This window comes from Euleptes europaea, chromosome 1 (genome assembly GCF_029931775.1).
Source record: "Euleptes europaea isolate rEulEur1 chromosome 1, rEulEur1.hap1, whole genome shotgun sequence".
In the NCBI taxonomy this organism is placed as follows: domain Eukaryota; kingdom Metazoa; phylum Chordata; class Lepidosauria; order Squamata; family Sphaerodactylidae; genus Euleptes; species Euleptes europaea.
In genome coordinates this window covers 3,866,625-3,932,909 of record NC_079312.1, presented here as the reverse complement: position 1 = coordinate 3,932,909, position 66,285 = coordinate 3,866,625, and the positions used below count along the sequence as shown (strand labels likewise).

At 47.4% G+C, this 66,285-nt stretch overlaps 1 protein-coding gene across 1 annotated transcript; it reads left to right on the top strand.

Moving 5' to 3' along the window:
• The first annotated feature begins 18,223 nt into the window (after positions 1–18,223).
• On the top strand, positions 18,224–37,650 carry LOC130493462 (oocyte zinc finger protein XlCOF6-like). Its single transcript, XM_056867217.1, has 9 exons — positions 18,224–18,281; positions 20,814–20,935; positions 25,395–25,509; positions 26,362–26,432; positions 26,633–26,759; positions 32,332–32,410; positions 32,647–33,055; positions 35,947–36,499; positions 36,566–37,650. Exons 1-9 carry the CDS (start codon positions 18,224–18,226, stop codon positions 37,648–37,650), a joined length of 2,619 nt encoding a protein of 872 aa, XP_056723195.1.
• The last annotated feature ends 28,635 nt before the right edge of the window (positions 37,651–66,285 follow it).

Below are 66,285 nucleotides of genomic sequence, written 5' to 3'. Positions count from 1 at the left end.
TCCCTTGGCGGGAAAACAGCCCACAGGAAGCCAGTTACAGGTTAGAACAGCTATGTTGACAGGAACAATAACACTCTGTAGAACACCTTGACAACCAGTACTAGAATAACCACAACCAACTGAACATAACGGTCAACATACAGTAAATAAGATAAACCTAGTGAGTGTTGATTTTGTTAATTTCGAATGATTCCGGGTGGGCAGGATGCCCTTCGCCTCAGAAGAGAATGAGCCCTTATGGTGAGTATCCAAGGCTTCATTCTCCCCTGAGGCACCCTGATCAGTGGGACTTTACAGAGCTCCCCACTGGGTGGGTATCACACTAATCTACCAAGTTTTGAAGCACCCTGTGGCCAAAAGCCGCTTGCGCTGAAGACCAGGTATTAATCTTATAGTGCTTCACAAAGGTTGACACCGAGGACCAGGTGGCCGCCCTACAGTTCTCATCGACTGGGGCTTGTTTATCGAATGCTGCTGTGGTGGCCGCACTACGAAGAGAGTGGGCCATAATTCCCCCTGGAACTGGAGTACCACAGCTCTGGTATGCCTCCTTAATGCATTGTCGTAATGTGTACCCTATGGCTGCTGCTGACATTCTTTTCCCTTTGTTAGGGTTGGAAATCCCTATGAACATGAAATCTGACTGCCTAATTCCGGCTATCCTATCTATGAAGATGTGTATGGCCCTCCTTAAGTCTAGGGTGTGCCAGAGTTTTTCTATGGTTCCCTTTGGTTTGGGAAAAAAGGAGGGGAGATTGATTTCCTGTGTTCTGTGAAATCAGGAGTTGACTTTGGGCAGGAAAGTTGGATCAGGAGTTAGTACGATCTTATCCATATGAAAAACACATAGTCCTTTCCTAATCGAAAGGGCTCTAAGTTCCGATACTCTCCTGGCGGAGGTTATTGCTGTTAAGAAAAGGACCTTCATGCGAAGGAATCTCATAGATACGGATCGAAGGGGTTCGAAAGGTGGTAGAGTGAGAGCTTTGAGCACCAGGTTAAGGTTCCACGAGGGAAACCTATGGACTACAGGTGGTTGAATTTGAGTTACCCCCTTTAGGAAGGCCGAAACATGTTTGTGTTGGGCTATGGTGACTCCGTCATAACGAGGTAGGACGGTTGAAGGGAGGACTTGCAAAGGGGAGTCAGTGATGCATCAGCAGGCAAAAGCCCCACAGCCGGATCCTGGGACGGTCTACTCACGAGTAAGTCATTGCAGAGGACTGGGGGAAAAGCTTTTCCCATCTTGGAAGAGAGAAACGCGGCTCTCATGAGTGTTTTGGATGGGAGGGGGGATTCGTTTTAAATTGTTTTACAATGCAGCCCCTCCACTACTAAAAAAATCCCACCCCTACCAAAAAAAAACCGAGGCCCGACCTGGGTGGCCCAGGATGCTCTCATGCAATCTCGGAAGCTCAGCAGGGTGGGTCGTGGCTAGTACGTTGCACAGGTTCAAATCACTCCTCCTGGACCAGAACCAAAGAATGGCCGCTGGAGACCGGTTCTCATCAGTGTGGGACCTGCCACAGCACGGTGGGGTGGTCAAGAGTGGTGGCACCTCTCGGACTTCCGGTGGTGACGCTGGGCTGAGTGCTTCGTTCTCCCAGGGGCTTCTGGGGGGAATCCAAGTTTGCGTTTCTTTTGGTGTGATTTACCGCACCCCAACCCAGCCCTTGCAAGTGGGCTGGGAAGCAGGAATTCCCTGCAGCCACCTATGCGGTTTGATCTCCTAAATACTCCGAGGGAGCTTCAATAAGTCCCCCGGAGATTTAGACGTTGATCCCGCGGGCACGAAGGGATTGGAATCGCCAGAGCGCAACTTTGGCATTTAGACTCTACCCTCCACCACCTTATAAACATCATAAGGACTACATTAAGATAAGAACCTCACCCCCAGAAGCCCAAGTGAGTAGATAAGAATCTTTCGTTCTTCATTGGCGTTATCGAATAACAGGGGGGCTGAAGAAGACATTCCTGGAAACCCCGTCCCCTCTTTAATTGAAACGGATGACTCTGCTGTATGAGACTCATCAAATAAAGCGGCAGGAGCCTTATCAAACTTATCAGCTTAAACCAAAACAACGAGCCTAAATGATTGACTTAAGATCTGCCAATCCGACTCGCTCTTAAAGGAAGGGGGAGGGAGATGTCTCTGAGAACTTTTCTGGTGTAAAAAGAGTCCTCCAGCCACATTTTGCAACAAAGAGGATATCTCAGACCGGAAGACTCTGCGTTTCATCTATTATCCCTCTCTATTGCTCGGCATTCAAATCAGCAGGAAGTAAGTTATAGGACCGGAAAAACGTCTCACTCGTGCTACATTGAAATTGTTCCTGAAGGAAACAACCATCGAGAAGAGACGATAGAAGGTTCGTGACGAGGCAACTTCTGGAATACTTCCTGGTTAAGCCGACCTAGAGCATCCGGTAAAACTCGTTGGTATCGTCAACTTTAAAAAGCGACTTTAAGGGTAAATGTTAACCCTTTCAATTCGAAAAAGTATTCAAGCTGGTTAATGAAATATCCTTCATTAATTACATGTAAAGGACTCCTGCCAGATGACTAACAATTTTGCAGCTTAACTATTCAAGTAAATATCTGGAACTTGTCCCTGTTCTGGTTTATTACATAGCCCTGCCTTTAAAAATTTAAAGGAAACTTTACAGAACTTAACCATGGAGAAAGTGCAGGATATGTTAGTTAATCAGTCTGAGGCGACAGCTAAACATCTGGAACAGATATCAATACAAATGGCTCAACTGATCTCAATGGTAACTACTCTTGACAAATCATCACAAATCATTAATCAGAAGTTGGATCTGGTTACAGAAGACATAAAGGATCTTAAGGTTCAAATGGTGATCAACATAGACAAGCAAGCAATGGATTCTTCGGTCAAATTAGTCTTGGAACAACACAAGGATATAAAGAAGAAGATAGAAGACCAAGAATGTAACCTGCCTGTGACAATGGAAATAGACATGCAAGAAATGGACATTCCAGTTAACAAAGTTATGGAAGAATTCAAGGAAACAAAGAAGGAGCTAGAAGGTCAAGAAAAACAAATTGAAGCAACACAAGTAAAACAGATTAAAGTTAAGGAGTTAGTCATGATGAAGATGCAGGTCAGAGAAAATTATCTTGGTGTGTGTAACTTGCCAGAGGAGTTGAGAGAGAACAAAGAGACTCTGTTCCTGTTTCTAACTGACCTATTTCAAATGCAGAAGGAAATATTAGACCATGGCTAAAAGACTTGTTCAAATATGATTATTGGATTTGGATGGCTTTGACAGTATAAATGGGTGGCATGGCTATTTACGGTATAATGTTAAAAGGATATTTTTGAATTTATTTTATAATGGTTACAAGATTATTATCTGTAGCCAAATGAAAAGAGGCAGAAGTTCCAGAAAAAAGAAAAAAAAAGAAATTGGAATTTTAAGATTTTAGAGCTGGTGGAGATGGAGAAATTAATATGTTAAATTAAATTAAACAGTTAATGAATATCTATGGGAAAATGGGAGGATTGAATTAATTTTTAGAATTTATAAGATTTGGGAAAAATGAAAGGTTACCTTTTATCCTGATCCGGAATGTACATGCTATGAGATTAATATTAGGATCAGAACATATTAACGATGGATTATATTACTTTATTAAATGGCAGACCGGGGTGGTGGGGAAGTCAAATTGTTTATTTTATATCTATTTGTAATCAAGACAACAATTGTTACAATCGTGCTTTGACATTATCTTTAAAATTGTTGTTAAAATTATGAAAAATTTATAGTTTAAAAAAAAACCAATAAAAATTTATTAAAAAAAAAAAAGAGTGGTGGCACCTCTCCTGGAGAACCGGGGTTGATTTCTTTCTCCTCCACAGGAAGGGCGCTGGGTGACCCCTCTCAGCCCCACCAGCCTCACAAGGTGCCTGTTGTGGGGAGAGGAAAGGATGGAAAATCCCTTTGGGTCTCCTTTAAGGTAGAGAAAAGCAGGGTATGAAATCCTTCCTGTCTTCTATCCATCCTGTGGAGGTCCCACAGGCCCCAATCCTGTGCCCCATGCTTGTCGATCTTTACGTGAAGCCCTGAGGCCAAATCATTTGCAGTCTGGAGTTGGTTGACATCAATATGCTGAGGATACCGACCTCTATGCATCCCTCCCCAACTCTCCTGGTGATGCAGTAGAGTTCTTATGTTCTTAGATCCTAAATTGCTGCCTGGCGCCTGTGGTTCAGTTCCCAAGTGTAAACCAACAGAATCTAAGTCCAGGAAAGACAGAAAAAAATGCTGCTTGGGAAGGTGGAGGTCTGGAAGGATGTTAGGCTGCCCGCTTTTGTTGGGATTCAGCTGACCCTTGCTGGCACAGTTAACAGCCTCGGGATTATGCTGGAGCCTGCATTATTGCTAGAGGGACTTTGCATCGTCTTTGGGAGTGGGGAGACAGAGAAGGGATCGCTTCGGGGACCTCAAGATCCAGTGGGAGCTGGATTCAAATGATCCCTAAACGGACCAGAGGCGTCCTTGAACTCTCTAGTAGTGTCTGGGCTCTTATTTCCACCCCCGCCTCCACCCCAGACCCTCTCTCGCTTGGGTCTAAGGTGGGGGGGGCAGGGGAGGGGCTCTCCCTTTCCCAGGTGCAGGGAAAGCCCCCCAAGCAGAAAGGGGCCTCCGAGGCTAGCCCACCCCCAATCTCCCCCTCCGGATCCGTGTCAGGTGAGTCTGTGCCGGGGGGGGGGCGGGACACAGGTGGGCCGCATCCTTCTTGGGGGGGGAACGAGAGAGGGAGAAGGGGGGGCAGCGTCTCCTCTTGCCCCAGGTAATGCAAGGGCGGGGGGGTGGGGGGTTTGATCCGCCCCTCCCCCCAAATGTCCCTGGTCTCCCCCAGCGACTCCCCCTCCACCAGCGAATGCAAAGCCCGTTTTGCAGAGGGGGTGGGCTGTGCTCTGCACTTCCGGCCTACGGAGGGGCGGCGCTTGGGTGGAAGAAAGGAAGGCCAGCGAGTCTGACCCCCTAGAGGGGCCACTTCCGGTCTTCCCCGGTGTTCTGAACCCTGTGGGAAAGCGACGGCGGCTCCTCCTGCCTGGGTGAGTGAAGGGGGGGTGGGGGGGAGCGGGGTCAGAGGCAGGCGGGCCCCGATCCGGGAGAGGGAGGAAGACCCCCCCACACACACACACCGAAAAGCCCGGGGGGGGGGAGGCCTGCTCGGCCTGGCTCTCCTCTTTCCTCCCCCCTCTCTGCATAAGGCGGGGGGGGGGAAGGGGAGGGAGATGCAGCCCCCTCCCCTGCATTGCGGAGGCCTTTGGGAGTGATCAGGATTTCCTGGGGGGGAAGGAGCGGAGAGCCTGCGGGGTGGGGTGGGGGTCCTCTGGGTGGTGGTGGGGCGGGTTGTGAGTCCGTGGGGGGGGTGACTCAAGGAAAAGCAGGGTGAGGAGGGGGCTGGATTGCGGGAGGAGGGGAGTGTTTGGAGTCAGACCCCCCCCCCGGGCAGGTTCTCTCCAAGGCGAAGGAATCTGGGGGGTGGGGGGAGGAATAAGTGCCTCCTGGCCTGCAGCGTGTTGGGAAATGAGGCTCCGTTCAGACGGGGGGGGCGAGTCTGCAGAGGACACCCGTGTTGGTTCCGGAGGGCGAAAGCCCCGAGCGGAGATTCAGGTTCATTTATTAGATGCGGCAGATGCCACTGGGGAAAAAACACGCACATTCATGTCGGTCACAGAATTGAAACTGGAGAATAATCTACAGTAACTGAAACTGTCGGATATGCCATTCATATACAGTTAAAAAAAAAAAAGACCTCGAATTAGCCAAACATTCTCCATGACCCCCCCTCCCCCAGGTGTGTGTGTGTTAAGTGCCGTCAAGTCGCTTCCGACTCACGCAAACCCTATGAATCAAAGTCCACCAAAATGTCAGATCTTGCAAATTGATGGCTGTGGCTTCCTTTATTGAGTCAGTCCATCTCTTGTTGGGTCTTCCTCTTTTCCTGCTGCCCTCAACTTTTCCTAGCATGACGGTCTTTTCCATGACGTGACCAAAATATGATAGCCTCAGTTTAGTCATTTCAGCTTTTAGGGTCAGTTCAGGCTCGATTTGATCTATAACCCACTGATTTGTTTTTTGGGCAGTCCACGCAACCCTCTCCTCCGACACCACATTTCAGAGGAATCTATTTTCTTCCTATCAGCTTTCTTTGCTGTCCAGCTTTCACACCCATACATAGTAATAGGGAATACGATGGCATGATCTAATCTAGTCTTGGTGGCCAGTGACACATCCTTACACTTCAAAATCCCCCAGGAGCAGAGAGCAAAGGGGTCGGAGGGGACCAGACGAGGCTCCCCTGGGGGGGGGGAAGCAATGACCGAGGGAGGGTGTGTGTGTGGGGGAGGGGGGACCCCACATTCCTCCCTACACAGGAGACGTCAGAATGTTTCAATCTCGGACCGCATTAGAATTAAAAACCAGTTTATTTTCCGGCTCTGATAGGGAGGGCAGAATACCCTGGAATGCTTTTAAGAGAGAGGGGGGCACAACCGGGGTGGTGTTGTTGTTCGTTTCCTCCTCCCACCCTACAGAAGGAAGGTTTGGGGTTTCTAGGCTGCTGCAGGAAAAGCTGGGTGGCCTCTGGTGAGCTGAAAGGGGCTCTTGGGAGGGGGAGAAATGTAGGGCCAGGGTCTGCTATGCAAGACCCAAGGTGTAGAGAAAGGATGGGGGAGTAATGAATTGGGAAAAGAGCTCCCCTCCCACCCCCAGTTCACCCACACCCTCCCTGGCACATGAGCGGGGGGGGCATGTTTCCTGCTCCCTCCCTACAGAAGGCTCCCTGAGATTATGAACCGGATTTGCAGGCTCTCTTCAGGATCAGCAGTGCAATCATAGAGTCAGGGGGTTGGAAGGGACTACCAGGGTCACAGAATCATAGAGCTGCAAGGGACCATAGGGGTCATCTAGTCCTACCCCATGCACAATGCAGGAAATTCACAAGTACCTCCCCTCCACACTCCCAGTGACCCCCTACTCCATGCCCAGAAGATGGCCAAGATGCCCTCCCTCTCATGATCTACCTAAGGTCATAGAATCAGCATTGCTGACAGATGGCCATCTATCCTCTGGTTAAAAATCTTCAGGGAAGGGGCGCTTGCCACCTCCCGAGGAAGCCTGTTCCACTGAGGAACCGCTCTAACTGTTAGACAATTTTTCCTAATGTCTAGACGGAAACTCTTTAGATTTAATTTCAACCCGTTGGTTCTGGTCTGACCTTCTGGGGCAAGAGAAAACAACCTGGCACCATCCTCTAAATGACTCCTGGCATCTAACTTGTTTGGAAATGAGGCGCGTTCAAATTAGTAAAACATTATCCATGACCCCCTTTCAGCAGAGAGCAAAGAGGTCGGAGGGGGCCAGACGAGGCTCTCCGGAGGGGTGGGAAGTGATGCCCAAGGGTGTGTGTGTGGGGGGGACACACCACATTCCTCCCTACATGGGAGACGTCAGAATGTTTCAATCTCGGACCGCATTAGAATTAAAACCAGTTTATTTTCCGGCTCTGATGGGTAGGGCAGAAAACCCTGGAATATTTTTAAGAAATAGAGAGGGGCAAAACTGGGTGTGTGTGTGTTGTGCGTTTCCTCCTTCCTCCCTACAGAAGGAAGGTTTGGGGTTTCTAGGCTGCTGCAGGAATGGCTGGGTGGCCTCTGGTGAGCTGAAAGGGGCTCTTTGGAGGAGGGAGAAATGTAGGGCCAGGGTCTGCTATGCAAGACCCAAGGTGTAGAGAAAGGATGGGGGAGTAATGAATTGGGAAAAGAGCTCCCCTCCCACCCCCAGTTCACCCACACCCTCCCTGGCACATGAGCGGGGGGGGCATGTTTCCTGCTCCCTCCCTACAGAAGGCTCCCTGAGATTATGAACCGGATTTGCAGGCTCTCTTCAGGATCAGCAGTGCAATCATAGAGTCAGGGGGTTGGAAGGGACTACCAGGGTCACAGAATCATAGAGCTGCAAGGGACCATAGGGGTCATCTAGTCCTACCCCATGCACAATGCAGGAAATTCACAAGTACCTCCCCTCCACACTCCCAGTGACCCCCTACTCCATGCCCAGAAGATGGCCAAGATGCCCTCCCTCTCATGATCTACCTAAGGTCATAGAATCAGCATTGCTGACAGATGGCCATCTATCCTCTGGTTAAAAATCTTCAGGGAAGGGGCGCTTGCCACCTCCCGAGGAAGCCTGTTCCACTGAGGAACCGCTCTAACTGTTAGACAATTTTTCCTAATGTCTAGACGGAAACTCTTTAGATTTAATTTCAACCCGTTGGTTCTGGTCTGACCTTCTGGGGCAAGAGAAAACAACCTGGCACCATCCTCTAAATGACTCCTGGCATCTAACTTGTTTGGAAATGAGGCGCGTTCAAATTAGTAAAACATTATCCATGACCCCCTTTCAGCAGAGAGCAAAGAGGTCGGAGGGGGCCAGACGAGGCTCTCCGGAGGGGTGGGAAGTGATGCCCAAGGGTGTGTGTGTGGGGGGGACACACCACATTCCTCCCTACATGGGAGACGTCAGAATGTTTCAATCTCGGACCGCATTAGAATTAAAACCAGTTTATTTTCCGGCTCTGATGGGTAGGGCAGAAAACCCTGGAATATTTTTAAGAAATAGAGAGGGGCAAAACTGGGTGTGTGTGTGTTGTGCGTTTCCTCCTTCCTCCCTACAGAAGGAAGGTTTGGGGTTTCCAGGCTGCTGCAGGAATGGCTGGGTGGCCTCTGGTGAGCTGAAAGGGGCTCTTTGGAGGAGGGAGAAATGTAGGGCCAGAGTCTGCTATGCAAGACCCAAAGTGTAGAGAAAGGATGGGGGAGTAATAAATTGGAAAAAGAGCTCCCCTCCCACCCCCAGTTCACCCACACCCTCCCTGGCACATGAGCAGGAGGAGGGGGGCCTGTTTCCTGCTCCCTCCCTACAGAAGGCTCCCTGAGATTATGAACCAGATTTGCAGGCTCTCTTCAGGGTCAGCAGTGCCGGAGGGAAGAAGATAAGACATGCCCCTCCCATCACTCTCTTGACCTGATTCGCACAGGCAGAGGCCGTGGGCACAAACTTTCTCCTTGCCTTCTAGCTTTCTGTGTGCAGGGTTGGAGTCTCCCACCTGACCCCTTGAGCCAGACAGTTTAGTTTTAGCTCCCAACTGGTGGTTATGGACGTGATACGTAATTTGATTGTAAACCTGGAGGGGTTCAATGAAAAAATAATGAGTGCCCATGAGGATCCGTGATTTAGACCTCTGTTTTTGCATGGTGGCGGCGCCACAAAGCAGTGGATCCACGATTTTCTTTTTATTCTGGGGGTATGTACTTAATATTTGATTTGATAGCAGGTTTGAGGTGACCCAGTGCAAAATTCCTAAGGATCCATGAGGAGCCGTACTTTGGAACCATGTTTTTGTACAAAGGCAGTGCCACTAAGGGGTGGGTACCTGATTTTTGCAGTGCAATCATAGAGTCAGGGGGTTGGAAGGGACTACCAGGGTCACAGAATCATAGAGCTGGAAGGCACCATAGGGGTCATTTAGTCCTACCCTTCACAATGCAGGAAATTGACAAGTACCTCCCGTCCACACCCCTAGTGACCCCCATCTCCATGCCCAGAAGATGGCCAGGATGCCCTCCCTCTCATGATCTACCTAAGGTCATAGAATCAGCATTGCTGACAGATGGCCATCTAGCCTCTGGTTAAAAATCTTCAGGGAAGGGGCGCTTACCACCTCCCAAGGAAGCCTGTTCCACTGAGGAACTCCTCTAACTGTTAGAAAATTCTTCCCAATGTCTAGACGGAAACTCTTTTGATTTAATTTCTTTTTTTATATAATTTTTTTTATTTTCTCATTAAAACTCGTCAAAAATTACATAATATAAACAATTTCTATCTAATCATTCTCATAGATGTTAGCTTTATTTTGACTTTCCCCCTTCCCACCTCTATCCTTTTAATATCTCTACAATCCCCTTTGTATTTAATTTCTAATTCTTTATATTTGTTTCATTTAATCATTACGGTAATCTAATCATCATATTCTATACTTTAACTATTAACTGTTTCATCTTTTCTACATAAATTGAATTAGATTAAGACATATCCTTTAACTTTTCCCATATTGAGTTCATTTTTACAATATATCGTCCATGCCTCCCATTCTCTCTCAAATTCTTCATTTTCTTTTCTTTTTTTTAATTTTTTATTGAATTTTTAATAAAGAATACAAAACAAAAAACAAAAAAAATATAATATATGCATATAATACAAATAATGAAATAAAAAACTAAATAATACAAACATAACCAAAGAGAAAAGAAAAAAAAGTACAATGCAGTATTAAGACCTAAACTAGTACATTAATGATTGCTATCTATTCTTTAAAAAGAAAACCAGTGGTCTATAATGCGTCATAACCTACCACCCACCAAAGTGCCCTTCACCATTGGACTTCCGGCGAAGTGTTGTGTTCATTTTCTTTTTGATTCACTAAAGCAGTAAGTTTTGCCATTTCTGCTAGTTCAAACATTTTATTAATCCAGTCCATTTTGTCTGGTATTTCAGACATTTTCCATTTAGCGGCATATACCAGTCATGCTGCAGTGGTGGCATATATGAAAAATGTTTGTTTCGTCAAAATAGGTTCTGGTATTATACTTAATAACATCATTTCCGGTGTTTTAGGGATATTTTGTTGCATAATTAATCTTAGTTCATTATATATCAAATCCCAAAAGTTTTTGGCTTTTTCACAGAGCCACCATATATGATGAAAGGAACCAATTTCCTTCTGACATTTCCAGCATTTTGGTGACATTGTGCTGTACATTTTAGCTAGTTTTTTTGGTGTCAGGTACCATCTATAAATCATTTTATATATGTTCTCTCTAAGTGACTGTGAGAAAAGATGTTTCATGTCTCTTGACCAAAGTCCCAACTATTCAAAGGGATATTGTGACCTAAAGTCTGTGCCCAGGTTATCATCGTAGGTTTAATCTGTTTTTGTTCTGTATATAAGACTAGTAGCATCTTATACATCTTTGAGATTAAGTGGTCATTATTTTCCAGAAGGGCTTGTTGAAAAGTTGATTTATCTTTAAGGAAGCCTATCGTCATATCCTGTATATATACAGATTTTATTTGGTGATATTGAAACCAAGTTAGATGTTCTTTAAAGTCTTCATGGTCTTTTAGGGCACATTTTTTCCATCCCAAGTTAGGAGATCCTGATAAGTTATAAATTGGGATGGTCTTCATGGTCGCAGCGTTAACATTTCCTGTGTGGAGATCCATAACGGTGTTCTAATTTCTAGTAAATGTTTATATCTTAGCCAAGTTTTTATTAAAGATGATTTTACAATATGATGTTGAAATGCCATGTGATTTTTAAGTTTGTCATACCATAAGTAATGATGCCACCCGAATCTATTAAAGCCTTCCAAATCCAGCAGACGTGTATTCTTTACTTGTATGCAGTCTTTTAGCCATACTAAAGCCGATGCTTCTGCATATAATTTGGAAGAGAAAAGCCTCCTCTCTCTTTAGTCAACCAAGTATTTATACGCAATTCTAGATTTCTTCCCTTGCCAAATAAAATTCAACAAGTCTTTCCTCCAAATATCAAAGTATTTTGTTTGTGTAATTATAGGTAGATTCTGAAATAAAAACAACAGTCTTGGTAAAACATTCATTTGTATTGCTGAAATATGACCCAGAAAGGAGATATTTTTGTTGGACCACAAAACCATGTCTTTTTTAATCAGTTCCCATAGTTTAGTATAATTGTTGATTATGAAATCTTTGCTCTTATTTGTAATCCAAATACCCACGTATTGTACTTTGTTTGTTTTCTCCCATTTAGAAATACTCATAACATCCTTTTGTTCTTCTTTCGAAAGATTCTTGAACAGAATATTGTCGAAGGCTTTCACGGTCAGAATTCATTGGTTCTTGTAGGTTATCCGGGCTGTGTGACTGTGGTCTTGGTATTTTCTTTCCTCACGTTTTGCCAGCAGCTGTGGCAGGCATCTTCAGAGGAGTAACGCTGAAGGACAGTGTCTCTCAGTGTCAAGTGTGTATGAAGAGTAATATACAGTCAGAAAGGGGTAGGGTTTGAGCTGAATCATTGTCCTGCAAAAAGTATCACAGGTAATGTGCTAATCATTGTCTTGTAAGTATCAAGATAATGTGCTAATGAGGGTGTGGTATGTTAATATGGAACCATTGTATCCTGAAGTGATCTGTTAATGTGTGAAATCCAAAGCAAATCTGCATGGCTATTGTGGATTGCAGACTTTGTTAGTCTGGAGACTAACGTGGATTGTAGTCTGTTAGCCTGGAGACTAACGTCTCCAGACTAACAGACTACATTCCACAATAGCCACGCTTTGGATTTCACACAAAGCTAATCTGCATTTCCAAATCTTTGGATCCAAATCTTTGAATCCAAATCTTTGGATTTCACACAAAGCTAATCTGCATGACAACGATTAGCACATTACCTGTGATACTTTTTGCAGGACAATGATTCAGCTCAAACCCAACCCCTTTCTGACTATATATTACTCTTCCTACACACTTGACACTGAGAGACACTGTCCTTCAGTGTTACTCCTCTGAAGATGCCTGCCACAGCTGCTGGCGAAACGTCAGGACAGAAAATACCAAAACCACGGTCACACAGCCCGGATAACCTACAAGAACCAATTCTTGAATAGTATCTGAGTTTTATCTTGGTTAATCTTGAATTCAGAGACTTCACTATAATGTTTCAATAGTTCCATCAAACTATTTATAGACTGATTTGGGTCATTTAAAATAAGTAATAGGTCATCTGCAAAAGCTCTCAGTTTAAATTCTTGTTTATTTACTTTTAAGCCGTGTATTGCCTCCATATCTCGAATCCTGCTACATAGAGTTTCCAAAGAAGATAAAAAGCAAGGGAGAAAGTGGACAACCTTGTCTAGTTCCTTGTTGTATTTCACAATTACCTGATATTGATTCATTCACTAATATCTTGGCTTTTTGCACATTGTATATAGCGTCGATTCCTGTTCGGAATCTAACTCCAAAGTTTATCTTTTCCAAGACTTTTTTCATGAACTCCCACGAAACCATATCAAGGGCTTTTTCTGCATCCAAAAAGACAAAAGCCACTTTGTGTTGATTGTTTTGTTCATAATATTCCATTGCATCTAGTAGTATCCTCAAATTGTCTTTTTATCTGTCGTCCAGTTACAAAGCCCGCTTGATCTTCATGTACCAAGGTTGTTATAAATTGCTTTAATCGGTTGGATAGTATAGAGGCATATATTTTATAATCCACATTCAATAAGGAAATTGGCCTATAATTGGTTACTCTTTCTGGATCCTTTCCAGCTTTATGAATCAGCGATATGAAAGCATGTGACCAGATCTCTGGAGCTTGACCCGTATCTAAAATTGTATTGCATACCTTCAAAAAGGGAGTTTTCAAGTCAACTTTAAACAGTTTAAAAAATAGGGCAGTAATTCCATCTGGGCCTGGGGTTTTATCTATCTTTTGTCTAGATATTGCTTCTTCTATCTCTGTTGTAGTGATTAAAGCATCCATTACTTTATATTGCTCGGAGGTTAACTTGTTGATGTTTACTGTTTTCAAATATTTGTCCTTTTTTTTCTGAAATAGAGTCTTTTTGGTACAATCTGGTATAAAATAATTCCAATTCTTTCTGTATATCAGTTGTGGTATGAACCGGTCCTTTTGGAGTTTTTACTTCTTATCTCCTTCTGCCTGGAATCCCTCAATTGACTAGCTAGAAGTTTTCCTGGTCGATTTGCATATTCAAAATATCTCTGTTTCGCATACTTCAGGTTTTTATTCATTTCTTCCATTACCGCCAAGTTAAGCTGATGTTTCACAGTCTTAATTTTAATTGTATCCTGAAGTGATCTGTTAACATGTGGAATCTAAAGCTAATCTGCATGGCTATTGTGGACTGAAGTCTTTTCTAGTCTGAAGGCTTGGCTTCCTGTCCTGAAAACCTCTAGACTAACAAAGACTTCAGTCCACAATAGCCATGCGGATTAGCTTTAGATTCCACATGTTAACAGATCACTTCAGGATACAATAGTTTCACCTTAACATACCACTCCCTCATTAGCACATTATCTTGATACTTACAGGACAATGATTAGCACATTACCTTTAATACTTTGCAGTGTGGGAATTGGAAGAATGAAGACAAGGGATTCAGTGTAGGAAGCAGACCTCTTGTTTCAAGAGCTGTTCTTTATTTAAAGCAATTGTAAATAAGTAACCTCACTGAGTAACCAAGGCAACCAAGCAGCAGAGTTCAGTGCTAGGATAGCTTGTACAGCTATTTGTACAATGTTGCAAAGAGGTACAAGGAGAAGAAACCTTTTCTTTGTTTTAAACCCTCTAAACACAAAGGCAGTCTCCAAGGTGGCGTGGTTTGCTAGCGTCACCGGTGGTGTGGTGTGCCAACATCACCTGACTGCCCCAAGGCCGTATGGTGACATGGTGTGCCAGCGCCACCTACAGGCCAAAACCCTACATCTCCCCCTTTTTTGTTTTAAGCTGGTGATAAGCATAATACATAGCACGGCGCTGAAAATGCTCTCTAGAGAAGGAACACATATTATAAAGATTAGGAAGGCATTGTACAAAACATCCCAATGTAATAAAACCAGCAATGAGTCCAAGTAATGCTAAAAAAGACGCTCGCAACCACCCGAAGTCGGGTAGCCAACTGGTCAACCAATCAAAAAGACCAGGAGCTCCAGAAGTAACAACATTGTTAGTGAGCATATGACGCAGTTTCTCCAGCTCGTCTTCAATGGTTTTGTTAAGGTCATGGAATGTGACTTTACAACCTGCCTGACCAACAATTTTACAAAACCCACCTTGCCGAGTCAGGAGAAAATCTAAGGCAAAGCGATGCTGTAAGGTGATTTGATGCAAGTCAGAAATTTCATGCTGCAAGTCTTGAATCAAGCGGCTTGTAGCATTGACAGTCTTTTCTAACCTACAAGTGAGGCCCAAGATGGAATGGCGGTTTTCCTGGGCAATGATCCCTGGGTAGCTCCCCAGAGTTAAAAGTCCAGTAAGACCAGCGCTTATGCCGCGACCCCATTCGCTTCCCCTACTGAGTTGAGTGTCCACAATTACCTCATCTGAACACCCAGGGCCAAGGGGAGCCGCTGCGGCACGTCTCACTCTGTGATTGGCCACTTGTGTCCCAGAGGCATCCAGGACCTGGACTGGTAATGTAAGATACCCGAGAGCTGCACACTGATATTTTCCTGGATGATAGTTGGTGGCCCACCCCGAACCCCAAAAGAACCAAAGGTTGGGATCTCGGATGAGCCAATTGCCACAAATGCTTCCAGACGTTAGCAGGGAAGCATTTGGAGAAAACATCGGTAAAGTGTGATACAGCTGTTGTGTGGTGGTGTTCATGAGAGTGAGATTGGGTTGAAAGGAGGAGTTAAAGGTACCCCAAAGGTAGAAACGGTCGGAACAAGCAGTGTAATTGACTGCGTGAGTCCCCCACATCTGATCAGCAGCAGCTTTATAGGTCCAGTGAGAAAACTGAGGATTGCTAGCATAGCAACAAAAACACAACCCAGGTAGATAACGATGAAACCGAAACCTGTGAAAAGGAGTACTGTTCCAGTGAGAGTCAGTAATGGACGCAAACAGCGTCAAGTGGTTCAAGTGTTGTAATTCAGAAAGAACCAATTCAGGAGAATTAAAGGGAGTAGGCAAAAAAGACACAGTAGAAGCAGATAGAGGAGGTTCATAGATCAGAGAGACGTTTTTCCCATGAAAAGCAAACATGTAAGCAGCATGACGAACCCACAAATTTGGTGCAGAGAACTCATGCTTGACCCCCTGCACCCCAGAACCTAAAAGGCAAAAACACAACATGACCATGACTGAATTCACAGTCAGCTGAGCAAAAACAGCAGCTAGGAAGTTCTCTGGGGTTACAGGCAAATTTTGCTTAGCCAACTCCTGTTGGGCTTGATCAGACAAGCTTTTGAGGGCCCCCCAGGTTATTGGAGGGTTTGGTCTGCGACGACCACGACGCCTCTCGGCCATATGCTCAGAGTCCACCAACTGAGGGTTGAATTGAGGAATTGGGTTGGAGAGACCCTGGTGCCATGCCATGAAGATCAGGGCGAACACACCGCGCAGGCACCCACAGAGGTCCGGTAGGCGTTTGGACAGCAGCGTAGCCCCGGCCCCACGTGATGAGAGGCACCGGCCCGTGCCAGTGGGGGTCGGGCAGACGGCGGTACCGCACCAGGGGCTGTGGCAGCGGCTCGTCGGCCTGGAAATGCCGCTGAGTCCTAGTAACAAATTTTGAATTAAAAGAGAGCAGGTTAAGATGGTTGAGCGTAAAGGGAGCCTGAGCTAATAGGCCCTCCTTGTCCAAGAGGGAGAGGCCAACTCCCCCTTGTTTTTTCGTTTTTTCAAGCATCCGTTTGAGAGTGCCGTTGGCACGTTCAACGATGGCTTGACCAGTGGAATTGTATGGAATGCCAAACGTATGTTTGAGTTGCCAGCGAGTACAAAAGGCAGCGAATGTGGAGGAACAATAGGCAGGGCCATTGTCCGTTTTAAGTGTAGTTGGTACACCCATAACCGAGAAGGCATGAATTAAATGGGTGCAGACGTGCTTTACTTTCTCCCCTTTTTGGGGAGAAGCAAACAGATAGCCAGAATAGGTATCCACAACCACATGGAGACATTTCCAGGGAGCAAATGGAGGAAACTGAGTAACATCCATTTGCCACACTTGATTGGCCCCGAAACCACGTGGGTTTACACCAGTGGAAGGAAAAGAAGCCTGCCCAGAGCATTGAGGACATTGGTGAATGATAGCAGAGGCTTCCGCAAGGGGCAAATGAAATTGCTTTGCCAAGGCTTTGGCGTTTTGGTGATGCATGGCATGACTCTCAATGGGAGAGAGAACAGCATAGGAAACAAGGGAATCAGCCCGTGCATTTCCTTCAGAGATAATGCCAGGAAAGGGCTGATGATTGCAAATATGAGCAACAAACAGTAACCCTGTACGCTGCGCTAATTGAGAGCGCAAAGCAATGAACAGAGCTAGTAGATTGTCATCACAGGAAGGGGACACGTAGCTTCCTTCAACCTGAGAAATAACATTACAAACATACAAACTGTCGGAAATGAGATTGACTGCATCATGGGGAAAAAGACCAATGGCAAGAACAGCAGCCACCAGCTCAGAACGTTGTGGTGACTGCTGGGGAGGTGTAAAACGACTGTTCCACTGGCCTGTGGAATCTTGCCATGTGACAACTCCCCGAGAGGGGGAGCCATCTGTAAAAAGGGTGATCCCAGTGACAGGGGTAATGGAAAGGATGCTATGCATCGGTAAAGGAAGCTGGGCCTGTATTTGGATTCGGGGATCTCGGGGCAAGTGGAAAAGCACCTGGCCATAAAATCCTGCCATGGCCATTTGAAGCTGATCATCTTGGGCCAGTGTCTGCTCCCAGGTAAGAGCAGTAAAGGGAACAACAACGCTATGCGGCTGAGAACCAAACAGAGCCTTACAACGCAGACGACCTCTGGTGAGTAGGCGGGCAATCATCATAGGAACCGTAGAGATGGTTGCACCTGCCGCATGAGCAAGGTACAGCCACTCCACGATGGCCACTTCACCCTCCTTTTGCTGATAGAGAATGGCACAGCACTGCCGTTGAGGCCTCCAGATAGCCAAAAGCGGAGGACAATCAGGCAGTTGTCTATCTACCCACCGCTGTGTCATGCGCTCTCTCAACAGCTGGAGCACCTGAAGCTCGGCAGCAGAGAGGGTGATGAGATCAGCAGGATCCCGGCCTCGTTTTAAGGCCGAAAAGAGCAGTGCCATATCATCTGTCGTAATTTTGTAATACGGACGAATCCAATTTATGCTACCCAAATGCTGTTGCAGCTGAACATAGGTAATGACAGGGGGCAGTGTTAATGTCGGAAAACAAGGGGCAGCGTATGCAGAAAGGACCTTGTGACCCAAATACTTGAAAGAGGCTGAGAGCTGAATTTTTTCCGGGGCAATCACAAGGCCAAACATGGCAAGATCAGCTGCAAGCTCCTTTTGCCAGTTAGCAGGTAACTGTGGAGCTGCTATCGCAATATCCATATAGTGCAAATCTCGACAATGGGGAAACCGTTTTCGAAAAGGGCCGAGGGCCTGGGCCACAAAAAGCTGGCACAGGGTAGGGGGATTTAGCATACCCTGGGGGAGGACACACCATTGAAACCGTTTAGTGGGTTGTTTAAGGTTGGGACAGTGAAGGCAAAATATTTTTGATCCTGAGGCTGTAATGGAATTGTGAAGAAGCAATCTGCAAGGTCAATGATAGCCATTTCCCAATTACGAGGGATCATGTTCGGGTTGGGCAAGCCACACTGTAGGGCACCCATAGGTTCAATTATTTTATTGATGGCACGCAAATCATGCAATAAACGCCATTTGCCAGATTTCTTTTTGATGACGAACACTGGGGTATTGTAGGGACTGGTGGAAGGAACCAAATGACCCTGTCGTAGTTGCTCTGCAACTAGGAGTTGCAAAGCTTCCAATTTTTCACCAGGCAGCGGCCATTGGTCAATCCACACATATTCTGTCGAAAGCCATGACAAAGCAAGGGCACGAGGCTTAGTCATTAGTGACTAAAGTAGCCCCTAAATGAGACAAAAGGTCTCATCCCCAAAGATTGACCTTAAGTGGGACGACAATTGGAGTTACATACCCCACCTGCTGGTCAGTTATGGTGGTGACAAGGAGAGGCCGAGCGCTCTGCTGTGCCGGAGTGGAACCCTCCACCCCCCAGACAGCAGATGAACGTTCTAGAGACCAGGAGGGGTCCCAATCATGAGGGGTGGTTACAGAAACATCAGCACCAGTATCAAGGAGACCTTTTAATTTTTTACCTTGAACCTTATACTCACGAATTGGTTTCTGATGCCAGATGTTCTCAGTGACCAAGGCAATCTGTAAGGAATCAGAAGAAAAATCCCCCTTGTCCACCTCCGAGTGCGGGAGCGGGACAAGGTGCGCACAGGAAGCACCTTCCTTTAAATCTAAAGGGAGAGCGCTCCAACACTGCAAAACAACAGGTAAATTGTCCTGGACCACAACCTTGTCTGGTTGCACGTTGATCCCCTGTTGCTGGGCTGCACAGGTAGGTAGGGCCAAGTACGTGCCAGGAGGAGCCTCAGCACGCATGGAAACGAGGGCAACCTCCCCAGGGAGGGTTTGCTGCACTGCTTGTGCAACATATAGCCGAAAGCCAAACGACTCCTTTGGACCAGGGCTGGAGCGACGCCCGGGAGTCAGTTTCCCTGAATCGACGAAGGGCCAGAAGTGGAGCGACATTGATTGGCCCAATGGTAGCCTTTGTTGCATTTTGGGCATTTTTGCGAGGGTCTGTTCACCTTAGCAGCAGGAGTGGTAGCACCGCCCCCTCGGTAGGCTCCCCCACCGGGGGCGCGGCACTCCGAAAGTGACCGGGCTTTTGGCAGTTAAAACAGTTCCCGGTTGGGCGGGGGCGTGCTCCGCCCCTCCCTCGAAGGGCGGCGGCCAGAAGATTCATTTCATATGTTTTGGTACCCACTTCGGCACAGGCTTGAAGCATTTCAGCAAGGGTGTAACCTGGTCTACGGACAATTTGTTGTAGGATCTTTTTACAATCTCCATTAGCATTTTCATATGCAAGTTTTCAAAGCAGTTCAGTTTGTGCTGTGGGATTGTCCAGCTGACGGGAGATGGCATTCTTAAGCTGATCCACAAAACCTGCATATGACCCATTGGGACCTTGTTTAATGGCAGAGAAAGATTTACTAGGCGTCCCAGTAGTCGGGACCTGTCGAAGAGCTCGACGAACACAGGCACTAGCACCTGCAAGGTGGGCGTCTGTAAGATGTACTTGTATTTGCAGCGGCTCAAACTGCCCGGACCCATAAGTCTGATCAGCAGTGATGTCAGCAGTGGCACCGAGCTGGGCTGCAGCACGATACTCACTATCCCAGACCATATACTTCGAGGGACTAAGAATCATTCGCATCAGATCTTTCCAATCTCTAGGTAACATACTATAACCAGTACAAAGCCCCTCAATCATGCCTTGAAAATAGGTTGACTGGAGGCCGTTCTCCTTTACTGCCTTATTCAACTCTCGAAGAAGCGAATAAGGCAGAGGAGCCCATTGCAGCGCAATGTTCCCCTGAGCGTCTGGCTCAGTCCGTGTCAAGGGGAAAAATGCAGGTGCTTCCCCCTCCCACTCTTCGGAAAGATCCAGGTCCCCATTACAGCGGGCCGCCTGGACTGCCAATGCCACCTTCGATTGAGGTGGTGGGCAAGCGGGAGAAGGAGGTAGGTGAGCCGAAGACGGGGCTGCAGGGAGGAGAGCCGGATAGGGGGGCGGTATTACCTCCGTAGCAGGTTTCAAGAGCATGTTGTCTGCTGGCGCCAGCGTGCAGACAGCTCGATAAACCTTTTGCCAGGCAAGAATAAATTGCACTGGTGCACGGGGCTCACCCTTCAATTCCCTTCCTATTTTTTCCCAGTCCCCTGGTTTGAAAGTGCCTTCCTGGGGATACCAGGGACACTGACAATCAATCTCCCGAAGGAGATCTTTGAGATCCGTTACTGACACTGAATCTCCGCCACACTGCCTTACCAATTGACGAAGTTCATTAGCATGCTTTACCTGTTCTGTAGTTAATGTTTCACCCATACTTACCAGGGAGCCGTAGCTGCGAGTACTCAAAGACTTTTCCAGTCGTGATAAGCGGGGTCCAGTGGAGCGTGGAGCACGTCGGGGTCACCAGATGTGGGAATTGGAAGAATGAAGACAAGGGATTCAGTGTAAGAAGCAGACCTCTCATTTCAAGAGCTGTTCTTTATTTAAAGCAATTGTAAATAAGTAACCTCACTGAGTAACCAAGGCAACCAAGCAGCAGAGTTCAGTGCTAGGATAGCTTGTACAGCTATTTGTACAATGTTGCAAAGAGGTACAAGGAGAAGAAGCCTTTTCTTTGTTTTAAACCCTCTAAACACAAAGGCAGTCTCCAAGGTGGCGTGGTTTGCCAGCGTCACCGGTGGTGTGGTGTGCCAACATCACCTGACTGCCCCAAGGCCTTATGGTGACGTGGTGTGCCAGTGCCACCTACAGGCCAAAACTCTACATTGCAGGACAATGACTCAGCTCAAACCCAACCCCTTCTGACTATATATTACTCTTCCTACACCCTTGACACTGAGAGACACTGTCCTTCAGTGTTACTCCTCTGAAGATGCCTGCCACAGTTGCTGGCGAAACGTCAGGAAAGAAAATACCAAGACCACGGTCACACAGCACGGATAACCTACAAGAACCGATTCTCCATGACACCCTATTGGCGTTGTTAGAAGTGCTATACAGCTCAATAGATGAGTGAACACAGCAGACTCAGCACATATAATTAAGTGCTCTTTATTCACAGTGACAGAGTGCTCCGCTTGGCATCTACAAATCCACAACCCACAACTATACAAGTACTGTACAAATTATATACACATCTGGCCCTGTCCAGCAGCCAGTCAACAGTGAGCTGCCCAGTGGCCAGGTCTTACCCTGCTGCATAAACCAGTTCAGTCCAGATTTACTGCCAAGTCATTGAGCAGTCATGTGACATCAGCTGTCATCTGGCTGTCACCTGGATCACAGTGATCTACTTGCTTGCTATGAGCAGTCTGAAATCTCAGCACTCCTCCTAGACTGCCATAGCAAGTCCCAATTTACTCCTGAACTGTTCAAACTTTTCAGCAGACAAACACTTGGTGAAGATATCAGCAATGTTTACATTTGAAGAACAATGTTTCAAAACCATTAATCCATTGTTAACCGCTTCCCTGACATTCTGGTACCTTATAGTAATGTGTTTACTTCTTATCGAGAACACCTTATTCTCTTTCAGAGAATCGAACTCTGACTGCATGGCTTCTAGCAAGACCTCCTTTTCCTTTCTTTCAAATGACATCACCTCTTGAAAACATTTAGGCTCTTTGATTTGTACATGATTGACATCATTTGACTCAAAACCATACATCACCAGAGGGATTCCTTTTGTGCTTCTACTTGACACCCTAGGAATCTGCCTCTCCTCCTCAGCTCTTGGTGATGAAGCCCTCTGAGGACTTCCCTCCTGCTTCACCCCACCTGTATCTTGAGAAAGATCTGTTAATGGAAGCCCAATCTCCTGTGGCTTCTCCTGTCCATGTATCCTTGCCCAGTTCCTTCCCTCACAAAAATTAGCAGCCCTTCTGTAGCTCAGAGAGTTATGCTCATCTGCAAATCTGTAAGCTTTCATGCCAGACTGGTACCCAAGGAAAGTTAATTTCCTAGCTCTTGCTCCTCCTTTCCTCCTTTTGGATACTGGCACATTGACCCAGGCTTTTGCACCAAACACTCTCAGGTAGCCCAAGCTTTGATTTCTCTGGTACAAAACCCTGGCAGTCTGAAATAACACACACCCCAGCAGAGAGCAAAGAGGTCGGAGGGGGCCAGACGAGGCTCTCCAGGGGGGGAGGAAGTGATGCCCAAGGCCAGGGTGTGTGGGGGGGGGGACCCCACATTCCTCCTTACACGGGAGACGTCAGAATGTTTCAATCTCGGACCGCATTAGAATTAAAACCAGTTTATTTTCCGGCTCTGATGGGGAGGGCAGAATACCCTGGAATACTTTAAGAAAGAGAGAGGCACAACTGGGGGCGGGGGTTGTGCGTTTCCTCCTTCCGCCCTACAGAAGGAAGGTTTGGGGTTTCCAGGCTGCTGCAGGAACGGCTGAGTGATGTCTGGTGAGCTGACAGGGCTCTTGGGAGGGGGGAGAAATGTAGGACCAGGGTCTGCTATGCAAGACCCAAGGTGTAGAGAAAGGATGGGAGAGTAATGAATTGGGAGAAGAGCTCCCTCCCACCCCCAGTTCACCCACACCCTCCCTGGCACATGAGCAAGGGGGGGGCTGTTTCTTGCTCCCTCCCTACAGAAGGCTCCCTGAGATTATGAACCAGATTTGCAGGCTCTCTTCAGGGTCAGCAGTGCCGGCGGGAAGAAGATAAGACATGCCCCCCCCCCATCACTCTCTTGACCTGATTCACACAGGCAGAGGCCGTGGGCACAAACTTTCTCCTTGCCGTTCTAGCTTTCTGTGTGCAGGGTTGGAGTCTCCCACCTGACCCCTTGAGCCAGACAGTTTAGTTTTAGCTTCTAACTGGTGGTTATGGACGTGATACGTAATTTGATTGTAAACCTGGAGTGATTCAATAATGAGTGCCCATGAGGATCCGTCATGCGGCGCCACAAAGGAGTATGGATTTAATATTTGATTTGATTGCAAGTTTGGGGAGACCCAATGCAAGTTTGGGGTGACCCAGTGTAACTCCATTCCCTTTTGTTTTCCTTCTGGCACAGTTGCTATCTGTCCCCCTTTCCCTCCCCCCACCTCCTGCCCAGCAGGGAGAATCCTCTCTTCACAGCCAAGTGACTAAAGGGATCTGTTCACAGTCAGAGGCGACCCAATAGAAGGGGAAAGAGATGGAGGAGCAGGACCCAGAAGGGCCTGGACCTGGCAAGAGATCAAGGAAAGGCCCCCATCCTTACCAAGCTGTGAGTGGCATTGAATCCTGGGAAAGAGCTGTGCCAGAGATCTGGGATCAGGAGCCCCTGAACTCAGAAGTACATTGCCGACCCTTCTGGCAGTTCCGCTTCTGTGAGGCCGATGGGCCCCGGGAGGTTTGCAGCCGTCTCCATGGACTTTGCAAAGAATGGCTGAAGCCAGAGAGACACACCAAGAAGCAGATCCTGGACCTGGTGATCCTGGAGCAGTTCCTGACCATCCTGCCCCATGAAATGCAGCGCTGGGTCAGAGGATGTGGCCCAGAGACCAGTTCCCAGGCGGTGGCCCTGGCTGAAGGCTTCCTCCTGAGTCAGGCAGAGGAGAAGAGGCAGGCAGAACAGGTGAGGGCTTTACTTTCCAGGTATTCCAATTCAAGCAATAATTGTCGAGGAGACCCGGTCTGCTCTCCAGCAAACCGGTTCCTCTTTGGGTCAAAAGTTGGGCTTCAGGACTCCCCCTAAAGCACAGTACAGGTATATTGCCACTGGCTCTCAATTCCAAAAGGCTGGCTTTCCAGGGATGAGCTGAGAGCTACTCTTCCCCAGCCAGTTTCCCAAAAGTCAAAACAAGCAAAAACCGTCCCTGCAGAGTAGAGCTTCTGCCAGGGGAGGCTTGTTGCTACAAAGCACTAGGTAGGTGGTTTCCCACACACACACACACACTCAGGCACTTGGATTTAGACCTGAGACCCAAAAAAGGTTTCTCAGACTTCAATATAAAGTCTATAAGTTTATTTAATAAAATGTGCTCGTTACAGAAAGGAAATTATTTGTGAGGCAGATAGCATAAAAACAAGAAATCTTAGCAATCTCTAACTTCACAGTAGTTCTTTAAGTTTCAGGCAAAATACGCAAAGTTTCCAAGAGAGTAACAAATACTTCAGTTGATTATAGTTACCAGAGTCCAAAAGCAAGGTTTGTTCCTGACACGCAGAGTGTCAGCCCTTCATGATTTTCCTGAAAGGGATCAGGGAGGTGATGAACGCCTCGGGACATGGCCGGCATGTCCCTCAAAGGCTCCATCAAACTATATCAGAAGAAGTTTATTCTTATACCTTCTGAATTCGTCCGCTGGGGATCAGGCAGCCAATGAATTCCTCAGGAAAATAATAAAACGATTTCATATTTGTGATGTCACTAGCCAACTCTTTGAAGACAAGAGATAAGTTGCATTCCTGCAGCGAATGCAAATTATCAGGAGATCCCAAGAGTCAGCGAGGGCTAAGGTGTGACAGGGTGTGTCACCTTGGAGACAGATGGGCCATCAGTGAGCAAGCTTCAAAGGGAAGGGGGTTTGAGAGAGTTCCTTCCCCCCCCCGCTCTCACAGACTACAAACGGAGCTTTGAAATGCATTTGCTAGGGGTAACTAGGCCGCAGCCTGAATTAAAGTTTGAGCCAATGTTGTGCAGTATTGTAGCAAAAGGAAATGCAGGTTGTATTTCCTTTACAATAATATATGGCATTATCCGTGTCTGATGTTTGCCCAAGGGTTAATCATCCAAATGGGAGGTTGAACAACCTACTTCAGCAGGCCACTTCTTCTGGGGAATTTCTTGTCCCTCCATATAATACCCCAGGGTCAGAAGAAAACCCTAGGTGCAGAGTAAGGGAGTGGGTTCCTTGGTGTCTTCCATGCCATCTCTTACCCATCTGCCTCGTTGGTGTTTCAGAGTTGGGGTCCATCCGTGAAGATGGAAGCGAAGTTCTGTGAGATGGAAAGAGCTCCTTCGGAGGAAGGGCAGCCGGCCCGAGTCCAAGAGCGCGCCCAAGGTGCCCTCTCCTGCGGTAAGGACTCATTGTGCCTGGATGGGATTGGGGCACCCAGTTAATTTGATGGGTAGAGAGTTCTAGTCAGGGGAAAAACCCAAATGCTTCTTCACCCAACTTGTGGCCCTCAGTGTTCACTAATTGTCACGCCTCTAAAAGGGGATTAGACAAATTCATGGGGGCAATTCCTCATATTGATTACAATATTCATATCCCACCTTTTTCCCATTAGAGGGACCCAACATGGCTTAGAAGAAAAGCCATATGAATCTTGGCCGAGCTCTTCAGTCTTGCGAATAAACGGAGCCTGCACGTTCTGGGCAGTATAGCTCTGGCTGAAAACCTGGATATGACATTAATGGATCTGTAGACGCTCTGGACCCTCACTGATATTACCCTGGGTTTCCAGAGGTGCTCAATTCACATCTGGGTTTTTTGGCCAGACGTGCTGCAAGGTGCCTCTCTCTTTTTCTCCCATCTCCCTCTTTTTCGCCTCCCTTTTTTTCTCCCACCAGCCTGGACTCAAGGGCATGTGCGAGGGCCCAGCCGGTGGGAGAATAGCCTGCCTGGGCCTCTGGTCTGATCCAGCAGAGATGCTGCCACGTTTCTGAGCTCCAAAGTTCATGGGACAAGTTTCAAGTATCACAGAAGTCTGATATGGGTCAGCAGCATTTAAAGCCCCCATGAGGCTCATGGGTACCTTGTGCTTCTCTTCCGCCTCTCCCACAACTTACTACAAAGTGTAACCATTTTTTTTTAATGTACATATGGCACTATGGGAACGGGGAGGCATAAAGCACGCTTCACAGAAGAAAACCAAACAAGATGTCAAGGCTAATACCCTTTCTTCCGCTTTTCTTTCCCTTGCAGGTAGCGAAGAGACAGAGTTCATCCATTCTCTTTGCAGAGGTGTGGAAACTGCTGCTGTACCTCCAGTCCAGGTAGGGGAGATGAGCGGGGGGCAGCCTTGGTCTCAAATCCATTCTCGGGGGGCTTTCCTCCTGCAGTTCTGGTTAAGGGGCCCAGGCAAGAGGCTCTGAATGCCACTCCTTTTACACACGCCTTCCCAGAATGCCCCCTTCCAGAGTTTCACCTCTGCCTGGAATGATCTCTATGATAAGGAATCTCCTTTTCCTTTCAGTCTCTAGTTTCCTTTGAGGAGGTGTCTGTGCATTTCACTGTGGCAGAGTGGGCCCTGCTGGATCCAGACCAAAGAGATCTCTACAAGGAGGTCATGCTGGAGAACTATGGGAGCGTGGCCTTTCTGGGTAAGGTGCCAAAGGTGCAAATTGCTGCCATTGGGATTTTATCATTGGCCCGATATGTGAATCAACATCTTGAACAGCAGTGCACTGTTTTGAGACCTGCCCTGTTACTTGATTCCCTTTGGGAGCCTTGAGGTGGTGGGGTGGCAGCAAAAGCGATATTCATCATGACCGGGTAGCGTGACCTGAGTAGCAGCAGGGGCAACAGAGGCCAGTGTTGTGGCCATTGCTCAAGCCAGTGAGGGTGTCCTGGCCTGAGGTCAATGCAGGACTGAGAGGCCCTCATGAAGCTCCATCCTAATTTTTCAGTTGCCAAGCATTACAACACACTTGTCCCCCAGATGGGATTACCGTCATCCCCTCTGACTCTGATCTAGAATTGATTTGTCCCCCTTACACTGGTTGGGATTGTGGACTCTAATCTTTACCAGGTTTCCATTCTTTCAGAAAAAAAGTTTTGTCTTCCTTGGATTTCTTTTCCTTCCCCATATAAAAGCGATCACTTTCTCTCCCTCTCTGTCTCTCTCTCTAACTTCTTGTGGAGAGCCAACGGGCTGTAGTGGTTAAGGGTGGCGGACTCTAGTCTGGAGAGAGAGGTTTGATTTCCCACTGTTCCATATAAAGCCAGGTGGGTGACTTTGGGACAGTCACTATTCCCTCAGGACTCTCTAAGCCCCACCTCCCCCGCAAGGTGTCTGTTGTGGGGGGGATAGGGAAAGTTATTGTAATCCACTTTGAGACTCGTTAGGTAGAGAAAATCAGGATATGAAAACCTTCTTTTCTCCTTGTCTTCTATTTAATCATAAATAGCAGAGATTCAAAACAGCTGCATGACAAGTCAACTGTGAACAGCAGGGGAACAATTCTTGGCCACTTTAAGGGGGAAAAGGACATATGAGGAGTCGGGAGAGGGGAGGGGAGACAGAATATAAAAACTGCTGACCTGGGAGGTCTGGCTGGAGATAAGGTGTGACCAACAGTTCTGGTGGGGTAGAAAGAAGGTGATCATTGGCACGGGGAGAAATGAAGATCTGATAAAGGAAATGCACACCCATTAGTGAGCAGTGCCTGATGGGTGGCTTTCCTTCTTGTGTAGGTACTGGCTTGACCTCTCTTTATTCCAACAGCAAATGTAGATGAGCTGCCTGAGGGATACCAGGGGTTCTCTTTGGGAAAAAACAAGAATCAAGGTTCCAAAGGAAATTTCGAGGATGGACACGGACTACAGAGGCAGGAGGGAAGCCATGCAAAGGGGAGGGATAGGCCCATTCCATCCCAAAAAGGGCACTTCCATGAAATTCCAATCCAAGAAGGAAGGTCAACCAAAACAAGAAAGAATACAGAGTTTCACTTACCTGTAACTGTTGTTCATCTGATGGATCTTCTATGTAGTAGCACATTGGGACTGCGAAAGCGCAGGCCAGCCACGGATAAGAATTGTTAGCTTCTAGCAAATTCCAAAGAGAGTGCTCCCCCTCCCCTTGGGGCATGCAATCTCCCCGCCCCTCAGTCACATGACCCAAGGAGGAGGGAGCACTCTTCCCTCCAGTTCTCCAACCTGCCGCCACAGAACTATCCACTCATACTAGCAGAACGGTCCCACAGCGGGGAAGGAGGGAGGGAATGTGTTACTGCATAGAAGATCCATCAGATGAGCAACAGTTACAGGTAAGTGAAACTCTGTTTTTCATCTGAATGGCTTCTATGCAGTCCCACATTGGGAGAGTAGCGAGCTCGCTTACCAGGATGGTGGGTGTGGGACATCACCGGAATAAGGACTGCAACACTGCACGTCCCACTGCTACATCTCTTGCTGAATCCACATCCACAGCGTAGTGTTTCATGAACGTAGAGGGAGTGGACCATGTAGCAGCTTTACAGATGTCCCGGATATCTACTCTCGATGAAAAGGCTGTAGAGGCTGCATACGCCCTGGTAGAATGAGCCTTGATCATAGGAGGACATACTCGATGAGCAAGGTCGTAAGCCAACTTAATGGCCGATGTGATCTACCTTGAAAGGGTCTGGGGAGAGGCTCGTTGTCCTTTACGTTTTCCTCCGAAGCAAACGAAGAGGTTATCTTCACTACGAAAGGCTTCGGTTCGCTTAATAAAGAAAAGGAGAGCTCTCCTGACGTCAAGGGAATGTAGCGCTTTATCAGAGTCGGAATATGGGTTAGGAAAAAAAAACAGGGAGGACAATGTCTTGTGAAAGGTGAAAGGCTGAGACTACCTTGGGGAGAAAGGATATCTTTGGTCTAAGAACTACCCTATTTGGGTGGAATATAGTGTATGGTGGAGAATGGGATAATGCCGACAAATCACTCACTCTCCTTGCTGAGGTAATTGCAACCAGGAAGGTCGTCTTAAATGACAGGAGGGCCAAGTTACAGGTGGCCAGGAGTTCAAAGGGAGGGTTCATCAATTGGGAAAGCACTAAAGAGAGACTCCACTGAGGAACTGGTTGGGCGATTGATGGGTACAAGTTATTCAGTCCCCTTAAAAAAAATTTGGAAAGTGGGTGAGAAAAAACTGAAAAGGAGTCAATATCTGGGTGAAATGCTGAAATTGCGGCCAAATAAACTTTAATTGAGGAATTAGATAATCCTTCATCTTTAAGGAACAGTAAATATTCAAACACAACAGACAAAGGGCAGGAAAAAGGTGAAACATTCTTGCCCGTAGCCCAATCAGAGAAACGCTTCCACTTTGCATCGTAGGAGCGACGTGTGGAGTTCTTAAGTGAGTGAAGGAGGGCCCTGGCTACTCTGTCTGACCATAGGCCTGAGGCATAACCCTCCAGGCGGCCAACTGAAGGTCGGGAAGTGCGTGGGAGGGATCTTTCAGGAGAATGAGGAAGTTCTCTCTCGCAAGTGACTTGAGCACTGCGAACCACGACCTGCTGGGCCAAAAAGGGGTGATAAGTATGGCATTTGTGTTGTCCTGAATCATTTTGGCAAGGACCTTCTGGAGGAGAGGGAATGGAGGAAAAAACTAGAAGAGGGTTCCCTTCCAGGGTATCTGGAAGGCATCCCCCATGGAGCCCGGACTGGCTCCGCCATCGAGTAAAACGTAGGGCACACTGCATTGTGTTGTGTAGCGAATAGGTCTATTTGTGGAAAACCCCACAGCTGGAAAATGTGGCTTCGGCACTTGTCGTTTAGTGTAATCTCGTGAACCTGGTTGGGAAGGCGACTCAGAGCATCGGCTAAGGTATTGCTCTTGCCCGCAATGTGGATTGCTAGGAGAGTGGTGTCATGATGAATGGCCCACTCCCAAATGTCGCTGGCCTCCTTGGAGAGCGAAACGGACCGTGTGCCGCCCTGCTTGTTTAGGTAGTACAGGGCAGTGGAGCTGTCTGTGGCGATTTGAACGTGCCGTCCGCTCAGGTACCCTGCAAACGAAGACAGAGCGAGACGGATGGCACGTAGTTCGAGTAAATTAATATGTAGGCGAGACTCTGAAGGAGACCAAACCCCTTGTGCCGTAAGGTGATCACAGTGGGCCCCCCAGCCCGAAAGGGAAGCATCAGTAAATAAAAACCTGTCGGGGGACGGTCTGAGAAAAGGTACCCCCGATAAAACATTAACATCAAGCGTCCACCATTGTAACGAAGATAACACATATCTGGGAATAGACAAACGTTTAAATTGGGGGTCCACATTAAGCCTGAAGGCTCTAAGAAACCAATTCTGGAGTGGACGCATCCAAAGACATGCCCACTCTACCACTGCCGTGGTGGAGGCCATGAGGCCTAGTAACTTTTGGATTTTATGTGCTGTCTGAAACCTTTTATTAACAAATCTATTAACCAATTTTCTAATGGCATAGGCTCTCGGCAAGGGCAGGAAAGCCCGAGCCAATTGGGCATCCAGGTAAGCTCCAATGAATGTTTGGGCTTGCGCAGGAATCAGATGAGATTTTTCAAAATTAACCAACAGGCCCAAATCATAGAGAGTTGAAAGGATCAAGTCCATTTGCGTGGACAGGTCTGACTGCGAGTGAGCTACCACCAACCAATCATCAAGGTAGGGGAATATAATACATCCTTTGAGGGCAAGGTGAGCTACTACAACGGCAAGACACTTAGTGAAGGTCCTAGGGGCAATTGACAGCCCGAACGGCAACACATTATATTGGTAACTCTTGCCGTTACACCAGAAACGTAAGTATTGGCGACACTCTTCGTGAATCGATATATGGAAGTAAGCGTCACGGAGGTCCAACACTACAAACCACATGTGAGCATCGAGGAAAGGGAGCACCTCAGGGAGGGTAAGCATGTGGAATTTCCTGGTCCTGACAAAGGTATTAAGGTCTTGGAGATCCAGGATAGGGCGTTTCCCTCCGCCTTTCTTATCCACTAGAAAAAAGTGGGAATAAAACCCACAACCCTGTTCTGAGGGCAAAACCTCAGAAATAGCTGCCTTGGACAGCAAAACGTGGGCCTCCTCGAGTAGGAGGTCAAAATCATGGGTAACAGAGTGGCCGATAGGTCTAAAAGGAGGTAGTGTATGGAACTCAATGAAGTAACCGAACTTTATTATTTTAAGAACCCAAACATCAGTTGTGATTAACGACCACGCAGGTAGGAACAGTGATAGCTGGTCACGAAAATTAACAGACACGTCTAGTCATGTTTGTTTCGCCCTTGAAAAAGTACCCGGTGATCCCCTCTGACCCCTACGAGCCCTGCTTTTGTTGGGGAACTTCCTGTCCTGTTGTGGGCGAGGAAAGGACGGACGGAAGGGAGGCTGATGGAGAGGGGCCTGAAACCTATAGGGGCGGGTAGGTTGAGAAGTTTGGCGGCCAAAGTAATGCCTCTTCTTATCAGAGGTCTGACGGGTGATCCCTAGGGATTTAGCGTTCGTCTTGTTTTTCTTCAGACGATCTAAAAAGGTGTCTGATCAGCGCTGTCCCCTCGAAAGAAAGGTCTTCTATGCGAGCCTTGGTGTCATGGGGGAGCGCAGACTGGCGTAGCCAGGCATGCCTGCGGATAACTATAGCAGAAGCTATGGCTTTGCTGGATGAGTCCATGACGTGTCGGGCATCCGCTAATTGCTGTCTCGCGAGAGACATACCCTCTGATTGAATGGCTAGGGCAGAAGACCGCTGGTCATCGGGAATAAGGGCAATCTGAGGAGAAATGCGATCCCAAAGTGAAAACTGATATCTAGCCCTCATGGCCATGAAATTTGAAATGCGGACACTAACCACGGTAAAAGATACACTTTCCTGGCTAAAGTGTCTAACTTACTGCCTCTGGGTCTCGTGGGGAGGTATGTGCCCAAGACCTGAACTTCCCAGGTAAAGCTTCCACTATGATTGAATTGGGGGGGGGATGCTGGTATAGGAACTCCCCACCTTTGCATATTTTATACAGGTTTTCTATGCGTTTAGTGGAAGAAGGGACTGAGGCTGGCTTAGCCCAGTTAACATGGAGAATTTCTAAAAGACTCTTTAGGATTGGAAATACTGCATGGCCCACATCGGGATTATGCAGTATATCCATGACATCGTCAATGGGACCAGAGTCCTCTGGTTTAACCTCTATCTTGAGATCCTTTGCCATACAGATCAACTGCTCCGAATAGAGATGTACATCTCCAGAGGAAGATATCGGTTTGGAGTCCCCAACAGTGTCCTCCGGCGAGGGTAGAGATGTGCGGGACCCATCTTCCTCCTCGAAAGCAGGTGAGAGGGAGGGATCATAATCAGGGTCATAATCGGAGTGATATTCATCTCCCAAAGAAATAGGGGATCTGGATGAGGGGTCTCCAACAGGAGAACGGAAACGGGAATGGTGGCGACTGTGACGAGCAGCTGGCGACCCCGAATCAAGCGAAGGCGTAATATACCAGTCACGATGGGGCCTGCTCCGTTGTGTGTAGCGGTCGCTACGGTGAGACCGACTCCGTCGATCAGAACAGCTGTGATGTCCGGAACTACTCCGACGTCCGGAACGACTCCGACGTCTGGAACGACTCAGAGGACTGGAACGACTCCGACGTCCGGAATGACTCCGACGTCCGGAAAGGCTTCGATGGCTCGAACGGCTTCGATGGCTCGAACGGCTCCGGTGAACGGAATGACTCCGACGGGTGGAATGACTCCGACTGGTGGAACGACTCCGACAGGTGGAGCGACTTCGTCCGACTGAACGACTGTGGCTTGAACGCCCACTACGAGCCAAAGACCATTGATTTGAACGGCGTTGAGAGGGACGTCTCGCTGGCCCCTGGACCTTATTCTCGCCTATCTGGGCGGCGCCATCTTGGGATTGCTGCGGGCCCAAAGCGGGTCCTTGCACTAGGGCAGTGATGGCGAACCTTTCAGAGACCGAGTGCCCAAACTGCAACCCCAAACCCACTTATTTATCGCCGAGTGCCAATGCGGCAATTTAACCTGAATACCACCCCCAGAGGGGGCCCAGAGGGAGAGGCTAGGGTTGCCAAGTTCCTCTTTGTCATGAGTGGGAGGTTTTTGGGGTGGCGCCTGAGAAGGGCGGGGTTTGGGGAAGGACTTCAGTGCCATAGAGTCCAATTGCCAAAGTGGCAATTTTTTCCAGGGGAACTGATCTCTATTGGTTGGAGATCACTTGTAATAGCAGGAGATCACCAGCTAGTACCTGGAGATTGGGAACTAGTTCCTTAGTGTTTTCTCTCTACATATCAAGACAAATGGAAAGGTGTTTGGAGGATGGCTTGTGGGCACTTCAAAGGTGGAAAAGGACTGCACGCCCCTCCGCCCGCACCGACCCAGAGGGCGCCGGAGAAGCCTCTGGAGGGAAAGAAGGAAGGAAGGAAAGAAGGAAGAAAGGGAAGGGAGGGGGAAAGGGAAGAAAGGGAGGGAGAGAAAGAAAGAAAAAGAGAAAGGGAGAAAGAAATGGAGCGAGGGAGAGAAAGAAAAATAGGGAAAGAAAAGGACGGAGGGAGACGGAGAAAGAAAGAGGCCACTCAAGTATGGGAAGTTTTGCCTTGGATTTGCCACTCTCCAGATGCACATTTTCCCCCATCCGGGGCAGGGCAGAGCCGGAATGGCCAGCAGCTTGGAGGAACCACGCGTGCCGGCAGAGAGGGCTACGCGTGCCGGAAGTGGCACCCGTGCCATAGGTTCGCCAACACAGCACTAGGGGCACTTGTGGCACATCCTTGTAGAGACAAAGGAGGTGCTCCTTAAATTCTGCCGAAACCTCCTGGGCCCTGCTTGGGTCTGGAGCCGAGGGGGTTGCCAGGGGATGAGGAGGTGAGTCCTCCACAGTGATGACCGGCAGTGCAGACCCATCGAGGGTTTGCGGAGCCGCTTCCATTTGGGGTTGCGTCCGTGACGGCGTCGAGAGGACCCAGGTGACTTCAAGGAGGAGCGGCGTCAGCCGGCTCTCGACGGCTCTGAAGGAGATCGAGGTTGAGGAGACTTGGGCGGTCTGGATGGCAAAGGACGCCTAGGGGATCTGGAGCGGGAAACACGCTTCAACGGATCGCGACCGCGGCCATCTTGTGAGCCTGGGGCTATAAACTTAGCCGGCCGCAAAACCACTGACGATGGCTTCTTCGGGGTAAGAACCCCGCTGGACTTCCCAACCGGGCCCCTTGAGTGGATTTAGCCTTACCGGGTGGGAGGGCAGACGATCCCTGCCGAGGTCAATGCGATTCCTTATACAGATGGGAGGTTAAACAAATAGAACGATCCCTGAGAGCTTTGGCTGTAAGTTTGCCACAGCTCCTACAAGAAGAGGAAACGTGGGTTTCTCCCAGGCAAAGGAGGCATTCCTTGTGAGGATCAGTTTTTGCCACCTTCGCCCCGCAAGAAGAGCACTTCTTGAATGGTGGAACCTTCTTAGGCTCCATTGCCAGGAACGAAGCTAAGCACGTTCTCTCTCCGTGGCAGCAAAAAGAGAACTGGAGGGAAGAGTGCTCCTTCCTCCTTGGGTCATGTGACCGAGGGGCAGGGAAATTGCATGCCTCAAGGGGAGGGGGAGCACTCTCTTTGGAATTTGCTAGAAGCTAACAATTATCCGTGGCTGGCCTGCACAATCCCAATGTGGGACTGTATAGAAGCCATTCAGATGAACAAAGGCTTCCGTGCTAATCAGAGAATCCGCTCCAGGGAAAACGAAAATGAAAGTTTGGCCGGTGGAAAGACCTTCAGTAAGAACATGAGTGTTATTTCCAAGAGGAAAATTCCCTCAGGAGAGAAACCATACGATTGTGAGGAATGTGGAGAGACCTTCCGTTGGAAATCAGCCCTTTGTTCACATCAAAGAATTAACTCAGGTGAGGAGCTGACTAAATCATTAGACTGCAAACCAAGACTTTCATGTCCCTTTAAAGTGCATATTATTGTACCTGTCAATGTAGAGCAGGGAAGAGCCACTGAAATGTTTTGTGTGTGGATGATCAGACCTTATTGTGTGCTTGCTAACAGGATCTCTCTTCATTCCAGCAGGGGAAGCGCATCAGCTATTGCCAGATAAAGTGAAGAATAAAGATTTGAAAGGAAACTTCAGGAATCAAGGCAGACCTAAGAGGCAGAAAGGAAGTCACACAGCCAAGAAGAGGGACAAACCCATTCCTGGCCAAGGACGGGATTTCCATGAACAAATCCACATGGTGGAGGAAGCATATAAGTGCTTGGAGTGTGGCATGAACTTCTCATATCAAGCCCAATATGATATCCATTTGCAAATGCACAATAGAAAGAAGACCCATCAATGCTTGAAGTGTGGGAGGAGCTTCCTTTGCAGAGCAGAGCTACTTAGACATCAAAGAACACATAAAGGAGAGAAACTGCATAGCTGCTCAGATTGTGGCAAGATCTTCTCACAGAAATCAGACCTCTGTCAACACCGAAGGATTCATTCAGGAGAGAAGCATATTATCTGCATGGAGAGTGGAAGGACATACTCTTGTGGAAGAAAGTGTGGTGCACATTTCCCAAAGGGTACTGTAATGAGGACGCACAAATGCTTTCAGTGTGGAAAGTACTTCAAATACAGATCACACCTTCTTGTGCACCACAGAGTACACACAGGAGAGAAAACTTTTGAATGCTCAGTGTGTGGAAAGAGATTCAGTTGCAGTGGCAATCTTCAAAGGCATCAAAGAACCCACACAGAGGAGAAACCTTTTGAATGCTCAGAGTGTGGAAAGAGATTCAGACACAGTGGCACTCTTCAAGAGCATCAAAGAACCCATACAGGGGAGAAACCTTTTGAATGCTCAGAATGTGGAAAGAGATTCAGTAGGACTGGCACTCTTCAAGAGCATCAAAGAACCCATACAGGGGAGAAACCTTTTGAATGCTCAGAATGTGGAAAGAGATTCAGTAGGAGTGGCAGTCTTCAACAGCATCTAAGAACCCACACAGGGGAGAAACCTTTTGAATGCTCAGAGTGTGGAAAGAGATTCAGTCAGAGTGGCAATCTTCAACAGCATCAAAGAACCTACACAGGGGAGAAACCTTTTGAATGCTCAGAGTGTGGAAAGAGATTCAGTCGCAGTGGCGGTCTTCAAGAGCATCAGAAAACCCACACAGGGGAGAAACCTTTTGAATGCTCAGAGTGTGGAAAGAGATTCAGTCACAGTGGCCATCTTCAAAGGCATCAAAGAACCCACACAGGGGATAAACCTTTTGAATGCTCAGAGTGTGGAAAGAGATTCACTGACAGTGGCACTCTTCAAAAGCATCAAAGAACCCACACAGGGGAGAAACCTTTTGAATGCTCAGAGTGTGGAAAGAGATTCAGTCACAATGGCAATCTTCAAAGGCATCAAAGAACCCACACAGAGGAGAAACCTTGTGACTGCTCAGAGTGTGGAAAGAGATTCAGTCACAGTGGCCATCTTCAAAGGCATCAAAGAACCCACACAGGGGAGAAACCTTTTGAATGCTCAGAGTGTGGAAAGAGATTCAGTCACAGTGGCAGTCTTCAACAGCATCAAAGAACCCACACAGGGGAGAAACCTTTTGAATGCTCAGAGTGTGGAAAGAGATTCAGTCAGAGTGGCAGTCTTCAACTGCATCAGAAAACCCACACAGGGGAGAAACCTTTTGAATGCTCAGAGTGTGGAAAGAGATTCAGGAGCAATGGTGATCTTCAAAGGCATCAAAGAACCCACACAGGGGATAAACCTTTTGAATGCTCAGAGTGTGGAAAGAGATTCAGTGACAGTGGCACTCTTCAAAAGCATCAAAGAACCCACACAGGGGAGAAACCTTTTGAATGCTCAGAGTGTGGAAAGAGATTCAGTCACAATGGCAATCTTCAAAGGCATCAAAGAACCCACACAGAGGAGAAACCTTGTGAATGCTCAGAGTGTGGAAAGAGATTCAGTGACAGTGGCAATCTTCAAAGGCATCAAAGAACCCACACGGGGGAGAAACCTTTTGAATGCTCAGAGTGTGGAAAGAGATTCAGTCAGAATGGTGATCTTCAACTGCATCAAAGAACCCACACGGGGGAGAAACCTTTTGAATGCTTAGAGTGTGGAAAGAGATTCAGTCACAGTGGCAGTCTTCAACAGCATCAAAGAACCCACACAGGGGAGAAACCTTTTGAATGCTCAGAGTGTGGAAAGAGGTTCAGTCACAGTGGCAGTCTTCAACAGCATCAAAGAACCCACACAGGGGAGAAACCTTTTGAATGCTCAGTGTGTGGAAAGAGATTCAGTCAGAATGGAACTCTTCAACAGCATCAAAAAACCCACACAGGGGAGAAACCTTTTGAATGCTCAGAGTGTGGAAAGAAATTCCGTGGCAGTAGCCATCTTCATATGCATCTAAGAACCCACACAGGGGAGAAACCTTTTGAATGCTCAGAGTGTGGAAAGAGATTCAGTCAGAGAGGCAGTCTTCAAAAGCATCAAAGAACACACACAGAGGAAAATCATTTTTGAATCCTTAGTGTAAGTCCCCTGTTTCCTCCTCAGCTGAGACACCCCAATATGAGCTGCCATGTTCTGTCAGTTTTCTTGAAAGTCTCCCCCTTGATCACCTGGGGTACAATATGCAGATCTTTGGAATAGGTTTGAGAGAGCGCATCTGCCTGCCATGTGCAGAGCACATTTCCATCACAGAGCCAGGATGTCAGTAGGGCTCTTATATAACCCCCCAGCTCTATCACCTGTGAGCAACCATATCTCTACTTCAAGAGAATTTCATCAAAACAATGAGAGACCATTTCCAGTTAATGGGCAATCACCTCTGAGCCATGAAAAGCAGCTTTAACTCCATCAACTCTGACATGCCCGGTGCTTTGAAAACTTCACCACCTTGAATGTCAGGGGTCCTTGCATACATGCCACTCCCTGCAAATCTTTATTGTTCTCGTCTCCAGGTATTATCAGCATACAAGGCTTTAAGTTGTTGTCTCGCTCCCCCATAGGATTTAGTTTGAAGCCCTCCTGATCAGGTTTGCAAGGCTCTCACCAAACACATTTTTTCCTACCCTCATGAGGTGTAAACCATCCCCTGATAGAAGAGCTTCTTCTCAAAAGCGTAAGCCATGGTCCAGAAATCCAATCCTTTCTTGACAACACCACCTATGCAGCCAGTCATTAATTTGGAGTATTCATCTTTCCCTTCCTAAGTCATGACCTTCAATAGGCAGAACTGACGAAAACACAACCTGCGCCCCCAGGTCCTTCACCTTCTCACCCAGAGCCTTGTAGTCTCTTTTAATACGTTCTGGGCTGTGCCGGGCAATATCATTTGTTCTCACATGAACGAGCAAGAAAGGGTAATAATCTGTGGGCTTGATGAGTCTTCCTTCCGTCACATCCTGGATGCGTGCACCCGGTAAACAATTCGGGACAACAAGTCAGGTCGGCATAGTTTAGACTCTACCCCTCTCAGGAGGGAATCCCTAATTACAAGAACACGCCTCTTCCTAAATTGTGGGGCAGAAGATCGAGTCCTCTCATGCGCAGGACTCCTGAGGAATTTCTTTCACACTTTGGGGGGATAGCCCTTGTTCCAGTGGTCCAGAATCAGTATCTATTGGGAGATCCTGGAACCGATTGCTGAGCAAGAGAGGATCAGGATGTGTCCTGGCTTTCCTACTCCTGTGGGCCACATTCTTCCATGCATCCTCCTCTTGTGTTGTTTGTACCTCCATTTGTTCAGATTCCTTACTCTCCTGCTCCTGTTGCTCGCTAAAAAGAGCTTCATGAGTTCTGTCCATGAACTCTTCACCTTGCTTTTAAAAATGAAGTGTGGACAAGCGTGCCTCAAGACCCTGTATCTTCTCCTCCAGCAGGGCTACCAACTTACACTTGCTGCAAGTGTAATTAATGTTACCCTTTTTAAAGACAAACATGCCACAGACCTTGCATGTTACTGTCTCGGCTCCCTCACTAGCCACAATGCTGTGATCCATTTCTGAAGTTTCCTAGGCTACTCTGATAGTTCCCCTGGCAAACCTTCTTTCAAGACTCCCTCCTTGAGGAAGTAAAACACTCAGCACATACAAAAAAAAATATTACAGAACCCCAGGCCAGACCCCCAGGCTAAGAGCCCCAGGGCAAGTGCCATGTTTAAATAATCTCAGCCCCACCCTCAGCAATCAACAGCACAGCAATTACCTTCAGCCAGCTACAGCTGGATAAAACAACAGAGAGCCAGCCAGAAACCTCCCTCCAGCAGGCTACAGGCACTCACACACACACACACACACACTCACACACACACACAGCAACCTCAACTACTGCTCCCCAGCCACTGAGGAAAACACAAATACAAACTTTACAGTAAAACTTTCACTGACCTTTCTCTAAGCTCCTCCTCTGTCTCTCTCCCAGCTGCTCAGACCAGCCTCTGGCAAGCAGAGCCTGTTTAAATAGTCTTATCTGTTGGAAGTCCAACGCAGCTAAAAATGCAAGATCCAATTAATTCCTGACTTGACTGGCTGACAACTTCCTATTCCAGAAAGTGGACAGGGAAACAAGGGGATCTGCTATCTTAGACTTGATTCTCACCAACAGGGAAGAGCTGGTCGATGAGGTTAAAGTAGTAGGCACCCTGGGTAGTAGTGACCACATACTCTTGTAATTTACCATCTTGGGGAAAGGAAAACCTGTACGAAGTCAGACATATAGGTTAGACTTTAAAAGAGCAAATTTTAACAAACTTAAACTTATGCTAGATAGAATCCCATGGTCAGGAATACTTAAGGAGAAGGGAGTTCAAGCCTTTGATCTTTCCAATTTTTTTTATCAAAAATCGAAGGCTACAGATATTATGATCTCCTTTTATGACATTAGTATGAAGGATACTGTCATGCAAGCCCATTATGACAATCCTTTGTCTGTAAAAGGAAATCCACTAATAATACTCAAAGATATCCCTCGACATTTGATGATGAAGAGAAACATGTACAAAGAGTTGATTATGATGCTGAGGAAGAATGGAATAAGATACTGTTGGATATTCCCACAGGGACTTACCTTTACCTATAAAGAGGTCAGATTCACTGTCATTTCACTGGAAGATATTGGGAAGTTTTGGGGAAGATATAAAAAAGACCTAGTTGCCCTCACTTTAGAACAGAAGCAGGAACAAGAAGAGGAAAAAGAAGACCAGTCTCTGAAATCCAGACAAAGACTAGATTAAAAAAAAATATTAGAAATGGCGGAAAAGGCAAAACTCATGGCAATGATAAATCAAAAAGACAATGCACAGTTTATGGGTGAATGGGAAGCATGGAGGGTTTACTGTGAAACTAAACTTCAACTAGGGAATTTTAAAGGTTACTTATTGATCTAATCGTTTTTCTAAGGATATTTCTGAAAATAATTTTCTATTATTATGTTCAATGTTAAATAACAAAATCTATAATGGTCATAATATACCCTGGTTGTACTAATGAAACGAGTACTTTGGTTTGAGATACTTTGTAATTACAATAACTATATGTGAGCTCCGAGCCTGACAATGCAGCTGGCCTCCAAGGTTGTGTAGCTCGGAGGATTGTTATGTCTACTTGCTCTCCATTTCCGTGATAACTGTAATCTACCATGAGAACCAGGCCTGGCCTGGTATCCAAGTGTGCCTTTTGTTTTCTGTATATGTTCCAGCTTGCCCTTTCCCCTGCCATTAGAGTCCTCATACCTTCCCTGTAAGTTGCTGCTATTCACCTTTGCTTCCTGAAAAAACCAGCTTCTTAGACTACTCTGTAGGTGATTGGGATTCCCCGGTGAACTCAGCCTTACATTAGGACTCTAATCCAACTTTTTTATTTTAGTTTCTTGTTTTCCCAACGTGAGTGTCTGTGTTCTGGCAGGGACTAGGATGTGATTCAAGCCAAGGAGGGAACCCGTTGGCTTGCCATCCGAGAGGTTCCCCAGCAAGGCGCTGCTCCACTGACCCAACTAGTACCAGGGTAGTGGACATGGTGTCGGCTCTACAGCAGCGCTGCTGCCTTGATAGAGAGTCCCCGCAGTGGAAGGAGACCTGCCGGCAGCGCAGCCTGGAGAGAGTGAGGAGGAGCCGAAACAGACTGTTGGGTTGATACCACCACGCAGGAGAGTATGTGGCAGCGGGCCCTGGAAACAAGATGCTCCTGGAGGGGCCTGGTCCCACGCCCTTCTCCCTCTCGATGGAGCGGTTGGAGACAGTGAGCCCAGTTCGACCCTGGTGGCACCAAGAGGCTGAGCAACTTCGAGCAGCAGTAGCGGCCAATGCACGGGCTGCCGAAATGGCAGAAGCATTCACAGCCGCTCAAGTGGAGACCGCGTTGGAAACGCGAGCTGAGGTCCTGGATGTGGGAGAAGAGGCCTGGTCCTTATTCTCAGTGTCCCCTGAACCCCCGTTTTATGAACTCCCGAGCAGTCTCACAGCTCGCCGGCCGCGGCTGGCTAGAGCCGACTGCCCCAGGGACGAGAGTATGCTAGTGTGTTTCAACAACTCGCAAGCAAAATTGTGGACTGGAGTGAAGCCACCCGACTTCAATACTTTTGGGAGGGGCTGCACCCCGAGATTTTGTATTGAGCGTACATGCAGCAGGACCCCCCGACTCTCAAAGAGTGGATTTTGTTTGTGGAAGAGGTGGAAATCCGCCAACAATCTCTTTCCCTGGTGAACGAGAGGAGGGCAAAGACAAGGCCGTACTGCAACGAGAGTGCCCAATCAATCGCCATGGAGACTGGCTCCTGAAACCGATCGAGCCACACAGTCCCTCAGTAGAACCTGCCTCATTTGCGAAGATCATGGCTACTTCGCTGTAAAGTGCCCAGCACAATCGGGATGACCAGTGCCAGCCTCCACCCTGGGAGTGCGACTCGGGCGGGTGGCGGCAGCCGTTGGAGGAATGAGGCTACCAGATGCGCCACCGTCACCAGGTGCGAGGCCCCTACTGCTCTCACTCGTGATTCGAAGGGTCCCATTGTCTAGTTGTTTGGCCCCTCCGGATCATGGATTACAAATCCACCTTTGCATACCCCTCCGGGGCTGCGGATTACAAATAACGACCCATCAGGGTTTCGGATTACAAATACCTCTGACACACACACCCCCGACTCTGAGACCTTCTCGGAGGAGGAGGAGGACGAGAACGGGGGATCACCAGCGCAGTGAAGGAGCTGGCCCCTTGAGAGGTTCCTGCGATCCTGCGGTTGGGAACATATCCCCCGTTGAAATTTTTTTCCCATTTTCAAGTGGACTTAAAAAAAATGGTTTGGTTATATCGGTTATGGTAGGAAGGGGGGAATGGTGACTCTCTTTGCAGGGAGACTCCCTTACACAAAGGATTCCCTGGAAAGTGCCCTGGTAACCAGCTCAGGACCTCCTGAGAACATCTAGACTGACTTGGTGAGAAGGGTAGTCTTCCAACGCAATACCACAGCCATAACAACACAACTTATCACCAACCTGGTAGCACCCGTGCAGTCTAGCACATGGGGAAGAGAGGAAGAGAAATATCCCAGAGAAATCAATTCTGCTAAGCAAAGCCAAAAAAAGCCTTTTAAAAAGGTTTATTGTGAACAAGACGGAAAAGGTGGTTGGATTCAAAAAGAGATGGGGGGAAAAGGCAAAACAAAATGCAGGGGAAAGCACACAGCCACAACACAAAGATATTCAAGGGAAAAGCAAGACATTTGAAAGAACGAAGCCAAGCATAATTCACAGTGGGTAGCCATGTTAGCCTGTCTGCAGTAGTAGAAAAGGGCAAGAGTCCAGCAGCACCTTAAAGACTAACAAAAATATTTTCTGGTAGGGTATGAGCTTTCGTGAGCCACAGCTCACTTCTTCAGATATCTTCAGAAGTGAGCCACAGCTCACTTCTTCAGGTATCTGAAGAAGTGAGCTGTGGCTCATGAAAGCTCATACCCTACCAGAAAATATTTTTGTTAGTCTTTAAGGTGCTGCTGGATTCTTGCCCTTAAGCCAAGCATGTTTCATATAGTGTAGCATGTTCCTCAGAGCATGTGCAGACTTCTTTCCGGGTCCGGGAACAAGAAGTTAACATAAGAACATAAGAAAGGCCCTGCTGGGTGGGATACAAATCCAATAAATAAATAAATATTCCTGGCCTTATCCGTGACACCATATTTTACAGACACTATCCCATTTTTACCTGGAATAAAGAAGCAGTGTCTAAATTCTCTAAATTTATTCATTTATTTACATTATTACATTATTGATAGTCCCCCTTTCTCACTGGGACTCAAGGCATATCACAGAGTGAGTCAATAAAATCAACAGGTTCTAATGTAGATTGACTATAGATTATATTATAAAACTTTATTAGGACAATGAAGAACACAGAGATTACTTATAGAGAATAACAAATTGTTGGGGTTGTTATGAATATTGACTATTGATTGAAAACACAGTGTGTTAAGTAATGTGTTGAGTACCAAATGTTGTGGCTTGTCACAGAAACTTATGTTTATTTTACTTTCCCTCCCCCTTTTCCCCCCCGTTTTATTGTGTACCCCAAAAATCCAATAAAATTTTTCAAAAAATAAAAAATAAAACCAACAGCATGGGACATTCAATAAACAATGAACTACCATCAGGGTTATAGAACCCACCAGAAATATCAAAGCAGAACTGAAGCAAAATGAATTTTTAGCATGACACATTAAATGAGCAAAACTACATAGCCAGATCCAACTTCCAGCAACCTATACGCAGTAGTACAGACTACAGACCCTAATACTGTAGCTTTTAGATAATATTTATCTAGATAATAATAACTAATTATTATCACGTAATAAAAATTCGGCACCAGTTGTGGAGCATTTCGCTAGACTTCGCCATAATGAGAATGTGTGAGCACTAGTCCCACAAACAGCATCCAGAGACAAAGAGTCCAAAAGAGAGCTGATTTAATGGAAAACACACAGGTATTGCAGAGCTTACAGGTACATTGGCATGAATGGCAATTGGGAGCATGGGGTAGGCCTATAAGGGAAAGTATTATTCCCAACAGGTCAAGGTGGCCCCCCTTCCACTGAGGAGTCGTTCCCACGGGAGATAGCACTGGAACAGGAATGCAGCAGCTAGCAGTTTGGCCTTGAGAGGCACCTGGTAGAATCAAAACTAAAAAGGTCAGAGTCTGACAGTCTGCTTAGAGCTGTGGAAAGCAGGCCTGACATTCTGCCCTCCTTAAGCCCCCCCCCCCACCATCCGCCAACAGTCCAGGCTTGTCAGGGTAGGCGGCATGGAATTGGCGGACCAAACGGGATGCAGACGCGTCACGTGCACGTACCCATTCATCGTGGTCGGGACCGAAATGTTTCCAACGGACTAGGTAGTGGAGAGACCCGTGACGGATGCGAGAGTCCAAGATTTTTGCAACCTCAAAATGTTCCCCCCAACCATCACTGGTACATCAGGGAGTGGTTCAGGATGCCACTTGGGGAAGGGCACGTGTGGCTTTAGCAAACTGACATGAAAGACAGGATAGATTCTCCTGAGTGATTTTGGGAGTGAGAGTTCCACAGTGACTGGGTTGATGATACGAGTAATGGGGAAGGGACCCACGTACTTGGCACTGAGTTTGTTACACGGGCAGTTGGACTGTAGATTCTTGGTGGACAAATAAACCATGTCTCCCACTGAGTAGTCATTGCCCGGTGAGCGATGCTTATGGGCTTGACTTTTGTATTTACGTTTAGCTCACTCTAGATTACGTACCAGCCAAGGCCAGGTTATCTGAATCGTGTGAACCCAGTCAGCAACACTTTCTCCCCCCTCCACCCCGGAAACATTGTTATGGCTTATGGGACCAAAGTCTTGCCCATAAACGGCCTGAAAGGGGCTAAATCCAGTTGACTGATGCACAGCATTATTATACGCATATTCAGCAAAGGGTAATAATTCAACCCAATCATCCTGATGATAGTTAACATAATAGCGCAAGTAGCATTCCAATACAGCATTTACCCGTTCAGTTTGGCCATCAGTTTGGGGGTGGAAAGCACTTGAGAGACCTTGTTCCACCCCCACTAATTTTAGGAAAGCTTTCCAGAATTTAGCCACATAGCTACTTCCGCGGTCGCTGACCACCTTGTGCGGAAAGGAATGTAGACGGAAGACGTGACACAAAGAGGTGGGCCAGTTTTGGGGCGGATGGGATACCTGCGCAAGGGACCAGATGCACCTGTTTAGAGAACAGGTCAGTGATAACCCAAAGTACAGTTTTCCCCTCGCTGAGGGGGAGGTCAGTCATAAAATCCATAGCAATAACCTCCCACGGTCTAGTGGGGGTCTCTTAACGGCTGCAACAATCCAGGAGGCTTCCCTTGGGCCCTTTTTACTGTAGCGCAGACTGGGCAACTGCGAACGAAGGAATCCACATCAGTCCGCATGCCTGCCCACCAAAACTGCCTCGGTAACAAGTGCAATGTTTTTAGAAACCCAAAGTGTCCCGCGGTTTTGGCTCCATGGACCAGCTGTAGGACTTCTTTTCGGAGCTCTTTAGGCATGTACAGCTTAGAGTCTTTGTACCATAAGCCTCTACGTTCAGTTAGAGCGGAGGGAAAGGTTTGCTTAGAGAGTTCGGCTTGGTATGCAGAACGAAGTGAGGTTAAAAAAGAGTCTGTGAGATCTGGCGGTATGGCCTCCGTGGTGGAAGGAGGGGACGTCCCTGAGGGGGGTTGGACGGCTGGACTGGAAAACCGAGTGACTGGGTGCCGACGGAGCCGGCGAAGGAGGCGAGGGGGTGGCGCGGTCGGGCTGACGGGTGTGGTTGGGCTTGAAGTGTCCCCCCCTTGTGGGGGTTGCGGTGGAAGCCAGGTTTGCGCTCGGGTTTGGACTGCTAGAGTGGGCAGCAAACCCCTTTAGGCAGGAGTGAACAGGGACTCCGTGGGGCGTTCAACCTTGGTTGGATATTAGGGAAGTCTGGATAGAGCATCAGCCAGGACATTTTGCTTCCCCGGCACATGTTTCAATACGAAGCGGAACTGAGCAAAGAAGTCTGCCCAGCGAACTTGTTTCGTGGACACTTTCCGGGACCCCGTGAGTGCTTCCAGGTTCTTGTGATCGCTCCACACTTCAAAAGGGACTTTAGACCCCTCCAAAAATTGTCTCCACACCGTAAGGGCATGGTGGACGGCAGCCGCTTCCTTTTCCCAGATTGGCCAGTTGAGCTGAGATTGCGCGAACTTTTTAGAGAAGTAAGCACATGGATGCAGAAGACCATCCCTTCCCCGCTGTAAAAGTGCCCCCCCATTGCCATGTCTGAGGCGTCAACCTGAACCATAAACATTTGATCAGGATCGGGATGCTTCAACACTGGTTCAGAGGTAAACAGTCGTTTGAGAGTATCAAAGGCGGTTTGGCACTGGGGGGTCCAGTCGATTTTGGCTGAGGGCAATGTGGCGGCGGTGCCCTTCCCCTTAGTCTTAAGGAGATCTGTGATGGGGAGTGCGATTTGAGCGAAGTTGGGAACGAACCCCCTGTAGAAGTTAGCGAACCCAAGAAATTGCTGAACCTGCTTACGGGTGGAGGGTGGTTCCCAATCGGTTACCAATTGCACCTTGTCAGGATCCATGGTAAGTCCATGGTGTGAAATTATATAGCCCAGGAAGGTTAATTGTTTTTGGTGAAATTCACATTTAGACACCTTAGCATAGAGCTGATTGTCTCTGAGGCATTGCAATACTTCTCTCACCAAGGCAATGTGTTCGTCCATAGTTTTAGAGTAAATAAGAATATCATCCAAATAAACCACCACGCCCCTATACAACAAGTCATGTAGGATCTCATTAATGAATTGCATGAAGACCCCCGGGACCCCTTTTAATCCAAAAGGCATCACTAAGAATTCATACATGCCAAAGCAACTGGAAAAGGCAGTGAGAGGCACGTCGCTCTCTCGAATCCTGCTTCTGTAGTAGGCTTTTTTTGTAAAAATGCGCCCTTCCTTTAATTGTCCCAAGAGATCCGAGATCAGAGGGATGGGATAGGCATTGGATTGGGTGACTGCATTGAGTTTCCGAAAGCGATGCATAAGTGCAAGTCACCCGTCTTTTTGCGCACAAAGAAGGCAGGGGCCAAAGAAGGGGCAGTAGACGGCCGAATGAAACCCCTCGCTAAATTCTTGTCCAAGAATTCACGTAACACGGTACGTTCGGTAGCGCTCATGGGGTAAATTTTACTTTTGGGCAGTTTTTCATTTCCCACCACTTCAATAGCACAGTCTGTCTGGCGGTGTGGGGGCAGTACATCACATTCCTGTACATCAAAAACATCCGAAAAGTCTCAATATTCAACAGGTAGAGGAAAGGACGAGGGGGGGTCTGAGACTAAAGCCGAGGACAACGGAGGTGCAACAGCTACCTCGAGACGGTGTTGATCGCAATTAGGATCAGAGAATTTTATAGTTCCAACCCCCCCAGTTAATACAAGGGCTGTGCCCTTTGAGCCAGTTGATTCCCAATACCACATCGTATCTGATAGGGGCTATGGTAAAGTCAATTTGTTCCCAGTGGTGGCCGACTCCCATTGCCAACCCGCGAGTGTGACGATCCACTGGGCCCCCTTTAAAATCACTGCCATCCATCTGGGCAAACTGGATGGGAGCAGGTAGGGGCACTGACTTGGCTTTGAGCACCTTGAAAGTGGTTTTGTTGATCAGGGAGCAGGCACACCCAGAGTCTATAAGTGCTTTAACTGGTAACTGGGGGGGCCCTTTATGGCGTTGTAACACTACGTCCACATATACAGTCTCTTCGACCTCACTCACCTTCACTGGAGTGTTGGGTTTTGCAGGAATAGCTGCGAGGGTCCGCAGTGTCGCTCCACTCACCGCAGACCCTGCCCGTTTTTTGACAGATCCAGAGGAGATTCAAGATTCAAAGCCGGGGGGTCCCAGCCTATGTCCTCATCCGAAGACTGCGAGTTGTCCCCCAGGGGGGCACTTGTAATCCGGAACCCCGATGGGTTCGTTGGTGCAGGGTCGAGGGGCGCTTCTCCAACATGGAGAGCTGATGGCGCGGTCCGTCCAGGAGCAGAGCTATGGTTGGCCGTGGTGCCTCTGCGCTGAGGTCGCCCCCGATTCCGGGGCAGTCCATCTTGCCGAGAAGGGACCAACCGGTCTGGTCGAAGCGGGCAGGCGGCAGCAAAGTGGCCCATGGTTCCGCAAACGAGACAGGCTCCTCTTTGGAACCGGGATTCGTGGCCCTGCACGGGCCGCTTTGGTCTCCGCGGGGTGGGGGCTGCAACTTTAGGAGGAGATTTTTGACGACTACTCCCCTCTCTGGTCCGGCGTCAGACCAGAGATATAAATTGATGGCGACTTTCCACCTCCTCTGCCAGTAAAATCCAATCTTCCAGGGTGTCGTTGCATGTACGCCCAGTTCAAAATGTATTCGGGTGGCTTCAGGCCAATCCACAATTTTACTGGCAAGTCATTGGAACTCATCTGCGAATTCCCGAACGGGAGTAGAGCCTTGCCGGAGTTGCAGGAGTTCGGCTTTGGCCCTTTCTCCTAAGAAGGGATCCTCGAACCGCCTCCGCAGGGCAAACATGAAATTGTTGAGAGAGCGAATGGATCGGGCCCGAGTGTCAAACTGGAGGACCATCCAATCGGCCGCTTTCCCTGTCAGCAGAGAGGCGACGAATGAAACACGACTGTCTTCAGTGGGGAAGAACTGTCCTTGTTCCCTCATGTAACTGTCTACATGATACAGGAAACAGGGTAGGGATTCGACTGCGCCGTCGTAGGTTACCCCCAGTCGAGGCTGCTTCCATTGTATAGGTAGCGGGGCAGGCGGCTGCCCTGGAGGCGGCGGAAACGGAGCTCCAGGGGCCGGCAACGCAGGTGCCCCAGGAGCCGGTAAACCGGGAGCTCCAGGGGCTGGCGCGCCCGGCTGGGCTGGCGCTGGTTGGCCCAGCTGGGCTGGCGCAGGTTGGCCCGGCTGGGCTGGCGCTGGTTGGCCCGGCTGGGCTGGCGTTGGTGGGCCCGGCTGGGCTGTTAGAGCTTGTTGCAAACTGTCATTATCACGAAGCAACCGTTCCGTTTGGCCCTGCAGACGGGCCACACGATCATTCAAGTGCCGATTTTGGTCCCTCAAGAGGCGCATTTCGTCCCCAGCCACCTCCGTACGTCGGGATTGACTGACTCGGAGATCAGTAGCCCAGTGAGGTTCCTCACTATATAGGTCTTCCTCATCCGAGAAGTCCAGCTCAGTGAAGTGACCTGCATGGCGACGTGCACGTTGCGTGTCGTGATATGGACCAAAACTCGGAGAAAATGAGATAAATCCAAAGTCGGTGCTGTCTTTGGGACGCGCGTCTGTGAGCGTGCAGGCTCGAATGGCCGCCAAATGTTGCTTCTCTTCTTGCGCAGCCCACGCCCGAGCCGCCGCATCCGCAGCTCGCAACTGTTCCACGGCCCGTTGTCGGTCTGCGAGCACTTGGTCGCCTCGAGCTTGGTGGCAATCGCCGTAGTGACAATCGGGAGAGCTTCGTTCTCCAAAAGTAGGAGTTCAGAGGAATCTGTTAGGTCCAATAACGGTTGGACTCGAACTGCCAGAGCAGCAGCGTCTGCTCCAAACCCAGGGGTTAAATGTTTCGTGAGGTCAGCCACCATGGCTGTAGCCGGGGTCAGCCCCAGAAACAGTAAGGCTGTTCGGGCCGCTACATCCCATGCTTCTTTCAGGCACAAGTTGGGATCAGGAGTGGTTGGGGCCCGAGTCTCCTCCGCCCATGATCCCGCCCTGGATCGGGGTAGAACGGGGCGGATTGGGGCCGCTACAGGTTCTGGTTGTTCTTCACGCATAGTGAACCCCACTAGTAAATGGGTCAAAGTTACTAAATCCTCTTGCGCCAGTCGAACTTCCTCCACCAAGTCGTCCAGTACGCGGAGTTCGTGGTGGGCACTGTGGTCTGCGTCGGGGTCTGTCCAGGGGGTCGTGTCAGCTAGACGACGCCACTGAGCTCAGAGGAGTACAATCAGACGATTGATCTCAGCATCCGTTCGCAGCACCTCAGCAAGGATGTCATCTAGCAAAGAAGGGTCATCAGGGTACTCGTCCGACGGTTCCAACGGAGGGTACCAAGGTTCAGGACCCTCCAGGGTTTCGGTCTGAAGCCCTCCACCCGGGGAGCAGCGCCTCTGCTCCCACCCGGGGCCTAGGCGAACCCTCCGGGGCTCCAGCCACAGGCAATTCACTCGGAGAGCACATCCCCTGCTCCAATCCGAGGCCCCTGCGAACCCTCCAGGGCTCCAGCCAGGCCGGGAAAAACAGAGAAGGGATTCGTGCCAAAATGTGAGCACTTGTCCCGTGGTAGTCCCACAAACAGCATCCAGAGACAAAGAGTCCGAAAGAGAGCTGATTTAATGGAAAACACACAGGTATTGCAGAGCTTACAGGTACATTGGCACGAATGGCAATTGGGAGCACGGGGTAGGCCTATAAGGGAAAGTATTAGTCCCAACAGGTCAAGGCGGCCCCCCTTCCACTGAGGAGTCGTTCCCACGGGAGATAGCACTGGAACAGGAATGCAGCAGCTAGCAGTTTGGCCTTGAGAGGCACCTGGTAGAATCGAAACTAAAACGGTCAGAGTCTGACAGGCTGCTTAGAGCTGTGGAAAGCAGGCCTGACAGAATGACCTGAGGTTTTTTGTAGTGTGGAGGCTTCGGGGTAAGCATTTTGATAGAAGGGACACACAGAGACTGCTTTGACAGAAAGAAGCATATTTTATTCATTTATTTAATTCCCTGGAGCCTAATGGCTTAAATCTTGAAAATGATTTGTCATGCTTCATATAAGAATGATGTCCCTTTAAGAACTTGCTGCCTCTTTAAGAACTTGTTTTTGTGTCACACTGGCTGAGACTTAAGCTGCCTTGCTGTGGAGTTTATTTATTACAGCTTGTATCCTGTGAGGGAACGTCATATTGTAAACTTGTCTGAGCAACTATATGAATTGGATATCCTATTTTCATTAATGTGAAAAGACACACATGGTTGCTATTTGTATCCTGCAAAAGGATTAAGAATTGTATGAAGAAAGATTGAAGCTATACCAGCTTATATTGAAAAATAACTAACATAGATGACTGTAAGTAAGAAACTATTTTATTTATTTGTTAACATGGATAAGAATTGTAGATTATTGATGTTATGATGTATCACTTTTCACATATTGTACAGAAACGGGACTGAGGAAGAATTCGAAGAATTGAAACGATTGTATCCCAGTTTACTTTTCTGCTCATTGAAGACTTCAGCCTCAGAGTGAATTGTAACTGTACTTGTATATTGCCACTATCTGGCATTTCAATTGGCTGAAAGCAACTTGTTATTGTGAATACAGATTTGTTATAATGTGCTATCAGTAGCATTTTTCAGCTATTTTCTGTACTTTCTAACCTTGGGTATAGGTACAGAGGTGTTTATTTGTATTGCTTAATTACCTGGAGGTTAGCAACCCTCTCTGTAGAAAGAGGTGGGGAATGTGGGACTGCCATCCGGCTCCCTGAGAATGTGAACATGTGAAGCTGGTGCCATTCGCTGTGTCCCCTATTTGAAAAGGAAAACTGGCAAATAGGCTCTGCCTGTCCCCAGACGGTGAAATGACGGATGGACGATCTGCCCCCTCTTTGCAGCAGGCAGACGGGTGATGACTGCAAAGCGAAGGCCATGTTACTCTGCCCTTTAGAAAATAAGCCAGAAATCCAGTGCTAAAGGCTGACATTTAGGGCGAGGCCGAAGAAGCAGGTATTGCAGCCATCGGACTGTGGTCTGGCTTAGCTGTGCAGGATGTCCCCTTACAAATATTCCCCCACTCTCACTCAACACAGCAACGGCATGGCTAGCTTTTCAGCAGACCTGAATCTGAGATCCCCTTTCACGTGTCACTGACCAAGCTCCAAAGCAGGGGATTCTTCAGTCAAGGGATCATCGGAGGTCATCTAGTCGAGCTGAGGTCAGTGGGGGCAGCTCTCACATCAGGCCGATGCCTGGGAAATGCTCTGCACGGCTCAAGCCAGTGAGCTCGGCCAGAAGCTGCTCCGCACCCTCCACACGATTCTCAGGGAACAGAAGAAGAGGGCATTTTCCCGACTCACGTGCAGTTGGGATTTCTCTGCATCCAGTGGCTCCTTCCTAGCTGCCTTCCCCCCTCCCCCTTCTGAGCCTCAGGACCCCCCCCCCCGACTCTTAAGGACAAGAATGAGCATCATCAGCTGGGATGGAGAAGAGTTCGAATCCGGTCTTCCTTTTGCCCCCCTTTGCAATTAAGTCGGAATGAGGCTCGCTGGGTAAAATGATGCAGCCTCTGGCAGGGCGAAGCAAGCAGGGGAGCTCCTGTCCTGCAAAGTGAAGAGAGTCAGCCTAAGGGTTAATGGGGGGAAGGAGTCTCCATTCCTAGAGAGGCAGCCACAGAGAAGGCCACGTGTCTTGCCAGTGCCCTTGAGACAGCCAGCAGAGGGAACCCTCTGCCCAGGCGCCGCCCCTCCGCACCAGCCCCCCACCCACCCCTCTGCAAAAGGGGGGCTCTGCACTTGCTTGGAGAGGGCGAGAGAAGGAATTGCTGGAGGAGACCAGAGAGATCTGGGGAAGGGGGAGGACCCCTGGGTTACTTATGCATGGGGGTGAAGGATGGACATAGAAGAAAGCTGATAGGAAGAAAGTAGATTCCCTTGAAATGGGGTGTTGGAGGGAGAGTGTGACGGATACGCTGGACCGCCCCCCCCCCCAAAAAAAAATCTGTGGGTTTTAGATCAAATCCAGCCTGAACTGACCCTAGAAGCTCAAATGACTAAACGGAGGCTGTTGTACTTTGGACACATTATGAGAAGACAAGAGTCACTGGAAAAGACAATCATGCTAGGAAAAGTTGAAGGCCGCAGGAAAAGAGGAAGACCCAACAAGAGATGGATGGACTCAATAAAGGAAGCCACAGCCTTCAATTTGCAAGATCTGAGCAAGGCTGCAAAGATAGGACATTTTGGAGGACTTTCATTCATAGGGTCGCCATGAGTCGGAAGCGACTTGACGGCACTTAACACACACACACAATTCAGAGCTATCTGCCTGGATGAGTTTGCTTTTGGGATGCTAGGGACAGACGCCTGATCCTGACATGTAATGGGGAAGAGACAGCCAGCAGAGGGAACCCTCTGCCCAGGCGCTTCCCCTCCGGCAGCCCCACGCCCGCCCGCTGCTTCTCTCTCTGCAGGAGGGGGGCTTTGCACTTGCTTGGGGAGGGCGAGAGAAGGAATTGCTGGAGGAGACCGGAGAGTTTTGGGGAAGTGGGAGGATTCCTGTGTTACTTATGCATGGGTGTGAAGGCTGGACATTGAAGAAAGCTGATAGGAAGAAAGTAGATTCCCTTGAAATGTGGTGTTGGAGGGAGATTGTTACGGATACCCTGGACTGCCCCCCCCCAAAAAAACCCCAAATCAGTGGGGTTTAGATCAAATCCAGCCTGAACTGACCCTAGAAGCTCAAATGACTAAACGGAGGCTGTTGTGGTTTGGACACATTATGAGAAGACAAGAGTCACTGGAAAAGACAATCATGCTAGGAAAAGCTGAAGGCAGCAGGAAAAGAGGAAGACCCAACAAGAGATAGATTGACTCAATAAAGGAAGCACAGCCCTCAGTTTGCAAGATCTGAGCAAGGCTGTTAAGGATAGGATGTTTTAGAGGACACTGATTCATAGGGTCGCCATGAGTCGGTGACTTGATGGCACTTAACACATACACGCACACACATGTTTTTAACATCAGTTCCAAAGGGAAGGGGGGAAGGCAGCTAGGATGGAGCCACTGGATGCAAAGGAATCCCAACTGCATATGGGTCAGAAAAATGTCCTCTTCTGTTCCCTCAGGATTGTGTGGAGGATGTGGTGCAGAGTCTGGCTGGGCTCACTGGCTTGAGCCACGCAGAACATTTCCCAAGCATTGGCTGTGCTGCTCCCTCCCAAGAGGAGACTTTGTCCTGTGTGGTGTGGCTTGATTTTGGCCAGGGTGATGAGGTGTCAACCCCAGAAGTTCATGGGAGGAAATGGGGCTTAAAGGTCTGGGGATCCAGTCCTCCTTCCCTGCCTACAACTTTTCTTTGCCATCTTGTTCCAATGGTACATCTGAAAGGCAGATGTAGAATCATAGTTGGAAGGGACCACCAGGGTCATCTAGTCCAACCCCCTGCACAATGCAGGAAATTCACAACTACTTTCACCCCCACACCCCATCGATGTAGGGGAAGCTCAGCAGGTGGGACTTAAGGGGGGGGGTGACACATGTTGGATGCGACCTGACGGCACTCCACTCATATCTATGTTTATTACACAGAGAATTATTCTTATCAGAAACAAAACCCCAAACAGACAAACTTTACAAAATTGGTACAGTCTTGGAGCCTGGAGTTCCACAGGTCAATGTGTCACTAATGTTTCTATAACATTTCTAACTTAAAACATTTCTTATACTAAAAGACATTATAACCACAGTTGAACATAAGAATCCAGTAGCAGAGAGTTCCATTGGTCCTGCAGTCCACACTCCCTCCCCTCAGGGTTATTATAACACCTTAACACTAATTAGATAGCACTCACTAGATCTGTATGATTCTCCGCAGCTTTAAAATAGGAACTAGGTAAATGTCCCCTGAGTCCTCAATGGGCTGGCAGTTTCCAGGTCCCTCCCCACCTCAACGTCAGTTTCTTTGCAGGATATGTGTCTCCTCTGGCACCTGGCAGCAAAGGGTGGTGATGGCTGCCAACTTGGAAGGCTTTAAGAGGGGTGTGGACATGTTCATGGAGGAGAGGGGTATTCATGGCTGCAAGTCAAAATGGATGCTAGTCATGATGCACCCCTATTCTCTCCAGGATCAGAGTGTTGTGCCTGGGAAATCATACCCGCACCGTTCAGATGCACGCAAAAGCTAACACGCAAAGCAAGCCGCTTCCCCCTCGCCCACCCCATTCCTTTCTTGCACGAAGATCCTAGTGCGCACGCCGCCCACTCTCCCCTTTCCGTATTGCAACAGGAGCACCAAGCACGCAGGCATACACACACACACACACACACACACACACACACATACACACACTCATGCAGGCACCTCCCGATCGGATGCCCTTATCTGAAGGAAAGTACAGTATGTAACTGGCCAGTGAAACTGACAGGATAGTCACGCTATTGCTTAGGAACTGCTGACTGCTGTTAATGTTAAGACAATGAAGAATGGACTCTCATATGTTTGCAAAGTAACCTTTCTGTGTGTGTAGTAGAAAAGGGCAAGAGTCCAGTAGCACTAAGTGAGCTCTGGCTCACGAAAGCTCGTACCCTGCCAGAAAATATTTTTGTTAGTCTTTAAGGTGCTACTGGACTCTTGCCCTTTTCTACTATTGCAGACAGACTAACACGGCTACCCACTGTGAACTTTCTGTGTGTGTGTGTGTGTGTGAGAGAGAGAGAGAGAGAGAGAGTCTCCTGCAGGTGTTTTACCAGGAGTCTGGGCATCCAGTTCTGATCTTTGGCCAAATAAACGAGCTGTAATTAATCCAACCAATTCATTGTCTCATTGGGCTCTATAGACAATTTTGGGTCACAACAAGAGGAGCATGATTATTATATTAGGTACTTTGGAACACAGGCAGGACGGTGCTGCTGCAGTTTTCTTGTTTGGGGCTTCCTGGAGGCACCTGGTTGGCCACTGTGTGTGAGCAGAGTGCTGGACTTGATGGGCCTCCTGGGTCTGATCCAGCAGGGCTTTTCTGATGTTCTTACGTCCTTTTTTGCCCAGCGCAGAGAGTCAGTGTAAGGGTTAAGGGGAAGACGTCTCCATTCCTTGAGAGGCATCCACCAAGAAGACCATGTGACTTGCTGGTGCCCTTCGTTGAAGAGAGGAGCCCGCCGCAGAAAAGTTGGAGCAAGAGGTAAGCCGTGAAATGAGGTTTCTTTTGCAAAACGCCTCCCTGGTTCCGAGCGTGGAGCAGCCCGGAGAAAGAGGAGCTGCAATTTGGGTCTTGCAAAGAGCCCTGCAGGATTCATCCCCCGCAGACCCTAAAGTGCGGCAAGCATATCCCCCCTTAAAATCAATTACAGTAACAAGTGGGCTCCATTTTGCAAAGCCCTTTTCCCTGCTTGCTCTCTGGGAGCTCCTGTTCCCCGGAGGCCGGGTTGAGCTTCTCCCTGCAATCCGGTCTCTGCACGGGCGGCTCTTTGCTTCTGTGCATTCGGCTGCCGCCTGCAAACTCCAGCAAAAAAATCGCCTCTCTTTTGGCATTTGGTTGTGATTCTGCCCATCAGCCTGGGTTTGTGGTGGGGCAGGCGTGGCACCCAAAAAGGCCTGCAGTTTTTCTTGCTGTTTTGGAGAGCAAACTTGGATTTTTGGAGGGTTCCCTTCTCCACTCGGCCGTGGATTACTCCTGCCAGCAAATCTTTTCTTTGGGGTTGGCTCACACATTGATTTACAAACGGGAACCCACAAGGACGAACAAGAACCATCTCATTGCCCCCTCCCCTTTTCCTGCTTCTCTTCTTCCAGGGTTGCCAACCTCCAGATGGGGCCTGGAGATCTCTGGGAATCGCAATAGGTTTCCCAGCTCCAGACATCAGTTCCCCCTTAGGGTTACTAGCTCCAGGTTGGGAAACTCCTGGAAATTTGTGGGTGTGTGTGTGTGTGCAGCCATGGGAGGACAAGGTTTGGGGAGGGAAGAGACTGCAGCTGGGTATAATGCCACAGAGTCTACCCTACAAATCAGCCATTTTCTTCTGGGGAACTGATCCCTGCCATCGAGAACAGTTGTAATTATTGGGTGATCTCCAGCCCTTTGTGTCTTCTAGCCAGGCTTGGCTTAGTTGCTGTCCTCCTGTTGGCACTCCCTGACTGCTCCCAAAAAGGCTTCCTTGTTTGGAAGCATTTGCTGTGGTCGTTGTCCCAAGATCCTCTGAAGATGCCTGCCACAGCTGCTGGCGAAACGTCAGGAAAGAAAATTCCAAGACCACGGTTACACAGCCCGGATAACCTACAAGAACCAATCCTCTGCCTTGTTCACCGCTGCAAGGGCTCTTTCTGAGAGAGAAACATGGCAGTTGCTCCCCCTTGTTCTGTGTGTGCCTCGTGGGACTGGTTCACGGTGTTACACTGGCAGTATTCCCATTCAGGCTGGGAGGGAGGGTGTGCAGACGAAAGGGGGGGCTGCCAGCAATCAAGTTAGACCACATGTCTCTCTGGGCTATTGCCTATCTCAGGCCATCCATCCAAATTGCAATCCGTTTTGTCCTTCTCTGGCAGCAGAGTTCATGGTCATCTTCTTGCATGGAACAAATCTCCACTTTGCTGGCAACATGGGTGTTTTATTACTCTCTTCCCTATGAAAAACTGTTGTTCCCTGGGTTTGGGGTGCCCCCCAGGGAAACAGGTTGATGTTCGGGAGGGAGGCAGTGGACTTTCCCTAGGGAGGGAGTTCCAAAGTAAAAAGAGTGACAAAACCCCGGAAAGGGTGGTTGGGTTCAAAAAGGGGTGGGGGAGAAAGACAAAACAAAATGCAGGGGGAAGCACACAGCAACACAGATAGTCAAAGGAAAAGCAAGACGTTTGAAATAGCTACGGCACATGTGTTGCTTGTTCAGTCGAGGCCGGGGTATGAAACAGAGATTTGGGAGGAACCTCGGAGGTCATCTAGTCGAGAGCCCCGAGGTCAGTGAAGGAGGGGGAGCTCCCACAGCATTCTCAGGAGGGCGTTTGGTACAGCATCGTCTAAATATGCTTCTGTTGGGGACATAATTGATGGCGGTGAATGACTTATTCTTGTTTTTTTTTTTGTAATTATTCCAAACTGTCTCATAGCATTCTCAGGAGGGCGGCCAGCCAGCCAGACCCCCTCCTGAGCTTCCCCTACATATGAGACATAGCCTGGGAACAGCAGGGCAAGGAAACGTTGTGGGCAGGGAAGGAGAACTGGGTCCCCAGACCCCTTGACGCCCCATTCCCCCACCCATGAAGGTCTGGAGGGGGAAACCACCTCTCCCCCCAGCCAAACTCAAACCACGCCACCCAGCAGAAAGTCTCCTGGGAGGGAGCAGCACAGGGGACGCCCGGGAAATGAATGCGCTCTGCGTGGCTCAAGGCAGTGAGCCCGGCCAGAAGCCGCCCCGCATCCTCCTGCCATTCTCAGGGAACAGAAGGGGGCGTCATTTCCCCCCCCCCACCTGCAGTGGGGATTCCCCTGCATCCAGTGGCTCCGCCCTACCTGCATGCCCCCTCCCCTCCTGAGCCTCAGGACCCCAGGGCAGGGAGTCAAGCCAAGGGTTAAGGAGGGCGAGTCCGAACTCCTAGAGAGGCCTCCCCCGAGGGGAAGGAAGGAAGGAAGGAAGCCCGCGCGGCCTCCCGGCGCTCTTCCTTCCGGCGAGGAGGGGACGAGGCCCGCCGGAGGGTTGGGAGCAGGAGGTGAGCCCGGAAAGGGGGTCTCTGGTGCAAAAAAGCGCCCCCCTGGTCCCCAGCGGGGAGGGGGAGCTGCATTGGGGGTCTGGCGAAGGGGATCCTGCAGGATTCATCCCCCGGGGACCCCAGAGTGCAGCAAGAAGACCCGCCCCCCTTCTCCCCCCCCCCCGGTTGCTGTCTGCCAGAGCTGCTCTTCCCCGGAGGCCCTGAGCTGAGCTCCTCCCTGCAACTCTCTGCACGGGCGGCTCTTGGCTTCTGTGCATTCAGCTGCCGCCTGCAAACTCCAGCCCAAAAAATCGCCTCCCTTTTGGCATGGGGGGGTGGTCTCGCCCATCCGCCTGGCTTGGTGGCGGGGCAGGCGGGGGTCCCTAAAGGCCTGCAGGGGTTTCTTCTTGCGGTTCCGGAAGAGCAGGGTTGTTTTTTCTTTGAAAGGCTGCCTTCTCCACTTCGGCAGCTGGGCCCCCTTGGGGGGCCTTTAGTGGTGCCGGATCTCTCCTGGCTGGAAACCTGCCTCTCCTCTTGGGGTCACGGACGCCTGGGGCAGCCCAACCCCTTCTTAATGAGCCACCAAGATCTCAGAAGTCAGCCTCGGGTTTCTCAAACTGCCTCGCTTTGCTTTCTTGTAGGGTAAAAATCTTGATCTACCAATGGGGACCCACAAGGACTTGGGGGACGCATCTCATTGCCCCCTCCTCCCCTATTTCCTCTTTCCCTTTCCTGAAAGCTCCCTTAGCCTCTCCCCTTTTCCTGCTTATTCATCCTAGAGTTCTTCAAGAACTCAAATGGGAAATTGCTGAACTTCTAACAAAGATATGTAATATGTCTCTTCGATCAGCCTCTGTTCCAGAGGTCTGGAGAACGGTCAATGTAACACCCATTTATAAAAAAGGTTCCAGGGGGGACCCAGGAAATTACAGGCTAGTTAGCTTAACGTCTGTTCTGGGTAATTGGTGGAAAGCACTATTAAAGATAGAATTGTCAAGCATATAGAAGGGCAAGGTCTGCTGGGCAAAACCCAACATGGCTTCTGTAAGGGTTGGTCCTGTCTCACTAACCTATTAGAGTTTTTTTGAAAGCGTCAATAAGCATGTGGACAGGAATGAGCTTGTGGATATTGTGTATTTGGATTTCCAAAAAGCTTTTGACAAAGTCCCCCACCAAAGACTGCTAAGCAAACTTCATAGTCATGGGATAAGAGGACAAGTCCTCTTATGGATTGAGAGCTGGCTGAAAAATAGGAAGCAGAGAGTAGGAATCAATGATCAGTTCTCCCAGTGGTGGGATGTGAGCAGTGGGTTGCCTCAAAGATCTGTGTTGGGACTGGTGCTTTTCAACCTGTTCATCAATGACGAGTTGGGGTTAAATAGTGTAGGAGCCAAATTTGCAGATGACACCAAATTATTTAGGGTGGTTAAAACAAAATCGGAATATGAAGAGCTCCAGAAGGATCTCTGCGTACTGGAAGAATGGGCATTAAAATGGCAAATGAGATTCAATGTGAGCAAGTGTAAAGTGATGCATATTGGGGCAAAAAATCCCAACTTCACATATACACTGATGGGATCTGTGGAGGAAGTGAAAGACCAAGAAAGGGATCTTGGGGTGGTAGTGGGTAGCTCAACGAAGATGTTAACCCAGTGTGCGGCTGCTGTAAAAAAGGCAAATTCCATGCTGGCCATAATTAGACGAGGAATAGAGAACAAAACTGCTGATATCATACTGCCCTTGTACAAATCTATGGTGAGACCACACTTGGAATACTGTGTACAGTTCTGGTCACCACACCTAAAAAAGGATATTACAGAGCTTGAGAAGGTGCAGAAAAGAGCAACCAAAATGATTAGGGGACTAGAGCAACTGTCCTATGGGGAGCGTTGAACGCTTAGGGCTGTTTAGCTTGGAAAGAAAGCGGCTGAGGGAAGATATGATAGAGGTCTATAAAATTATGCATGGTTTGGAGAGAGTGGTCAGGGAGATGTTTTTCTCCCTCTCCCATAATACTAGAACACGGGGTCATCTGCTAAAGCTGGAGGGCGAGAGATTCAAAACAGGTAAAAGGAAGTATTTTTTCACACAATGCATAGTTAAATTGTGGAACTCCCTGCCCCAAGATGTGGTAATGGCTGCCAGCTTGGAGAGCTTTCAGAGGCGAGTGGACCTATTCATGGAGAAGAGGGGTATTCATGGCTGTTAGTTAGAATGGATACTAGTCATGCTGCATGCCTATTCTCTCTAGTATCAGAGGAGCATGCCTATTGGGTGCGGTGGAACACAGGCAGGATGGTGCTGCTGCACTCGTCTTGTTTGTGGCTTCCTAGAGGCACCTGGTTGGCCACTGTGAGCAGACTGTTGGAATTGATGGGCCTTAGTCTGATCAAACAGGGCCTTATGTTCTTATGCTTCTATCTCTTCTTCTTCTAGGGTTCCCAACTTCCAGGTGGGGGGACTGCAGATCTTCTGTCATCACAACTTGTTGCCGTCCGTGCCGTTAAGGTAGCCCAGCTCCTAGAATTGACCCCTTCCTAAAAAGTGATCTGTATCTATTCAGCCCGTTACCCACTAAGCAGGGATCAACACTTTCCATCTCTCACGAGATAGACTTTCTATTGAATTGTTCCAGTAAAAATATGAAAAGAATATATAGATAAAAATATTATTTATTTCACATAAAATGTATGCATGTAAATGATTACAGAAATAAAAACTATATTAGTTAGTTCAACAGGAACAAAATATTATTCTATGTATGCAGGCAATATTTAGCAATATCAACAATCTCTATGACTCTATATGAGAGTTTTCCAAGTATATATTTCATTCAGGAAATAAAACAGTTTACAGAAATCTTGTAAAATAATGGTTAGTGCATTGAATAAGTATTCTACTTCAATTTATTTAAATATAAGACATACTTTACCCAGTTATGTCTTTGCAGAGTTTCTGTAAGGATTCTATGAGTTAATTTAGAATAGTTAGATTTCCTTCAGGTATTCTTTAAGTATTATTCTGTTATTTCAATGCCTTTAGTAGGAGAGATCTCTTTGGTTCCATATTTTCATGTTAGAGCTGGTTCTATAGCTCTTCCAGCAATCTGTTTGTGACTGAAGTCATGAGACCACAGAGTCTCTATATATTTGAGGTTTCTGGGTCTGAAGCCCATGTTCAGATTAGAAAAAGCTATGTGAAATCCATTTCTAAGCATGCATTTGATGTAAGCTTTGCTGTATAGTTAAGAGCCGCTTTGATGGTTTAACTATACTGTAATTAATCAGTATTTGCTGTTACTATGTGTAAAGCTTAACATTATGTGTAGAGTATAAAACTCTATTCTACATCTCTCTGGCAGTGCCAATCTTTAGAGAGAGACTGAGTATATTGGTTCTTGTAGGTTATCCGGGCTGTGTAACCGTGGTCTTGGAATTTTCTTTCCTGACGTTTCGCCAGCAACTGTGGCAGGCATCTTCAGAGTAGTAACAGTGTCTCTTCAGTGTTACTACTCTGAAGATGCCTGCCACAGTTGCTGGCGAAACGTCAGGAAAGAAAATTCCAAGACCACGGTTACACAGCCCGGATAACCTACAAGAACCAATGAACTCTGACCGTGAAAGCCTTCGACAATAGACTGAGTATAGTTCAGTTTAAGAGCTTAAGGCTCCATGGATCTCCATCCATGTATTTCAATTATATGTATTCCAATTAAAGTAATTCTATATGTAAGCCATTGTTGGCTGTAATGCATGTATATGTATGCATGTGTATGTCAGACAGTGTATGTCAGACAGTTCTGTGTCAGACCTCAGTCTTAGAGCTGACTGCAGAGCATATTCAGTGCTCTCCCCTTGTATAGAGAAACCCCTGAAATATGCTCTGGTAATAGGCTTCTTAAAGAAGCTGCATTTACATCTTGTCCATTAGCACTGGGAAGTCTGTATATAAGATAGATCTTATGAGAAGACATTAGCCTTGTTAGAACAAATGAGTTCTCAATGTCATCATATTCAAAGATGGTAAGATCCATACCCTCATGATCCTTAGACTATGAGGGTCTTCATCATATTCAGGATGAAGCATTTGTACAGACAGTTATTCCAGACAATCAGTCTTCAGAGAGACAGACTGTGTGGCTTAGTAACTCTCTCTGTAAGAGTTCTCCAGAATTAAAAGTCAAGAATAATTGTAGTCCTTGGGTAATAACTTGGGTACCCAAGTTATTACCAGAGGAACAAGAGAGCCTTAATCAGAAGATATCAACACAAGAAATTGTAGATGCTATAAACAATTTGAAATTAGATAAGGCACCAGGTCCAGACGGGATTACACCACATTCTACAAACTTTTTGAACAACAACTAACGCCTATTTTACTTTCTTTGTTTAATGAAGTAATTAAATATGGAAAGATTCCACCGTCCTGGCAAGAAGCACATATATCTTTGATACCAAAGGAAGGTACTGATCACTATCTCCCTCAGGCATATAGACCAATTTCCTTGCTGAACATTGATTATAAAATCTTTGTTTCTATAATCACTAAAAGATTTCAAAAATACATCAGTAAACTGGTGCACCCAGATCAAACCGGTTTTATACCAAAGAGACTTATGAGAGACAATGTACGATTGGTTCTTAGTGCAATTAAATACATAAAGTCAAAATCAATAAAAACTGCAATGATTTTTTTAGATGCTGAAAAAGCTTTTGACAACGTATCTTGGCACTTTATCTCAAAAGTATTACAATAAATGAACTGCGGAGACACTCTGCTTACGGTTTTTAATACAATATATTCTGCTCAAAAGGCACGTCTCTTGATAAATGGTTGTTTGTCAACAGAATTTAACATCAATAAAGGCACTAGACAAGGATGTCCACTCTCTCCACTTCTTTTTGATTTATCAATGGAAGTTCTTGCGAACTATATAAGAAATGACTCAAAAATTAAAGGTCTTATAGTAGAAAACGAAGAACATAAAATTAAAAGCTACGCAGATGATGTCGTGTTGATTTGTCAAAATCCTGAACGAACTTTACCATGTGTCCATCACCATATCATGGAATTTGCAAAGTATTCTGGTTATAAACTGAATAAAACAAGGACAAAATTTTTGACCTTTAATACTACAACCAATGAAGACAATTATCTACAAGGAATCACCGGATGTCAAATTACGAAGGAGTCAATCAAATACCTGGGTGTTAGAATATCTTCACAAAATAAGACACTTTTAAGGTCAAATTATCTGAAAACTTGGGGAGACATAGAAAGAGATCTAAGTTTATGGTCTAAAATGAACATTTCTTGGCTGGGAAGAATATCGGTGATAAAGATGAATGTACTCCCGAGATTGAACTTTTTATTTCAATTTCTTCCGATTAATATACCAGATAGAATAATAGAAAACTGGCAAAAACAAATTAATCGGTTGGTATGGGCTGCGAAAAAGCCGAGAATCAGATTCAAAGTTTTACAAGACGAAAAGAAAAGAGGAGGCTTGGCATTACCCAATCTCAAATTATATTATCATGCAGCCTGCTTAACCTGGATAGCAGAATGGATAAAACATCCAAAAAATAGACATGTCATTTTAGAACGAGCGGATCTTGGACAAGGATTTCACAAAATTCTGTGGGACCCTACAGCAATAACCCAAAAGGATAAAGCACCAGAAGATGGCGATATTAAGATGGCGATATTAAAAGTATGGAAAAAGTACAAAAAAAGAATAAGTCCAACTCCACCATCCATAATGTCCCCAACGGAAGCATATCATGACAACGTTAAACTGAAACCAGCTGTTCATTTTACCTACAACGATATGATAGAGCCGACAGGTGAAATTAAAAGTTTAATTGAACTTCAAAACAAATTTCAAAAACTAAACTGGCTAACTTATCTTCAATTGAGGTCTAATTTACAGAAAGACTGTTCATATCCTCGGCCATTTCGAGAACTGACAGAGTTTGAATCGATAATATCTAAGAATGATTCCCATCTATTAGGAAAAATCTACAAACTTCTCCTGAAATATGACACAGAAGAAGAACAGGTGAAAACGAATATGATTAAATGGATGCAAAACTTTGGCGAAATGATCAATATGGAATCCTGGGAAAAACTTTGTACCTCTGAATTAAAGTATACCGTGTGCCAAGAAGTCAAAGAAAACTGGTACAAAACATTTTATAGATGGTATTTGACTCCAAACATGCTTTCTCATATGACATCTTCGGTAAGAAAAGGTGTATGCTGGAAATGTCAAGATACAGACGGTTCTTACTTCCATGTTTGGTGGACATGTCCTAAATTACAATTGTACTGGAAACAGATTCATCGAGAACTCCAGATGATATTAAAAACGAAGATAGCACGAGATCCCAAATATTATTTACTTAGTATGGTGCCACCAAACTTGCCTTTGAAATTTCATGATGTTTTTAAGTACGCCACAACAGCAGCCAGAACGGTTCTGGCAAGAACTTGGAAACAAACGCACATTCCCGAAATTGAAGAATGGAAAGAAAAACTTTTAGAGTACGCCAGTATGGCTAAAATGACTTTTGCTTTAAATCCAAAGCTCAATGAATCTATAGAACAATTTGACGAAAAGTGGGAGTCATTTTATACTTATATGATTTCTAGTTAAGTAAATGGATGACGTACTGACTAGTTTAAAATATAGAACGGGCAATCTTAAAAGGATAATAATTAGACAAATGAATGATATTTTGACTTTCATAATTATTTTCTACTTAGATAAACAGTATGGTACTTGACTGATATTTTGGTTGTATTCGACTGAGCTTATTTTCTAATGGAAATTGTAATGTTGTTTAAAGTTTTATTTAAGAGAAAGTAAACGAGATCAGTACCCTGAAGTGATCTGTTAATGTGTGAAATCCAAAGCTAATCTGCATGACTATTGTTGACTGTAGCCTTTGTTAGTCTGGAGGTTTTTCAGGGCAGGAAGCCAAGCCTTTTCTATCCAGATCTCTCTAGGTTGCTTTTTAGTAAGTGAAGCAGGCAGAGAAAACATGCACAACGAACTTAAATATTCTCCCATCAGTCATAAATATATTCTAGGATCTTTTCCTCCCCTTTGGAGGTGTTCAGCGTAAAATACAATGGTGTCTGCTAGGTTGTGCTGCCCTCTCTAGGCTACTGTAATGATAAGCATGTTGTTGTTCTTCTGTAATTCTGCTGAAAATATCTGCAATGGATTTTTCACTTCTTTTCTCATATCCAGTTTTGAGGCAAACGCCATCTCCTCCAGACGTCAACATTGTCTTCTTCAATGTAGCTCTTTATCTTGCTTCTGTATAAGGGATGAATTTGTTGTTGTTTTTCATATAACAACACATAGTTCAATGTTGTCATCATTTAGCTGTTATCATTCTGTACAGCAGAAGTTGTTGTGGCATGCTGTAAATGTCATTTTACCACATTGCTGTTATGGAGAAAAGGTTGTTTAGCTTGTAGCATCCGATGTAGAAATATTCTGGATCATGCCAGGCCTTCAATGTCAATCAAGGTATTTCGCCTTTATTTTTTACTTGCTTCTGTTGCATAGGAGTGCAAGTCATCTGTTTCCATTGCATAGAAATCTCATCCAAGTCCAAGAGCATCTTGATGGTCAGAGATACTTTCCAAGGCTCTCTGCATTATTACATTTCTTTTTGCTCCT

Coding starts and splice junctions, on each gene's coding strand:
- LOC130493462 (XM_056867217.1), top strand. CDS start 18,224: ATGGGGAAACCGTTTTCGAAAAGGGCCGAGGGCCTGGGCCACAAAAAG. Junction 20,936..25,394: donor ATGAAGACAAGGGATTCAGT/GTAAGAAGCAGA, acceptor TTGGTGTTTCAG/AGTTGGGGTCCATCCGTGAA. Junction 26,760..32,331: donor TGGGAGCGTGGCCTTTCTGG/GTAAGGTGCCAA, acceptor TTTGCCATACAG/ATCAACTGCTCCGAATAGAG.